Raw genomic sequence first — 72,089 nt, 5'->3', positions numbered from 1 at the left:
GGCTTATTCAGCCTCAGCAAGACTGAAATATATCCACTTCACAGATTCCTATAAAGTGTACATTTTTAAAAAATGGTACAGAAAATGATATGAATTAGGACTATGAGTAGCCATGTATATTTTTCCCTCAATGAATTCAGTTAGCCGGTATTTCTAGAACTTCTATTAGTTGTCAGGCACTGTAGAAGCATTAGAGAAAAAGACATTATGCCTTCTATAAAGGAAATCAAAACCTTAATTGGATAGATTCCAATTAGACAAATTCATTATAAAATGGAAACAGGATAAAGAATACTCTCTTCTGAATCCTGGTAGAACTGCAAGTATCCTTTAACTACAAGCTGATGTAAATAACATCCCCTGCACCCCTAAACAGAATGAAGGATTTTCACTACCACTGGTCTCCACAGTGTGATTTAAGGGATTGTAAACTCGGCCATGAACCCATCAGAAAGATGCAAATCCCTGATATTTTTGAAAATATGGTGCCACTATACAGCATCTCACACTTAGTAGAATGTCAGTCTCCTACAGCCATTCAGAGATTCCATTCTGGGTATCTAAGTGGGAGAACATGACATAATGGGTATGTCTGTATTATCTCTTCACTCTTCTGTAGTGTTTAAGGTAATACTGTTTGGCTCCAATTATTTGCAAAAAAGTTTATAAATTTTACTCAGTGAAACATGGTGAATTGTCATAATTTGTCAATTAATGCTTAAGGAATTTCATGTTCTTAAATCACACCTATCATAACAACTTTTTTCTAATTCATTTTTTTCCGTGCATTGTGATCTTAACATGTTGTCACTAGTGTTTTGGTGTGTTGCTTGCACATAGTAGTTCAGTAAAAATATATTTCAGCAAAATTTTGAAAACAATTATTTCTTCCTACTGAGTGTCATAACAGCAATTGGCTTGACCTTGGGGCAGTTGGCTGTAAGGGTCAGGAGGGACAGCTGCCCCATGGCCTTTAATGAAATCAGTACGAAGACTTTTCCTGGCAGTCAGCACCTATGTTTACCCTCATACATAATCTTTCCTGGGACTATCCATGACTGCAATGCTCCATTTGTTTTTTCTTTGACCACAGGCATGGCTGTCTGAATATCCATTTGACTGCATTATGATTATAATTATTATTTCTTTTTGATTCAACTAATTGTGTTTGCAGCCTTTTCCTTTTTCTTGATCTGCAAAAAGTCCCTGAGATGGTGTTTAACAAGAATGCATGTAACAAGAAACAAATTCTTTCTGAGGAGTGCTATTTACCTTTTTTATTTTCTGCTTTGTTAGCAATGCAGAGGTTTCATTAGCAAAGAACAAGTGAATTACAAAGACAGCTAATCCTACACACACACGAAGACGCACACATACAATAGAGAAGAAAACTAACCCATTTTCTCATGAGGTAGAATAAAGAAATGAGAGGTACTTTTGGGGTAATGAGCTTATTTTTGCATCATTATTTGAATAAATTATGTTCCAGGTAATGGGTGATCCAATCACATAATGGAGTTCTGTATTTTTACCTGTGAAGATATGGAGCCAAACTTGTGGTATGTCACAAATGTAATGAGATTGAGCCCAACAGCCTTTTTTACTGGCTCAAAAAGCCCGTATATTCCCATCAGAAGAATATCTTATATTTGGAATAGTAGATAAGTACAAATAAAGCTTAGATTATGAGGATTGATCTGTGTAAAAGTTCCAAGACAAAGACAGAAAAATTCCAAAATATGAATGTGATGACTAGGGCTCTTTGAAAGAGACCATTCATTGTCTATTCCACATTGAAATGCATAGCAGCCACTCAGTGCTAAACTAAATTCCCATAGAACGTTAAAGAAGAAATGCAGTATATCCCAAACATCTCAGCTGAAAGAGGAGGAAAAATATAGAACCATAGAACTGAAGAAGAACATACAAAATTTCATAGGTGGTCTGGAGAGGCCCTCCCTTACTAGGACCCATTCTAATCAGCGGGTATAAGATCCAGAGTTATCCCTGCAGTAATTGTCAAAAACCTTTAAAGGATCTATCCCAAGAAATACAGAAAGAAATAATTTAAAATCTACCAAATAATTTCTTAGAGGTTCAGTAAGCCTGGTGCACAGAAGGGAAGAGATCATCAAATCAAAACTATTGACTCCTAGCCATGGCAATTCCTAATGGAAGTTGCCATGAAGAAAATATTGGCTCATTATAAGGAAAAAATAGACTAAAAAATAAAACACTCTTCAATAGTGGGATGGGTTTTCTTATGAACTGGTGAGTTCCTCATCACTAGGGATAAAGCAAAGATGAGATGAGTGTTAAATGTCAGTCCATCGATTTATTCAGTCATGCATTTATTTAACAAATATTTATTGGGCTCCTACTTATGTGTCAGGGGATGTTGATTGAGCTGGAAATATCAAAGACATATCAACTCAAAAATTTTATAAAAGTTCTGAGTTTAGGGCAAGAATTGTAAATGCAGGAATTAATCAATAATGGCTGAGGCAATTCTAAATGTATATCTTAAATACCTTAATATCTATACTTTTACAACCCAGAGGATTTTCATCCAATCTATGTATTGGGGTAAAATTACACAATGCTCCCAATCTCCTCACTTGTGGCTTTCTCTTCACCTTTATCTTATTGTTTAGTAGTTACATTTCTAGACAAATTGAGTCAGGAACATTGCTTTGATGTTCTTGTTTGCATGGAAAGTTGCCAGGCCTGATACGACCTGCCTCTTCATCAGGATTATAAAGGTGACGGATAGTCAATTTCAGGGATTCATGATCCATTTTACCACAGTGCTTCACCTTGCAGCTAAGTAATACAGCTGTGATAAAATCAGCTATAATCACTGCATCTTACTCAGCCCTGCTTCGGCCATAAATACTAGTTTCATAACAAAAAAACAAGTGGAACAAGAGAGGAGATAGAAGAAAGATAAAGGCAAATGTGAAAGTTTATTTATAGTGACTAATGGGAGAATATGTTTATGATTTTTACCCTATTCATTTTTTCTGTAGAGAGAATAGGAGCATATACCACAAAATCAAGAAGTTTGCTTGCAGTTAATTTATCAAAATCAATTATAAACATTTAGTTAAATACTTATCTGCATTCAGAACTATTATTCAACTATACATTATGGGACAGACAGTTAAATCCCAGGCACGAAGACCTTATAATTTAATATACACATATGCATATGCACATGCACACATATCAGCCTTTTGCCGGGGGACAAGTACACAGGCAATAACATAAATATTAAATATAGGGAGAAGGGAACAGAATGATAAAGAAGTCTTAGAGCCAAAATGTATTATCTCACTCATTCAGTGTTGAGCCACACATTGTTATAGGTGGAAAAGGCAGTGATGGAAGCAAAGAAATAAATCAGGTATGGAGTAATTTTCAGATACCCCAGTTGATATTTTACATGCCTTCCTGAAATGGTAACAGCTGAGTAGAAGACTTGAAATAAGTGAGAAAATCAGCCATCCAGATGTTTCAGAGGCAAAATAGCAAGTTCAGAAAAACTAAGGTAGGAGTATGCCTGGTGCCTGTGAAGATCTATGAGCAGGCTGGTATGGCCATTGCAGCTTGAACAATGGGAAGATGAGGCCATAGAGAAGGGCCCCTGGTGCCATTCATAAAGACTTTAGCTTTTCCTGTCAGTGAGATGGTTGATATGGTTTGGCTCTGTGTTCCCACCCAAATCTCGTCTCGAATGGTATTCCCCACATGTCAAGGGAGGGACCTGGTAGGAGGTGATTAGATCACGGGGGCAGTTTTCTCCATGCTGTTCTCAGGATAGTGAGTGAGTTCTCACAAGATTTCAAGGTTTTATAATTAGCTCTTCCCCCTTTGCTTTCTATTCTCTCTCCTGCCACCATGTGAAGAAGGTCCTTGCTTCCCCTTTGCCTTCCACCATAATTGTAAGTTTCCTGAGGCCTCCCCAGCCATTAGGAACTGTGAGTCAATTAAACTTCTTTCCTTTATAAATTACCCAGTCTCAAATGCTTCTTTATAGTGGTATGAAAACAGACTAATACAATGGTAAACCATTGGAGCCTTTGAGCAGAAAAATGGCAATATCTGACCTATATATTTGAATAATCACTCCAAGTGATATAAACGTAATATAGAGTAAAAGGCAAGAGAGGAGTTAGCTCGGTTAAGAGACTATTGCAATATTCTGGAGCAGACGACCCAGACCAGGGTGGCAGGCAAGATGGTAGCAAGAAGTGATCAGATCATGGAGATCTTTCAAGATAGATCAAACAGGGTCTCATAGCAGAATGAATGTGGAGTAGGAGAGAGATAAGTCCATGAAGGTAGCAAGGTGTTTGACCTTAGCAACAAGGATAAGTTTGCTGCCAGCTTGGATGGGGAAGAATGAGAGACTAGAAAATTTGAAGAAGACCATGAGCTCAATTTTAGAAATGTTAAGTTTGAGGTGCTTATTCAGAATCAAAGTAGAGATATCAAATAAGAAGTTGCATATAGGAGATTGGATTCCAGGGAAAGGGTCAAGACTGAAGATTCACATTTAGGAGTCATCAACATATTAAAGCCATGAAACTGGATGAGCTCACCAAGGTAGACAGAAAAGAGAAGTTTTCTTATGACTGAGCCCTGAGCCCTCTAACTCCTAGAGATTCTCTTCTGGAATTTGTAATTTCTAGTTTTGTATCTCACCTCTGCAAGTCATTAGCCCATCTAGTTTTGAATTTCTTCTTTCCTTAGATGAGCCGTAAGCATATTAGTTAAAAAAAAAAAGTTTGGGGTGACACAGGTATTTTAGATGCGGTAACGTTAGTAATACTAGCAACATCAATAGAGGCAAGAATTAATTGTAAGTAAGTATTTACTAGGTGGCAGCCACTGTGTTAAGCATTCCATGTATATTTGCTTTCTTAAGAGTCTCAGTTCCATGGGTGTGGAATTATCCCCATCATTATTATGATCCCCATTCTGCAGCTGTGGAAACAGATTTTGAAATTTTAAGACTCCTTCAGGATCACACGTTGAGCAAGGTTTTTCCGATTCCAAAGCTGGACATTGTGGCCTATTGTAACTACACTGTGATGATGTGCCTTTTCATGAGAATCTAGCAATTGTCTTCTGTTTTTATTAAGAATAATTATTTCTGTACTTTGGTTCCCCTAACTGTATCCCTGTAGAACTATAAAAGACCTTCACATTGAGATTGCATGATGTGGGTTGTTAAGTGGAGAGGGGGAAGAAATGTTAACTTGGCAAAACTGGATTTGAATCAACTTACTAGCTGTGTGATTGTGAAGATTCTCTGAGCTTCAAATTTTATGTCTGCAAAAGGGGAATAAAACACCTACCTAAATGATATTTAACCACAGGATGATGTGAGGATTAAATAAGAGCATCTACATAAACTACCCTGTATAGTGTCTCAAACAGGCTAGATATACAAGAAATGTCACTATTGCTATTGTTATTATCCTCACCATCATTATTTGAGCAACATGCTGTCTCTTGCCTCTTTAATATTCTCTCCAAAAACTGTGCTCCACTGGTTGCACTTTATCCTGCTGTCTAAAGTTGGGCTTTCCCTCTTCTTCTGCTCTCTAGGAATCTGCTCCTGTCCCCTTCACTTTAGGCAGTTTCCAGATTTCAGTCCTTATGCAACTCACGCTTTTTTCCCATTATGCTCTATGTTATGATACCTTTCATCTTGCAAAGAATTCTAAGTGTGTTATAAATCCTGGTAACAAAACCATGAGGCAGATTGACTTGATTATGGAACACATTACAGGGAGAACCAAGGTCTTTATCATCATTTTCTCCAATATTGAATGTTTACTGAATTTATATTATGTATTGGCTGCTCAGAAAGCATAACATACACAAGCAACATTATCATCGCCCCTTCTAGAAGCATCTATTTTAAAAACATGAGTCTCCTAGTCTCTCATTGAACTAGAGTGTCCCTTCCTTCCCACTATACCTAAAATAGCTTCATAAAAAATCTGAATTGGATTAATAATTTTCAGGAAATTTATTTTACTTTATAACTATTTATTCAGTTCATGTTGAATTATTTTTATTAGACAAAATATATATAACATTCTTGAAACTGCTGCTGAGGCTGTGAAATTAGACTTCCCATGTTGTAATTGCCTTCCTTCTTTCAGCACACCCTAGATTGCATTCCACTCTTCTATTCTTTGTTAAATTTGAAAGTTAACAATCAACTCCTTCAGGCTTGTCTCCATTCCATTCACTTCCACTATGACTTTTTCATACGCTTTCTTATAGGCTATTTGTTTTGAAAAGTATCATTGCCCTCTGCCATCTTCCACTCCATTTCCCTCAGGCTTTCCTTTCATGTTCCAGTTTGTTTTATTTGGATTTTCTCTGTGAGTTTCTGCTTCTTCCCGGTGTAATTTTCCCACTTCTCTATGTAGTCTCCCATTCGCCTTCCCTGCAGTTCTTTCAGTACTCACTGTCAAAATCAGAGTGACATAATGTGCTTTAAGGATCTAGGTAAAGTGCTATAGGTTAACCAAATGTTATTTTCTATTTTACTGTTTAATCTTAGAGAGAAGCAAGATGAGAGACAGGAAATAAGGGGTAAAGTTTAATAGGCACATCTTCGGGAGAAAAAAAAATAGCAGGCCGGGTGCAGTGGCTCACGCCTGCAATCCCAGAACTTTGGGCAGCCGAGGTGGGCGGATCACGAGGTCAGGAGATCAAGACCATCCTGGCTAACACGGTGAAACCCCGTCTCTACTAAAAAATACAAAAAATTAGCCGGGCATGGTGGCGGGGGCCTGTACTCCCAGCTACTCGGGGGGTTGAGGCAGGAGAATGGCGTGAACCCGGGAGGTGGAGCTTGCAGTCAGCCGAGATGGCGCCACTGCACTCCAGCCTGGGCGACAGAGTGAGACTCCGTCTCAAAAAAATAGCAGGATTGCTGCTGGATTCAGTAACTTGATAGGAGCAAATAGAAAAATCTCCAAATGAGTTGTTATGAAAAGTGAATCAAATTTTCCAGTTGACTGATATGTTTCAGAAAGATTACAAAAATTTTGTAAATGAACTAAAAGGTAGCTGCTGAACACCATTGTTGTCTACTGAAGATAACTGATATAAAAAAAGGAATCCAAAACATTTGCTAAAATAATGAGTTATAAACCCTCACTATTGATGTAAGAGGAACTTGGTACTAATTGTAAGTCTATAATTTAAACCCAGTATATTTCTATAGCTAAAAAAGACAGCTGATGGGCATAATTGGAAAGGTTATAACAAGCCAAACTGAAATGTCTCTATACAGATTTTGCCAAAACACAAAATACATGATTGAGCCCGTGAGCTTTGGTGCTCCTAACAGAAGGGTTATGTGTTGAAACATCACACTGTACTCCATAAACATGTATAAGTATTATCTGTTAATTATAATTAAGTAGATAATAATTTTTAAAAAAGAAACAGCCAAGTAATAAAGTATACCATTATTTTTTTCAGTTTGGAAAGGCAAATCCTGAGATGGATTGTAATATAAGCATATGAAATCAGTAACTGCATATTTTTCACAAAGTGTATACCATGGAGTACTACTTCCACTAGTGGCTAATAACTAATTTGTGAATTTAAGAATTGAGAACCATTTGGGTACTACAGAACTTCTTAGAGATTTCAATATCCTCATATGTATTTTAAATCTGCAAGAAACGTGTGGTATGCTTAGTTTCCCAGCCTTATTTGATCACAAAGTTCTTTTTTTGTGTGTGAAACAGCTTACGAATTTTTCTCCTATGTTAGGGATACCACTTAATGTAGGAAGAGTAAATGTCTAGACTCACTGACACTTCAAAGTGATAAAAACTGACAATAAAAATAAGTTTAAGTAAGCTTTTATTAAATATTTGTATGATCTATCCATGAAGAAATCTACACTGCTGAGGTACATTTTAACCTTTTTTTGAAACTTCAAGAAGATCAACTGACCTTTCAAATAATACTCTTGGCAATTCAGGAAAACTAGGAAAGTGAGTTTATTCTGGCTCAGTGTGTAAATATTTATTTTCTTTTTTTTAATTAAATAAAGTATCTGAAGCTGGACTTCTCAAAATGGAGATTTGGATAATTCAAGAGTAAACGTTGCAAAATTGTTTTCTCTGATAATACATAATTTAATAATGTTATTCTTGGTATAAGAGCAAGGTCATATGTATCCTGGAAAGTCCAAGATTTAAAATAATTTTAAAGATAAATACTAGATGTTAGAGAACAGGTAAAGTTTTGGTGAGCTGTATATCCAAATTCCTGGGGAAACAGTATATTTCTTTTATGTGATCAGTAATTTTTATGTGCTAAAATTTGAGATGCGTTGGCCTAGATTAGAAAAATAACACCTGATAGTGCTAAAAACAATTTTAATGTATTTGAATAAAATGTATAGAGAAAACTCATGCTTTGAGTAATGTCCCAAGACATATCTCTGCCTTACTTGTAAGCTCCATATGTCAAAATTGATGGGGCTATACAATCCATGGCCTTTAGTAGAAAACTGCTTTTGCAGTGAACTTGAACTGAACTGCATTGATTCGTGAGATCACGAGATCTGTTTTATATATTAGAAAAAAGAATGAGATGCTTTGCTTGATATTATCATGTCTCCAATGTGAACTTAATTCAGATTTAATGCAATTACTCTGTGTTGATTAAATCTCAAAGTGTTACTAAAAAACTGAATTATTGAGGTTTACCATTTATATAACAAGTTTGGCCTTCTACATTGCACCATAAACCTTAATCATTATGTTGGCAATAATCGCTTTGTGGTTATTTAACATAAATAATTACTCCAGCTACTAAAATGAGATGATGCAGCATTATAGTGTCCCCACAACTTGTGGGATAGCATTGCTATTTCTACTTGTGTTACTTAACTCTTAGCATGCAGTTGTTTTCTCAGTGTCAATCTAGTGAATACTAAACAGAATAAGGTTCTGGTCTTTGTCATTGAGTCTTTCTGTGCCACATCTTAATGTTATGAGGCAGTGCATTTAAAGACTGTCATCCACTTCTTAAGGCTCTTTTTCTCTTTTTTTTTTTTTTTTTGGAGATGGAGTCTCGCTCTGTCGCCCAGGCTGGAGTACAATGACGTGATCTCTGCTCACTGCAACCTCCACCTCCTAGGTTCAAGCTATTCTCCTGCCTCAGCCTCCCGAATATCTGGGCTTACAGGCACGTGCCACCACACCCGGCTAATTTTTATATTTTTAGTAGAGATGGGGTTTCACCATGTTGGCCAGGCTCGTGTCAACCTCCCAACCTCAGGTGATCCGCCTGCCTCAGCCTCCTAAAGTGCTGGAATTACAGGCGTGAGTCACCGCGCCCAGCCAAGACTCTTTCTTTACCATGGGATTGGAATAATCAATATAAATGGACCCTTTAATAATAAAGAATCAAGAATTGGAAAATAGTTCTTTACTTTGTAATGTTGGTACAAATTATCTGTCTATTCCCCATATTTTCACAACAAATTAAAATAAAAACATCCATCAGTACATTTTTTCTGTTTTCTTTTCTTTCTTTTTTCTTTTTCTTTTCTTTTGTTTTTTTGAGACAGAGTCTCGCTCTGTCGCCCAGGCTGGAGTTCAGTGGCGTGATCTTGGCTCACTGCAAGCTCCGCCTCCCGGGTTCACGCCGTTCTCCTGCCTCAGCCTCCCGAGTAGCTGGGACTGCAGGTGCCCGCAACCACGCCCGGCTAATTTCTTGTAATTTTAGTAGAGACAGGGTTTCACCGTGTTAGCCAGGATGGTCTTGATCTCCTGACCTCATGATCCACCTACCTAGACCTCCCAAAGTGCTGGGATTGCAGGCGTGAGCCACCGCGCCCGGCCTCTGTTTTCTTTTTGTTTGTTTGCTTGTTTGTTCATTTTTTAATACACACTTAGATAACAAACATTCATGTAGGAATTTTTAAGGTATAGTGCTTGGTGTTAGCTGTGGCAAGGAGAGGATAAAAATGAGACTATGGCCCCTTGGCCTTATGAAATTTACCATCTAGCAGGGAAGGTCATAGGAACCAATATTCTTATCTTCTGAAATCATAATATAAAACTAGAAGGTGACAGGCGCGGGCTGAAGCAGGCGAATCGCTTGAATGCAGAGGTGGAGTTTGTGGTGAGCCGAGATCGGCCACTGCACTCCAGCCTGGGCAACAGAGTGAGACTCTGTCTCAGAAAAAACAAACAAACAAACAAAACTAGAAGGAAACAATCCCTAGTTTTACTCATTTTATCCTAGGTCATAGTCGTAATTCTAACTCTTGATAATGGTTTAACTTAAGGTTAATATAAAGTTTTATATCTAGCCCTCGACTGTTTTGAATCTGAGATTATATTTTGCACATGAACTCAAGTCCCTTCACTTGGCTCCCCTTGTCACTTACAAAATAGAGACTCTCCTTTAAGGATGCAGTGAAGTCCATGATGCTTAGGATTTCTGTTGTTGCTGTTGTATACGGTGGTGAAAATAAGGCAGAATGTAAATTCTGCTTCTGCTACTCATTTATTTACATGGCTTTAAAAAGCCTGCTCAAATCCATTGTGCCCTATTTTCTTACCTGTAAAATGTTTATAGCAGTGCCTACTTTGTACAGTTTTACTGAAAGATTTGAACTAATGCATGTAAGCCACCAAGCACAGTGGCTGGCACATTGTTCTTGCTCAGTAAACGACAGCTGCATTATCCATTATTGATGATGGATTTACTAAACAGGCAATCTATAGGTATAAAAATGATTTTTGGACACAACATGTCAGGATATCCATTTGTTGTCCATTTGTCTTAGAATATTGCATGAGAAATTATCAAAGAATGGCACATGCCCTACCACCTCACCATCGTGTACCCACTGAAGGCATTTTCAATCAATCACAGTGAGCCCAGACATAGCCTTTATAATCTTTCTCAAAACAGTGTTCCAGGAAGCTACTACTAATAAATTGCTATTGACATGAAAGATAAATCCTATTTGTCACCTAATAACTGAACAGAGAAGTGAGGCAGATAGAAAACTGTGTTTAAAAATTAGGAACATCAGATTATAGCGGCATGCAAAATCAATTAAATTTTTAAAATTAAAAAGGAACAAGTAGAAGGAAGTTGGGTCAGAAGTACAGGAAACTGATGCAGGGATCCCCTCGGGAAATAGTGAAATAGTAAGTAGAACAGCCTGGAGCCCAGCACAATAGAACATGACTGTAAGTGGACAAAGGTTTGACAAGTTTACCAGTATGCAATGATTTCCCACTATGGATATTGTGCAAATGCCAGCCACAGCTAGCTCACTTAAAAGGACATGGATATACATAGCAATTTGTCTGTAATGATTTAGCTCTGTTTGGCAACCCATCTCAAAGCAAAATTCAAAAAACCCAAATTAAAAAAAGAGAAATTGTTGAATTTTTTTTCAGAGATAGTGTTCAGATGGACCTGACATTGATTTAGAGTATGAGTCTGGACTGATTTATCATCTCTAATTCCCAGATTCTAGCATATCCAAGCCCTGGGTTGTGCCCCTGGCATGCCTCTCTCAGAGTTGGACAGAGTTAACATGAGATAATCCTCCCACATGGAGCCAGGGGAGATTTATAGCACCTTTTTAGGTTTGATAAAGTCACACTCTTTTCTCCAAAGAGAAGTCTTCTTGTCTTTACTATGAACTCATACACAATGAATTGTAAGCCCAAATATATAACCATTTGAAAGATGCTACAAGAGATCAAAGGAACAATGTTTCCAAACAATGAAAAGCCCTTGCTGCCGTCGTGGTCTGTAATCCTCTCAGACCCAATCAAATATCCATTTTCTTATAGCTGGTCAGAGATCAAGAGTTAAAGGTTCATGAGCATGCCAAGTGGAATAGCAAAACACAATACTGCATAGGCTGCTCCAAAGCTCAGTTAGCTTTTCCTGTGGTATTTGGCAGAGTGGACTGTGCACTATCCCTTTTGATCTTGTAATAGGATCAACTGGTAACACAGCATCACCCTATACCTGCCTGAGGACTCCAAACTTTGGAGAACAAAATACACTGAGCTGTCTTGGTCTTATCTGGCATATCAGATTCAAAGTCTTTGTGGCATGAGTGGCTATAAAGAGTCAGACCTAGGTTTTGACCTCTGTAAAATAATAATCTTGACAGTTCCACCTAGGGCTGGGTTGAGTTGTTTGACTTTGGATGAAATGAGAAATTTACAATGCATCCATTCTTTGGGTTGTATGTAGAAAGGGGGTGATATGTATAATTCTGATTGAACTTAAAATATTATGACTTGCATAGATGCCTAGAATTTTAAAACAAAAAGATTTCATTTTCTCTTGATGTTGTTAATTTCCAGTTTAGGCCAAGATGGGAGATAATGAGTTCCACAAGTATTCTAGTTTTTATTTTAATTTGTCTTACAAATAAGTACTATATACTTTATAACTTAGACCACATCTGGAACTTTAAGTTCAATTCTGAACACCATAATAAAGTTGAGGCAGTGATAATGGGGCTGGTTCAAAACAATGTCAGAAATGTGCAGGATCTCACTTATGACAAATATTGAAGAGAATGCAAATATTTAGAGAAGACTGAGGAAGGACAGGTCTTCTAAAATTTTTGAAGTTACATTAAAAAGGAAAGAGATCAGCCTTCCTTTACACAGTGGAACTAGTGTCCCTGGTGACAGTTATTAGGAAACACATTTCATCTAAAAGGAGAGAATATTTGCATAAATCAAACTAAGAATAGAATGATGCATTGCTATCATATACAGGGTAGTGAAGTTATTTTCAACTGAAGTGGTGAAGTAAAGACTGTCTAATCACCTATCTGAGATATTCCAAAATGTCACTGTTTTCCAGTGACACATGTCTTAGGATATATAATTGCAATAAGTACTCAATAAATGTAAGTAAATTGTCATTCTGTCTTTGACTCAAAAACAGGGTAATGTATGTGTAGGAGGCTTACATTTAATACTGAATAGGTTGGAGTACATAAAAATACTTTCTACTGGTGAATTGAAACTAGAGAATTAAAGTTGGGCTAAAGGTACAAGCAGAAATAAAGAGTTAACAAAAAGCCTCTTGGTTGTTTTCCAGATTTGGTGGCTAGTGATGCAGCATTGCTTCCAGTCAGCAGATTTGCTGCTGGCTGCTGTAGAAAAGTGATTGGGTGCGGAATGGTCCAACGGGAAAAATAATCTCAAAGTTTAGTTTTGTGTTCTGGAGGTGTACGTGTGTGTGTGTGTGTGTGTGTGTGTGTGTGTGTGTGTCTGGAAAGAGAGTGAAAGCAATTTCTTTTTATTTATGTATTTATTTATTTTTGAGACAGAGTTTCACTCTGTCACCCAGGCTGGAGTGCAGTGGTGTGATCTTGGCTTACTGCAACCTCCACCTCCCAGGTTCGAGCAATTCTCCTGCCTCAGCCTCTAGAGTAGCTGGGATTACAGGCGCATACCATCACACCTGGCTACTTTTTGTATTTTTAGTAGAGATAGAGTTTTGCCATTTTGGCCAGACTGGTCTCAAATTCCTGACCTCAAGTAATCCACTTGCCTCGGCCTCCCAAAGTGCTGGGATTATAGGCATGAGCCACCATGCTCAGCCAAAATCAATTTCTAATAGGCAAAGATAATAGCCAATGAAGATAATTCAAAACTCAGGAGGAGAATCAAGAGTGAAAATGGGGCAAAAAGATTAAAAAATGAATCTAAAAGAATGAGGAGTATATATATGGAAGGAAAAGTGATGAGGAAGTCAAATCTAGTCTGGCTTAAATGGCAGAAGGTAAAATTCAATCTATGAATGGATTCAGTTGCCTCTTCCAGGCAATGGACTTATTTGTGAGCAGGCTGTGCTGGGACTCAGCTGCAGATGTTTACTCAGCAAGTTCTCCCTAGGTTTCCTTAACAATGTTGATCTAGGCAGAATTAGGATGTTAAGATACTTGACTTTCCCCCTCCCCTTTCTCTTGTGGATAGATGATTCACAGCTCAGAAATAGGCTCCACCAGTAGCCCCTCATCCAGGATCTGTGGTTTCTAGTACTACATCTCCACTAGGAATCCCACAATCCTGATCCCCGCTTTCATCCAGGTAGTGTACTCTCCTACGTGACTGTTCTTGACCTGTGTTCCACAAATGAATATTACCAGAGAAACATCTCATAAGCATATAGTTTATATTTCATATGCTACTATAATAAATTATCCATATTCTGTGCTAATGAGATCAGGTTTGATGAGTCCTTAGGGTGTTTCTTTCCTAACTATGCAGTATGCAATTGGATAGGGATTTTTCATATAAATATACCCCATCTTTTGTTTTCCAAGCCAGAGTAACTGCTTCAACCGTGGACATCATGCCCAGTCAGAATGAAGTCTGGGCTTGGCACTGTGGCTCACGTCTATAATCCCAGCACTTTGGGAGGCCAAGGTCGGAAGATCACTTGAGCCCAGGAGTTCAAGACTAGACTGGGCAACATAGTGAGACTCCATCACTATAAAAATTTAAAAATCAGCTGAGTGTCGTGGCATATACCCGTAGTTCCATCTACTCAGGAGGCTAAAGTGGGAGGATCCATTGAGCCCAGGAGGTCGAGGCTGCAGAGAGGTGTAATTGCACCACTGCACTCTAGCCTTTGAGACCCTGTCTTGAAGGAAAAAAAAAGAAAGAAAGAAAAACCCAAAAAGTTTGGTAGGGTTTGGAAAAGATAGGTAAGAATCTTTGTCACAATTGGATCTAATAAATTGCCATGTTTCTTACTAAATCTACTTTATCTACTTTGAATAATATAATCTACCTAAGCACTGGATTATGAATCTTTCTTTGCAGCAACAGAGAATTATGAAAAGGCCATTACATATCTAACACTGAATTTTAAGATCTTGTGTGTCTTATATATCTGCGAGCATGACTTAATTTTAAAATGAGAGAAAAATAAAAATTATTGCCAGCATTATTATGTTGGATAAGGTTTATAATAGCAATAATCCCCCATGAAAACAGTTGTTATCATAGTTAATGCCCATTTTGTCAGTGTGTTAACCTTCCCTGGCTGTGCCTCGGGCCATTAAACGGCCAACCATTTGTTAAGCACCCCAGAGCAAGCAATTTCAAGAAGAATATTGCTGAGCTCATTTGCTAAGTAAAGCACCTGTGATGACAGTGATAAACTCTACACAGGTTCATGTACACATGTATATCCCTGTACATACTTTTCTCAAGTTTTTCCTTCCGGAAGATCCTGTCCTATAATTACTTCTGGGACAGTCAGAACAGTTCCACAGTGCCTCAGTAACTGTTCTTACTCATCCAGGCTTCTGCAAATTTGGGCTCTCAGAAACCTGTCCTAGCTGTCTCCTGCGATTCTTTTCCATGTCATAACTAACTGACATCAGTGTTTCAGGTGTTTGTTAATTTCAACTCTGACCCTCAAGTATAGATCATTTCTTTAAAATGCTCAAAGCACATAATTAAAGAACAAAAAAAGGATGTAACTTGCAAGTAAGGACAGGACAGACAGGAAAATAAAAGGAGCATATCTTTTAACATCCAGGAAGAGACACATCCCTTAAATAGATACAACATTGCAATAAATCACTTATATTGTTAATTTATTCAGTGTTAGATGCAGTAAATGTTTTACATATGTAATCTCTTTCATCTCTACAAGGTTGATACGGTTAGTAGCCCCAACTGATGGATGAAGAAACAATTTAAACTCAGGCTCTCTAACTCCACATCTAAGCTCTTCACTACTCATAATACAGTATATTGACCTACATTTCAAGACAAAACAGAAAAGATTCTTCAAAAGTGATTAGCTCCTATCTCACTTGCTTTACATGTCAATTCTGTACCAGTCCAGACTGGACAATGGTTATTACTTTTATGATGGTCACTGATCATTGTTAAGCTCACCTATTTGTTATTGTCCAGGGAGGCTCTGTTGAATAAATATTACTCAAGTGTGAGCTGCTTTTAAAAGTCTTAACAAAGCAGAGTTCCACAAGGTAAATACTGATCAAGGATATTATAATGAATTTTTAAAAACTTGCTTATTTAAATTATTAGAGATAATTTTATACTGTGTTACTATAAACCCTTGTCTGGTCTAGAATTATAAACATCTAATTTTAGGCAGGGTTGACCTTACTAGTTAAAGGTAGCTGCAACTATGTTCAACTACTTTCCTTCAGGGAAGAGCTATGTTAATCTAATCTCATTTCAGGGAAAAAGTATACTGGTATATTACATAGGTTTTGACATAATTAGTCATTTCATTAGTGAAATAATTGGACCCTCTTAATAAATGGTGGAACTTTTTCCTTAAAGCTTAGTTTGAAGAATCAAATGGGCGTAACAGTAGGAGGCACAAAAATTGGTTCAGAAGAGACAGGAAAAATTTTAATGAGAAAGAGATCTTTTCTCGTTAAGCTTCTAATTTGGTAAGTCTATATTCTATTTTTAACTTTTACTTCCGATCATCATTTTACCATAGTTAACAATGTCAACTGCTAATATTAGATGAATACCATGCATAATACATGCAAGATGATACCAAAGGGCAGGCAAGAGAACCATGGATTGTTTGCCATGATTATGGTTAGTCTTTGATTTCTTGTACAGACAGAGAGAAGCGTGAGAGCAAATTGTATAAGTTCAGAGATAATCTTAGATGCTCCATTAGCTATTGCCTTCAACTCTCTCAGCATCCCAATATTTTCAGACTAGGAGAGTCCAATTAGGATTTAAAAACCATGAAAGTACTGTTCTTGATTTTCCCCCAAACACCTAAAATAGCCACATGAACTAATTTGAAGTTATGAGCAGATCTCAAACTCACTCTTTCCTAAGCACTTGAAATCCATTAATACTCTGGCAGAAGAAATGAAAACTGATTCACTAGCATATGCTTATCAACTCTCTCTATAAATGGCTCTTTTTATCATCACTTTGTTGTCCTGGGTCTTTCTCACTTTGTGTTCTGGCTGGCAGAAAAAGTAGACTTTCCCTCTTCTGTATTCCCTGGTATTCCATAGAATCAATATGTTAAAAAAAATCATAAACAATTGTCCAGTGTAAGGATAAACTGGGGCATGGACTTCCTACAAACTTAGTAACATAAACATACAGAATAGCCTTCTAGACAAGTATGACACTATAAATTGTTCATTCACGCTAAACTCTAGTGAATGTTGTCAACATCAGTTGTAAGGTGTCTGCAAATAATGTGATGTAATATTAAGGTATAAAAGCTTGCAAATACTTTTTTCATAAATTTGAACAGATTCAAGGTAATTCCTGTAATAATGCCATTCTCACTCCTTTATGTTCTGATCCATTTTCTTGAGTGGGAAAATGATAAAAAGGCAAGTAGACAAAAAATACGTAGAATTACTGGTATATTCTTCAAAATGTGTTCTGTTTGTTGATGCCGTGCCATCTGTACAGCCACACTGAAAAATGTTAACAACATTCGCTTTAAAGGAGGACCCACAGAGATAGGAGTTGTGATAGAGTGTGAGGACCAAACGGAATCCTTAACACAATGGGCAGACATAGCTGGGGTTAGGACTTTGAGAGGGAGGAGGTGAGGAGTAAGATTCTCCTCTTTGTCCTCTCTTGCTTCTCTGGAATAGCTTCTCTGGGATGTTAATGTTGGATGAAATTTTCTTGTTGGGGTAATGCAAATATGAGGTGTGTATTAGTCCGTTTTCATGCTGCTGATAAAGACACACCCAAGACTGTGTAGTTTATAAAGAAAAAGAGGTTTAATGGACTCACAGTTCCACGTGGCTGGGGAAGCCTCACAATCATGGCAGAAGGTGAAAGGCACATCTTAAATGGTGGCAGGCAAGAGAAAAATGAGAGCCAAGTGAAAGGGGAACCCCTTATAAAACAGTCAGATCTTGTGAGACTTATTCACTGCCATGAGAACAGTATGGGGGAAGCTGCCCCCATGATTCAATTATCTGCCACTGGATTCTTCCACAACATGTGGGAATTATGGGAGCTGCAATTCAAGATGAGATTTGGGTGGGTACATAGCCAAACCATATCAATGTGCAAAGTCTGATTTGAAGCTAAGCCTTATGCTATGCCCTCAAAAGAGATGCTACCTAAGATAATCACACCCTGAAAGAAAGAAGGCAAACCGCCCCAGGGAGAGATTATTAGCATTCCTGGGAACCTCAGTGGCCTATTGCCTGTGAAAAAGACAGTCCGATGCAAGTAAAAATCTCTGATGTGGTAGGGGACCAGCCCAAATGCAGGCTGGCCTAGAGTCATCAAAAAATGTGTTTGTGTGACTGGAGTCTACATTTCTACAGGTCAAGAGTCAAAGAGGGGCTGTGACACTTCATCTCTGTGCCAAGAGTCAGCAGAGTGTTTTTTGATCTGAGCACAGGGGCACAGTTCTTTTGTTGCCTCTTCCCTTTTGTACCTCTCCCAGCTGCCTGGAGCTTTTCCACACAGCCTCCACACCGCCTCCCATTCAAAGCCCTCACTTTCCGTGTGGCTGCCTGTTGTGTCATGCGTTCCATTTGGACCTCACACTGTATGAGAACTCTTGATAAAAGAACCCATAAATGACATGGGTTCTTAAAAGTACAATTTAATAAAAGCCTGGAACAACAACAGCTATTGCTCATCCCTTTTCTCCTTCTCCATCTTATCAAATTTTCAGTTATTTAGGGTAAAACGAGGTAACATTGGTGTGGAAAAATAGAGACCTTATGCTATACGAATGAGGTCCAACCTCAGTTTTGCCTCACACGGTAGTAGTGCTGTATGGAAATAATTTATGCTACATAAGCTTGTCGCAAGCTTCCTGCAAGCTGATTTATTGCTCAGCACATGCCTTGCATCCAATTCCCCAGATTTCTCTCCTCTCAGGAAAAAAGAAAAAAACAAATCTTCTGGAAGACGAAAGTCACAGATAAATTAGAAAAGGGCAATGGATCAAAGCCACAATTGTTCATTCATTCATTACACAAAGTTTAATTGAACAGCTACTATGTGTGCATATATGTATGTATTAATTATTTGCTGAACATCAACCATGAACCAGGATAATTGCTGAAAATATAGTTAGGAGAAGACTCAGTTTGTTGTCTCTGATAAAGACAATAGGACAAATTCCTCAGCTCAAGAAGGGATGCTTTAGGTTCTGATTGAGAAAGCCTGGCTGTACAAAGCCATCAGAACAGGGACCATGCAGCTTTAACAGTTGAAGGCCGAAAACATTTATTGAACAGCTGCAATACAGATTGCCACAGCACTTAGAAAAATGCGTGGAACATGATAAGGATTCCATGAACATTGAAATGGATGAATGAGTTAATACATGGATAAAGAATAAATGAATGTTAGTATTATAGGGAAAAAGGAATAAATAATTATGATACTCTACTTGTTAAAGCTCTCCCTGAGCCTCAGTTATATAATTCATAAAATGGAGACCACATCACCAGTTTCACTGGATTATAAAGACGATTAAATGATTTAACATAGCATGTAGCACAATGCTTGGCATTTAGAATTTACTTGATACTTACTAGCTGAATCTGACTCTGGAGTGATTTCAGAGATGCATTTGAGGTGTGGCTATGGCCTCAGGAGGCTAGCCAAGTATGGTAGTAGATGCATCTCAGAGGAGGTGAGAATTCAGCTACGATGCCCAGAATAATTCCTGATCTAGTATTTGGGGAAATTTGGCGGAATAAATGGTTGCCAGTTGCTTTTCGGTAAAAATTTCATGATAAGGGCTAATGGGAAAGTCATTGGGAAAATAGATTATGGCCAAACTACAAGTTTTTGAAGCTGTAAACTCTATCTTGTCAACACTAGGGAGCTTCTGAATATTTGGAATAGAGAAGTGACAGGATGAATATAGTTTTGAAATTGGTTTAATGAGAATTTATCAATTTGTTTTAAGGGCAACAAGAATTCAGTCAAGAGGACAGTAGCTGTTATTAGAATAACGCAAGTATAATATAGTTAATGTTTGGGCTGAAGTAGTGGCAATGAAAACTGAGAGGCAAAAGCCATTTCAAAGGAAGAATCAATAAAAGGGCTGAGTAATTGATAAGATTCTAGGAATAAAATAAGAAATTTAAATAAAAAAATTTAAATATCCATTATTTCAGGCTTTGAACTAGTTGCTTTTATAAATGTGTTCTATTTTTAAAGTAATAATCTTGCTAGTGATCACCTTGCTAGTAATAAACACATATATCACTAGCAAGATATATATATATGTGTGTATATATATATATAGAGAGAGAGATGTATATATATATGTGTATATATGTGATTATATGTATACACATGCACATACATATATATATAGTTGAGCCTTGCACAATATTGGGGTTAGAGATGCTATGAAGTAAATTCAGAGATGCATTTGAGGTGTGGCTATGGCTTAAGAGGCTAGCCAGGTATGGTGCAGTTGAAATTCTGCATATAACTTTTTACTCTCCAAAAACTGTACTGGTAATCTATTGTTGACAAGAAGCCTTACGAATAACATAAAAGTCAACATATACTTTGTATGTCATATGTATTATATACTGTATTCTTACCATAATGTAACCTAGAGCAAACAAAATGTTCTGGAGAAATTCATTAGAAATATAAAATATATTTACTATTCATTACATGGAAATGGATCATCATTAAATGTCTTTGTCCTCATAATCTTCATATTGAGAAGGAGAAGAAAGAGTAGGGGTTGATCTTATTGTCTCAGAGGTAGCAGAGGCAGAAGAAAATCAATGTGTAGGTAGATCTGTACAGTTCAAACTCATATTGTTCTAGGGTTTTATATATATAATTATATATATAATTAGCAAAATTATATATACGCAAAATTCCATGTATATACAGTACACATATGTATGATACATGTGAGTATAAACCTATATATATGTGTGAGTGTGTGTGTGTATCTGGTTTATATGATATATTTATACATTGATAGACTTATATTTTCATTTTTATTGGTGCCTCAAATCAAAATAAGGAAGCTGGGATCTGAACCCAGGTCTCTCTGATTCCAAAGATTGCTCTCTTTCCTTCAGCACAAAACTTTCTCAGCAAAAAAAAAAAAAAAAAAAAAAAAAAGAGGTCCTCAATATTAGATCTCAATGGTTGGGAAAGATATAGTACTCTGAACAATAAATAAAATAAATACATACATAAGAGAAGCCACCTGTGCGTGAATAAGCAGGAGTTTGTTTGGGGGTAGCAAAACCCTGGAGCCTTGTCTGCTCTGTACTACTTTCCTAGGGTCAATTACATGCTGAGAAACAGGGACTGGTCTATCTACCTGATAGGACATTTACTGTTTAGTCAGAAACATCTATACCCTTGTTAAAAGATTATTATTCCTTTTTCAATATATATCTGATCTTTTTAGATCGTGAATTTAGAAAAAGGGAAATATGTATTTCTCTTTTCCGGATCTACTAAAAAAAAGCTTTCCACCATAGAGGCCATCAGATATATACTCGGTATTAGAAACGAATCAGGCACCTACACCTTAGCTGTTGTTAAGTCTGAGTTCCAAAACTGACCAGAGTTTGTAAACTAACCTCCCTACTAAAAAAATCTTGTTTTTTTTTTTTGAGATGGAGTGTCACCCTTATCACCTAGGCTGGAGTGCAGTGGTGCGATCTCGGCTCACTGCAACCTCCGCCTCCTGGGTTCAAGTGACTCTCCTGCCTCAGCCTTCCAAGTAGCTTGGATTACAGGTGCCCGCCGTGACACTCGGCTAATGTTTGTATTTTTTTGTAGCAATGGGGTTTCACCATGTTGGCCAGGCTGGTCTTGAACTCCTGACCTCAGGTGATGTGCCAGCCTTGGCCTCCCAAAGTGTTGGGATTACAGGCGTGAGCCACCACGCCTGGCCTAAAAAATCTATTTAAAAATCACCAATGGCTGATGAAAGCTTGACAGGTTAAAATAAAAAAAAGCTCTATTCATACATTTTGTTTTTAAAATCAGAAGCTTTATAAAGCATTACAGTCAAGGCTGCTTCAACGTTTTAAAGAGCTTTCCAAAGGATCTCTTTATGAAGGTACATTAGCATGTGCAAATTAAGATTCTTCATGTACTATGTAGCAGTTAAGGGAAAAGGAAAAAAAATTAAGATGAACATTTAGAGACAGCCCAAAGGCTAATTAATTCAATATCTTTGAGCTTCAGTAGACAGCAATGCATGTATCAATGTTCCCTTACTCTCTCTCCATGAAGGGTTCTTGTTTTTCATTTTGATACTACCAAATCTTGGGAAAAGCAACTATCACTCAAAACAGATCATTAGCACTGTCGGTTTTCCTCCATATATGAATAGTCAGTGTAATTCTAATTAATGTATTTGTGAGATATTTTTCCTCATCTTGGATTCTTTATCAAGTCAGTAACATGGTGTTTTAATGACTCAACAACCCAAACAAAGTAGAGTGAAAGTCTACCTTAATACACACAGATCATTATGCTTTACATGTGGGGAACTGAGGAACTGTGGGAGAATTTAGGAAGCCTTGTCCTTTACCACACAACACAGATGATGCTGGGCATAGGCTCCTGGCCCCATACTCAATACACTCTTCCACAAAAGGTATGATTATTTGCACAGGTGACTAAAGGCCTTTTCATTCAGAACCTTTGTATTCACATGAGTCACATCAATATCCTCCTCACCCCACTCCCCACAGAAAAAAAGCTAAAGCAAAATAAATGTAAAACAATTCAATACAAACTTTCTCCACTAATATGCTAATTAAGAGGAAGTCATTTTAGAGTGAAAATTGATACACCAAGATAATAGACATGTAGTCACAGATACTTCTCAGAAGGCAGAGTTTGATATATTGTAATTATTGTGTCTTTTTCTCTCCAGGAGGTCATCCCCTCCATATTTTATAACCGTTTTCATTAATATAGGCATGGAAACAAATGCACTGCTCTTTTCTCCCAGATTGGTGTAGACTTAATTAATAAAACTTGTTCCCAACACTGCTAATGCTCATTTCTTATATTTTCAGGTTAAACATAAATGCACTGATATTATTTATGATATAAACCCAAGACAGGATGCTTTGCATTAAGAACACTTACTATATTTTAAAAACTGCATAAGAACAAAAACAAAAAACAAAGAATGTATAGATTATCAACATGGAACTGCCCTTAACAAATGACCTGCTGAGTGAGTTTGCTTCTAATTCCCTTTCACAATTGAAGAGTTAGAGAATTTAGGGTGTGTCTTGGCCAAGGTTACACAAAGAATACAAGTAAAATAAAGAACAATGGCCAGGCACGGTGGCTCATGCCTGTAATCCCAGCACTTTGGGAGGCTGAAGGGGGCGGATCACCTGAGGTCAGGAGTTCAAGACCAGCCTGGCCAACATGATGAAACCCCATCTCTACTGAAAAATACAAAAAACAAACAACAACAACAAAAAAAAGCCGGGTGTGGTAGTGGGCACCTATAGTCCCAGCTACTTGGGAGGCTGAGGCAGAGAATCGCTTGAACCCAGGAGGTGGAGGTTGCAGTGAGCCGAGTTCATGCCACTGCACTCCAGCCTGGGCAATAGAGTGAGACTGTCTCAAAAAACAAAAAAACAAAACAACAACAACAAAAACAAACAAACAGAAAAACTACTGGATGAAAGAATTCTTTAAGAATCTTTGCTCTTTCTTCAAGACTCAGTTCGGCCATTTCTTGCAGAAACGGTTACTGATCTCCATAAGGTGAACAAGTCGCTCCTTTGTTCTCTCATACTATCTTTCTGTCTTTGCACTCAGCATGTGATATTGACATTTTTTTTTCATGCATCTCTGTCTTATATAAACAAAGATTTTTGATGACAGGAACCAAGTTATATTCATCTGTAAATTCATACAAGCTAGTTCAATGCCTGCAGCAGAATCAACTATTAGTAAAAGTTTTTGAATTCCATGAAATCATTTTAGTCAACTTTCATAGTGTACTTTACACGGTTTGATGTTTCCAGAAATATTTACTCATAATTTTCAGGTTCATATTACATAAAGTGAAGCATAGCATTAATATCTTTCTATTAGAGGTTGAAACTTGGCAAGTTTATGTGCAAGACATTCATTTTGTGCAAAATGAGCACTTCTATTGCTATGGCATTATTTTCAATAGTTTTATAGGGAATAATACTATAAGCATCAGAATTATAGTATCCCTAAAATCAGGAAGATTATACGTAATAACTTATCCATACCTGGACATCCTGAGGGTGCCAAGAATTATAAAAAATATATATTTACCTTCAGGGTTTTGTTTGTTTGTTTGTTTGTTTGAGATGGAGTCTCGCTCTGTTGCCTAGGCTGGAGTGCAGTAGTGCGATCTCGGCTCACTGCCAGCTCCACCCCCTGGGTTCAAGCCATTCTCCTGCCTCAGCCTCCCGAGTAGCTGGGACTACAGGTGCCCGCCACCAAACCCGGCTAATTTTTTGTATATTTAGTAGAGACGGGGTTTCGCCGTGTTAGCCAGGATGGTCTCGATCTCCTGACCTTGTGATCCACCCGCCTCGGCCTCCCAAAGTGCTGGGATTACAGGCGTGAGCCACCGCACCCGGCCGGTTTTTATTTTTATTTTTATTTTTTTTATTTTTTTTTTAAGAATATCTACCATATTATGCCAATAATAGCATGTTATCAGGATCAGGTGAGTAGTTAGATAAGGGCACATCTACTAATATGATGTCCACAAATGACTCAGAAAATGATCTCAGATCTTAGATTTCATCCTACATGGCCATCTCTGGTCCCAAACTCCCCTCTTCAGGAGAGCAGCTTTTTCTGCCTAAGAGGACTAGCATATTTCAAAGAATATGGGACTTCATCTCTACTCTTCTTTATGTCCTTTATCTTCTATGAAAATCCATTCCGATTCATCTGATAAAATCGCCCTGCATCCTGACATGAATTGCTTCCCCTCCAGTAGGTGCCACATATACAGTTGGGACAGTCTGCTACCTTTTCAGCATCAATGTATATAAATATGTCTAGACTTGTGTCAGGAAGGGCAGCTCACATCAATTATCTTTTTGTGTCTTTTAATATTTATATAAAATAAGCACTGGCAGATCACTTGAGGTCAGGAGTTCAAGACCAGCCTGGCTTACATGGTGAAACTGCATCTCTATTAAAAGTACAAAAAAAAGTAGCTGGGCATGGTGGCACATGTCTGTAATCCCAGCTACTCGGGAAGCTGAAGCAAGAGAATCACCTGACCCCGGTGGCGGAGGCTGCAGTGAGCTGAGATCACGCCACTGCACTCCAGCCTGGGCAAAAGAGGGAGACTCGGATTAAAAAAAAAAAAAAAAAGAGTGCATATTTTATATTGACCATAGCTGAAACAGCATGAATCACATCCCAGCTCAAGTGAAAATATCTGAGGATTCTGAGATAAGGTGAAAATAGATCTTTTATATTTCATTGGCCAAAGACAAGAATGTCCCTTGAGATAGAATCACAAGCAGCTTGAGAGCAGGAGCCATTTCATTATTTGTCTCTACCTTCCATAGCTTCTTGCATGATATTTTTGAAATAAATACTTGTTCATTGATTAAATATTAGATTGGTTATTAAAGGCAGAAAGCAATAACGTGAAGTTTTATCACTACAGTTCTCATTTATTAATTTATCTTAACTTCCAGAATTGCTTTTGGGACATATGCATGAGCATGCTCCCTTGTGTTTTCAGGTGGCCTTAGATGGCCTGTCAAGCTGCCAATCACACAGTCCACATGAAATCACACAGCTTCTTAATGTGGCAGCTTCAGGGGCTGAGAAGAAGCCAAGGAGAAGGCATGGATTTGCCAGTCAGATACCTTTAAAATCTTTGCTTTCTCTACAGATTGTGGTTTCTTTGATGAGGCATGCTCTAGAATTCTTCTCTTGGGTATTTCAGAAACAGTAGAATCTACAGGAAACATTGGACTGAGAATTGAAAGCTCAGGGTTTTATTTTTGCTTTTCCTTTGGCGTTATCGTTATAACTCAATGAAAGGCCTTGAATAAGACCTTGAACATTCCACTTTTGTGATCTGTAGAATAAATGAATAAAAGAATAAAAGTCCTTAATTCTGCATAAATAATAAAGCTAGAACCATGTGATAATATGGCTTATAATTATGTAGATCCAGAGCACTCTGCAGCTCAACCAATAAAACCACATATGTAGAGAATCTGAAAGAATAGTGTTAGTCCTCTAGCACTGAAAACACAACGCCCCATTTTTCAAAGATTTCAGATATTCTAATAAAAACTTGAAAATTACTCATGGCTTAGTATATTTCTTAGACCCCCAGTTAATACCTAAAATAATTAGGCAATGTCTGTCATTAATGCCTCTTTTTTTATGACATATTATTAGGCATCAAAATAGAGTATTCTTTTACCTTGATTGTTTTCTTTGCAATTACAAAACAAATTTTTTCCTTCTACTTAGTGACTTTGCAAAGTGCCTGGCAGAACACATCTGTTAATAGCTTCAGGTATTGGATTATTAATTGACAGTTGAATAGAACCTTTATGGGAATTCACCATCCTTATACACGAGACAACTCTGGCCTCAGAAATACAGGCTGGTGGGAGATACTTTTAGATTTAGAAAGATGTGGAGCCCCTTAATTTATTACCCAATAAAAAAATAGTCACTGGTCAACCATTAAAATCATGTCCTCTTCTTCCCGACCCTGGGACCCCAACAATTCTGACTCTCACTCTATTGGAAGAAAACTAAATGAATCAAGGAATGAAAATATTTTGGGAGCAATAATATCATTAAAAAGTATTTGCTGATTTGATTTAAACTGACATGTTACTTGAAGGAAACAAATACAGTATTTGTACTTTCACATGTGACTTCCTGCTGTTTGCTGCACTTGGCTGTGAGTCTTAGTCTAAATCTAGTGTAAATCACTTCATGATAGAAATATTTTCTTTCCTTTCTCCATCTATTTACACCTGGTTGTGAAATATTTCCTAGTTGCATTTCCATTCATCTTCATCCCTGCAGGGTGCCTGTGCTTTACTGCTACTTCAATGTTTGTTCCACTTAGCCAAGGCTTCAGGACAAAACGTGCTATGTTCATGACAGCTTGTAGGTGAGAAGGGACTATATATGAAAGGAAGTAAATTTTAGCAGCAGTTATTAAGGGGTGGCCAATGAAACCCAGTCTCTCAAGAAATAAGGAAAACAAGACCATTTTGCAATGAAACCTGCAACATCTAAGAGGCACTGCCCATCCCCAAGGTCTCACCCATCCCTCCCTTGTTCTGCCTCCTTGTTGCTTACTTTCAGGGCCCATTGTTCTCTTGGTTTGCTCAACACTCCATTACTCTTTCATTTTTCCAGACCAGCTCTACTATTCCTGGGTTCTTCTTTATCCTTCATTTCCCAAGGACTTGCTTGATCTCCATATATATGCACGCCTCTGGGGCTGTCATGTGGGGAGGGTTGGAGACATTTTCCTTGCTACAGTAAGGTCAGAAACTGTTAGCAAAAGAATGTCCTAGGTATCAGTTACTTGCCTTTAAGGCCCGGCTCAAAAGAGTTTTCCTCAGGCTAAATGGCCTCTCCTCTGTACATCCATAGCTCTGATCAATCTGCCTGGTGTTAGATGTACTGTTGTAACAGAAATGTTAATTCTTCTGTGTTTAGAGTCCTGTCTTCTTCAAAGCAGGGCCTTCATCTTTGAATATATAATGCTTAGCACTGCCAAATACGCGGTAGATACTCAAGAAGTATTTCTCAAGTTGCATTGGCTTTCATATGTCACATCGTTAAATAGTGATTATCTAGGCTTACAGTTTTGTCTCTTCCATAACCACAAGCTAAGAGCATTAAAGGATGAGGGCACGTGCCATTCTGCTGGAGTGACTGGGACCAGGTCAGACTTTATCTCTGTAGGTTTGGAATACATAACATTAGAGGGCCTGAAATACTTTCTAAAAACAGGTGGGCTGAGTCAGATAAAATATAAAGTAACAAATACTAGAAAATTCCCTCTCCTCTTATCCAGATTGTAAGTGAGAAGTGGGAAAAACAAGACCTATCAACTACTTGCATCTGCAAGACAGAGAAAATGTGCACTGAAAGATGAATTATATTCCTTATTTCATTACCACATCTTGCCAATTATGTGGTGGGAGAAAGAATGATGTTTCATAGAATTTTATAGATTTCTGAGCTGGAAGGCACCTCTGAAATCATCCAACACAATTTCCTTATTTTATAAATGAAGAAACTGAGGTTAGGAGAGGTTAAGTGGCATGCACAGGAGAGAAGTAAATGGTGAAGCAGGGCTAGAATCCAATTTTCCTAATTGCCAGTGCAGCCCTCCCTCCCATCACCTCTGTGCAGTGCAGAGAAGCTCATAGTTCAGCATTGCCCCTCTCTCCCTCCACATTGTTTTCCTTTGATCCCCTAGGTCTCCACTCACTGTTAAGGGACTTAGGGCCCCATGATTCTCTTTTCATCTTTCAAAACTCATTTTTAGGAAAAAATGACTGTCACTACATATATATATATATATATATATATATATATATATACACACACATATATATATACACATATATATACATATATATACATATATATATATACACACACATATATATATATATAATCTGTTAAGCCCTCAATATTAGGGCATTTTAAAACAAGCCTTATAAAGATATTGAAACACAGAAATAAATGAAGTTCTTTAAAATATCAGAGCCCAGTTAACCTCAGTTGACATGATATCCTTTTAAAAATAAAAGCAATATCTGCACAAAGTTAGAAATTTTTAAAAACATACAAAGGTAAACTATAAATGTAAGTTTCTCCTTACCATGGTCACTCTCCCCAGAGGCTGTTGCCGTTAATAGATTTTTGTCTGCACTCTCAGCAAATATAAAAATGTTTATACACAAACCAGCATAGGTAGCTAGATGGATGAATGGATGGATAGATAGGTAAATAAATAGATTGGTGGATGGATAGATAGATAGTAGACATATAGATTTAAAAAAATTAACAGAAGAGTTTAGCCTATACAAATGCTTTTCATTTAATAATCTAGACATTTTTCAAAATTATGACTTATATGTCTTCTTCATTTTTCCAATAACTGCATAGTATTCAAGTCTGTGGGTATACAATAATTTATTTAAGTAGTCCCTGAGTGTTTTTCAGGTTTTGCTATTACAGTTTAGCATAATCATGCTTGTATGTACATGTCTGTGTACATGTACACACACCCACGAATGCACACACACACTTTTTCAAGCATAACTATAATGGTAGAATTGTTGGGTTAAAGGGCATGAACGCTGAAAATCTGATAAATAGTTTGACATAGGGACTTTGAATGTTTAAAGAAGGAGGAACCTGGCTGAGCACTGTGGCTAATGCCTGTAATCCCAGCACTTTGGGAGTCTGAGGCGGGCAGATCACCTGAGGTCAGGAGTTCGAGACTAGCCTGGCCAACATGGTGAAACCCCATCTCTACTAAAAATACAAAAATTAGCTGGACATGGTAGTGGGTGCCTGTAATCCCAGGTACTTGTAAGGCTGAGGCAGGAGAATCACTTGAACTCAGTAGGCAGAGGTTGCAATGAGCTGAGATCGTGCCACTGCACCCCAGGCTGGGTGACAGAATGAGACTCCATCTCAAAAAAAATTAATTAAATAGAAAAGGAGGAACCTTAGGTAAGATAAGAAGTATTTTCCTGTATCCTTTTCAGTCATCTCTCTGAGAGCTCAAAAAAGGTGTCAAAGAATGAGCAGCAGGAGAGAATTGCCAGCAGAGCAGCCTCCAGTACCCAGAGAAGGATATAGGTTCAGAGTCTGCAGACCTGAGCTTCAGTTATGGCTCTGCTATGATTTTTTTTTTTTTTTTGGAGAAGGAGTCTCGCTCTGTAGCCCAGGCTGGAGTGCAGTGGCGCTATCTCGGCTCACTGCAAGCTCTGCCTCCTGGGTTCATGCCATTCTCCTGCCTCAGCCTCCAGAGTAGCTGGGACTACAGGAGCCCACCACCACACCCGGCTAATTTTTGTATTTTTAGTAGAGATGGGGTTTCACCGTGTTAGCCAGGATGGTCTCGATCTCCTGACCTCGTGATCTGCCCACCTCGGCCTCCCAAAGCACAGAGATTACAGGCGTGAGCCACTGCGCCCAGCCTCTGCTATGATCTTTAGATGGGAGGTTAACCTGATTCATTTCAACAAAGAGAGGTAGACAACTTACATAGTGTCCAGTGCATGAGTTTTCTCAACCTAAGTATCCTCAGGTGGAATGATATAGCTACATCGTAGGTTGGTGGCAAATATTAAATAGGATTATAGAAAATCTAGTACAAAATGGATACTTTGATCTTTATATGGAACATTTAGAAAAAAAAACCCAGCTACTTATACACTATGAAACAAAGAATGGTCTTCCCTATATGACAATATCATTTTCTTCATCCAAGCAGCCCTTCACTGCCTGGCATATGGACCACCCAGCCTGTGCATAGTGAAGCTGCCTGACCAAATGAGCAAAGGGATTCTAGCAGGAAAGCACGTAGCATTTATTAAAAATTCCCAGATGCAGGCTATGGAGTTGTCATCCACTTGCTTTTTAAAAGGAGGTCGGTCGGCTCTCTTCATCGTCTTCTCTTACTAGCTTATTAGTTACTAGTACAGCACCAGCAAGCTAAGAGCAGCAGCCAAAATCTGATCAATAATGTATCTGTCTATATCTGAATCAAAGGCACCATGGTAAGGAAAGGAAAGCATAGAGTACCTTAAATCACAATGCCCAACAGCAGGAGCCAGACAGCTGAGAGGGAACTGAGGTAGAACACGGAGAAGAGAAAATCTGGGCAGGGGGTAGGAAGCTGGAGAGAGAACCCCAGTTGTTAAAAACAATACAGTTTTTATTTTGAAAGGTTGAAGCTTCAAAGACACAGAAGGCTCAGAGCTTTGGGGAATCAGAATGTGTGTGTGTGTGTGTGTGTGTGTGTGTGTGTGTGTGTAACCTACTTCACCTATTTCAGAAGTAGAGGGGTCAAATGAAGCAAATGGGACATAATTGAAGTGCACGTCTTCCTGGGCCGTTTTTTGGATAATTCAAACAATCCCTGCATCATCTGGAATTTTCCAGTGTTCCTTTAGCCTTTTTCTGGATGGTATGTCAGGCCTGTAACAGAGAGCTCACATACTGAGTTCCATCTTTGGAACCTATAAACCATGCAGAATGTCTCCCAAGCACTGCATTTAAGCCACACTTCTACGAGTTTTTTGTCTCCCTCCCCTGAAAAAAAAAAAGTTGGAAGCTGGAAATGTGAGAACTGGGAGGAATCTTACAGGTCAATTAGCCAAACTTCCAATTTAGTAGATGAGGAAACTAAGGCCCCAGAAGTAGCTACCTTAACTAACATCAAGTAATTAGGAGCAGATATTAGACCTCTTTAATTACCGCTTCAGCATCTTTCTGTTGCTCTACCACTAGGCTATGTATTCAGCATTTCTATTCATGCCTATGGGAGAAAATTAAAAAGCCAACCAATGTTTCATTATTGCTCAGAAAAAGATGCAGCCACAGTTTTTTATAAGAGGGTTGTCATACAGTAAAGAGAATGGTGAACTGAAATTTCTAAGATGATGTGATTTCTTTTATTCCACATGCTTTGGAGTCTATCACTGTTTCAAAAAATAGACTTTACTTGGTAAAAGAGGTAGGTATATGTGCTGAAAAGGGGAAGGGAGGCAGGATAAAAAGAAAAAGAGATACTTTATTCTAAAGTAAATTAGGTGGCATGTGCCTGTAATCTTAGCTACCTGAGAGGCTGACGCAAGAGTATTGCTTGAGCCCAGAAGTTAGAGTCCAGCCTTGGCAACATCACAAGACCCCAGCTCAGAAAAAATAAAGAAGATAAAAAATGAAGTTGTCAATTATTTTCATATCACCAGTTTTAATCTTTTGTATAAATCTAAAACAATTATGTGGTCCTCTTCCATGACTAGGCTGTAATATTTTCATATATAAACCAAATGTCTCTATTTATGTGGTTTGCTTATTTATTGTCTGTCTCCTGTTAGATTGTAAGACCAAGAGAGCACAGAGCAAGTTCACTGCTCATGCGTGTATTAGTTAAGGTAGCACTGGCAGCTGTAACATAGAAGTTTATTTCTAGCTCACCTCAAGTCGAACACCAGTGTTCTTATTGCTCTCCTCTAATTGGTGATTCTGCCTTTTTCTATGGAGTGGTTCCACCATCTTCAATGTGGCTTCCAAGGTCACCATGGTGGGGGAAAGATCCTAAAGAATCACAAACAGCAGAAGCAGGGGTAACACTTTCTCCCATATTCCACTGGCTAGTACTCAGTCATATAGCCACACCCTGCCACAAAGAAGGTTAGGAAACGTAGTCTAGTTGTGTTTCCAAGAAGAGGACATGGGTCCAGAGATCAGCTAGCAGCCTTTGCCACACTACTGATGGAGTTCAGGACATGCCACCCCAAAGTGTGGCACCTTAGCATATTAAATATTTTAAACCAAAGGAATTTGAGAAAAAGCAGATGCAGGAAGATCTCTCTGACCTTCCCCTACCCTTCTTCCCTGAAGTAAGTCATAAAACCTGAGAAGGATTTTCTGATTGATATGGTTTGAATGTTCATCACCTCCAAATCTCATGTTGAAATGTGATTCTCCATGTTGGAGGTACAGCCTGGTGGGAGGGGGTTGAATCCTGAGGGCAGATCCCTCATGAATGGTTTAACACCTTCCCCTTGGTGATGAGTGAGTTCTTCCTCACTTATTTCACATAAGATCTGGCTAAAAGGCTGGGACCTCTCCCCTCCCCTTGATTGTAAGCTTCCTGAGGCCCTCACCAGAAGCAAATGCCAGCACCACACTTCCTGTACAGCCTGCAAAACCATGAGCCAATTAAACTTCTTTCCTTTATAAACTACCCAGCCTCAGGTATTTCTCTACAGTAATGCAAACAATGGCCTAATACACCGACCTTCCCCTGAAGCAGGTCATAAGACAGACCCTTCTTATGAGAGAAGCCTTATGAGCCTGATTACTCTTCATCTCATTTGGTTCTTCTTTCTCCTCAGCAATGATCCTTAACTGAAAATAACTTCTTGTGAGAGGTTCCTTCCCCATACCAAGAGGAAAGGAACATTCCTATCTCTGAAAACAAGTCACAGAGAAGAATCTGAACAAACAGTCCTTGCTAAGTTTCTCCCAGTTTATTACCATTTAATCATACAATTTCCCCCATCATATTTCTCCACGACTGTTTACTCTTCACCGAACCTGGCATAAAAATACACAGGAAGCTGTGGCAGGAGGATCACTTGAGCCCAGGAGTTCGAGATTGCAATGAGTTATGATTGCACCATTGCATTCCAGCTGGGGTGACAGAGCAAGACCTTGTCTCTTAAAAAAAAAATGTTTTAAATAAAAATACACAGGTTTAACCATTTCTTTGGGTCTTTATTTTCTTATGAAGGCTCTCGTGTCATATAAATCTTATATTAAACCAATTTGTATGGTTTTCTCTTGTATCTTACTATAGGAGTCTCAGCCATGTACCTAAGATGGGTAGAGGAAAAGATATTTTTTCTCATTTACACTACTATGTAACCAGAGCCTAGGGTTTGGCACGTAGTAAATGCTGGAAAAAAAAAAGTTGTTGAAGGAATTTTTGAATGAATGCATATAGTATACTTTTTAACTCTCTCATAATCCTATAAGTTAAGTAATTAAGGGTAAAATACTTATCCAAATAGAAACAAGAATTCATTATGATTCCATTTTTAGACAGCCTGATTACTCTTCTTCTCATTTGGTTCTTCTTTCTCCTCAGCAATAATCCTTAACTGAAAATAACTTGATTTTCTTATTAGCCAGTTTTCATGAAAGAAAGCTTATTAGAGCTGCCTGATGCCCCTTTTCTTTTCCTCCAAGTTGTCATAGAGTTGACTTTACAGAAATAATGTGATGAAAAATCTTACCACCACCATGATATAAGCAGATCATTTTTTAAGTTATACTCACAAAATGCAGATTATCTGCATTTCACTTGTGCCGTTTAAACTATGACCATTATTTTGCATTTAAAAATACAGTTCAGGAGACATCCTGAGATTGTACAAGTCAGGTAAGAATCTATTCTAGTATTTGAATATCCAGAGCAGGCCACTGGGCAAACTTCTGGGATTCTTAACCAACCTCATTTTCAAGAGTTTCTTCAGTTTCTTTCACCTATGCTCTCTGACTACATGTCAAACTCAGTCCTTTGCTTTTTGTCTTCCATGGTATCCAGAGAACAGCAGGTAAATGTCCCTAGAATAACAACTGTGTAGTACAACAGCTGCCTGCGGCCTGGCTTCCTGCCTTTATTAACACCTTAAAGGCTTAAGGGTTGTAGCTACACAGTCTTTGAAACACAGTTCTTTTCAAGCTTTCTGTCCTCTTTCCACCTTGCCCTTTCCAAGTCCCCTCTGTGTCTGCCTAACATCTGCAACATAGACTCAGGGCAGCTGGTAGATTACACATTTTTTTTTAAACTATGGACAATGAGAATAAAATAAGTACAAACTATTCATTTTTTCTGGTTACAGATTCATAGGGAAGTAGAAAGTAGAAATTTGGGCAAGTAAATGAATTTCTCTGAGCTTCAGCTTTCTCATTTGTGCAATGCGGAGAATTACCACTGAATTAGTGTTAGACAATGAATGTAAAGTCCCTGCTCTACAAGTGCTTGTTTTACTTCCCCCTTCATTCCACTGCACACTATGCTTCTATGGCCTCTAACCTCACTACCAGCTGATGGAGTTTTCACACTTCTACAATCATCAGTATGTAAGTTCTTACACCTAAAGCACCTCATTCTGAAATTAGTTCATTTTTATGCAGGCTTTTTTGGACCACCTTCTCTGTTCAAGTTTTCTTCTTAAACTACCAGGGCTGTACTTTCCAATACTGTAATCTCCAGCCACACGTTGCTGATGAGCACTTGAAATGTAGCTATTTTGAATAAAGATGTGCGCTAAGTATAAAACATACATCAGATTTTTTTTAAAGATTTCATATACAAAAATGTAAAATACCTCATTGAATTTTTTTGTATTGATTATATGTTGAAATATATAATCCTTTAGATGCACTGGATTACATATTATTTAAAACAACTTCGCCTGTTTATTCTTTTTAACATGAATACTAAGAAATTTTAAATTACACATGTGCTTACACATCTCTGGCCTGCATCATATTTCTATTGAACAGCCCTGTAATAGAGATATCTCTGACTCCAAATTATATGTTTCAAACTTCTCCTGCAACAGAATCTTCTCTCTCAACTCATGCTCCTTCTTTCAACTTGGCCAACTGTCAGGCAGCTCTGTTTCTTTTTCTGGCCCTCATTAGTAGCAAGATCTCTTTTAAAGCAAAAGGAAATGCTATTACAATATTCCTGAATAACTTAGATTTGTGTTTAAAAAAAAAAAAAAAGTGTGGTTAAGCAAACTGATTGTAACCACTTAGCTGGGAGAAAGAGCTGGACTTAAGAGTTCCTTCTGACCTTTAAAAATATTGTAAATAGAAATTTGGCACAAAAGGAAAAAAAATTGGTTTTGAATTTAGATATACATAGGTTCAAATCCTTATTCTGCACTAAGTTGAATCTATAACCCTAGGCAAGTCTGTTGAGTCCTCTGAGTCTGTTTTCTCAGTAATAAATATGTGTTTGTGAAAATTAGACTTAAATTATGTAAAGCGCCTTACATATAATGAGTCTTTAATGAGTGCTCCAAATATTATTTCACATGGCAAATCATACTGCTAATTAATATACTGGGACTTCTAGGACTAGGACCAGGGGGTGGAGGCAGATGCTGAGGACCTCTAAATCCCATCAACCCTTTATAAAACATCCTCTACACCTTTTGTGCTTCAACTCTATCATTCCTATATCTGTTAGCCTTTTATTGTTACTGTTAGTTTCAACAGATGCTTATTAGAAATATCCATAAAAAATTGACCCTGATACTAAGTTATAAAAAGCATTAATGATATAATTCTAAAGGTTAAAAGATCCTTTTTAGCACATATTTTATTTCAAAGATTATACTTAATCACAGAAGGCAACTGGTCCCATTGTCTTAGCAACAACAACAACAAAAGACAAAAACTTCTAACCAACATAGAGATTCTTCATAGTCTTCATATGCAGAGATAGGAAGAGGTTGAGCTTCACCTAACTTAATATGCCTGTAGATCGAGAAACACAGAGTAATGTCTACAAAGTCAGGGAAAAGAAATTCTCCATACATTTTCTGGAAAGATGAGAAAGGTTTTATTCTTTAAAGTGCCTTAGCAGGCTATAGAATCTTTGGTTTTTAATAGAATATTCTACTTTTTAAGATTCCCTTATGTACTATTCCAGAATAGCTGACCTTGGGATGAGGAAAAAAGACATGATAGAAAATAAGGCAGGACTTTAAAAAAAATTTTTTTTTGAGATGAAGTCTCGCCCTGTCACCCAGGCTGGAGTGCAGTAGCACGATGTCGGCTCACTGCAACCTCTGCCTCCCAGGTTCAAGCCATTCTGCTGCCTCAGCCTCCTAAGTAGCTGGGACTACAGGCGCTCGCCACCATGCCTGGCTAATTTTTTGTATTTTTAGTAGAGACAGGGTTTCACCGGGTTAGCCAGGATGGTCTCGATCTCCTGACTTAGTGATCCACCTGCTTCGACCTCCCAAAGTGCTGGGATTACAGGTATGAGCCATCACGCCTGGCCGGCAGGACTCTTAAATGCTCAGATGACTCAAAGAAACCTTAGACCCGCCTCTGAGATTCTGGATTCATGGGCGCTAATTGGGTTTTTGGGCCGTGGTCTCCATGGAAGACTATAGTGGAGTGACGACTTTTGAGCACAAGAAGTCTAGGCTCCCTTTAGTCCTTTCTCTTTACTATCTAGGTTTTAACATTTAAATACGTCTCTGCCATAATTAACTGAGGCAAAGTATGTCATTGTGAAAAATGATGAGAGTAAAAGGTTAAAAATGTCAAATTTCTTAACTCAGATTTAAATATGATCCTGGTGGGATAAAGTAGACTTGTTACCCAGAGAAGCCAAATTCCACTGGGTCTCAACCATGAGAGTCCCTAAATCTGGAACTGGTTTGAATTTTTTTTAACTACTGCAAAAGCCCTTTCTTGGGCCATTAACATCGTCTCAGTCAAGTAGTAACTTGGGGACCATCTATAAGTAGGTTGTAAGACAAACAGTGCCTGCCTGAATATTTAATGAACTCTGAGAACAGCAGCTGTATAGAACTTTCTTTACATTTGAAATTGTTTCCTTCACTTTACAGGGCAAGTTCCTAGAATTCCTCAAGGCCCAGGTGAAGTTTGACCTGTTCATGAAGCTTGTCACTTGCTCTCCTGTCACACATTTAGTTGTCAGCTCCTCTCACCAGCTACCACAGCACTTTGCACACACATCTTACAGGAGTTGTAATTGCATATGTGTTTGTCTCTCCAGGTACACCATGGGGGCTTCTAGATTAGGGTTTTCTCATTTGTCCTTGCATTCTATGTACTACTCAAAATGCCTGGGGTAGAAGAGATATGTACCCAGTTTTCTAATGGACGTGCTTTTTCTGAAAGCCAAGGCTGGTAGGACTCATTTGAAGGCAGTTTCCCTTTCAAACAGAGTTTACCTTAGCACCGAGTGGGCTTCCTCTTCATTCTTCCTTCTACCTCAAGCCTATAAGCCCTTGCTTGTTGCAGAAAGAAAGAAAGAAAGAGAGAATGAGAGAAAGAAAGAAAAGGAAGGAAAGAAAAGAAAAAAGGAAAGAAAGCCGGCAATAATGTCTCAAAGTTAGAACAGTACTGATTTTCATCTCGCTCTGAGGGTGGAGAGGGGGGTGCATTGTTAAAGTACAGGGGCTAAAGGGGCTCTTTTAAAAGTTGGTTGGATCAATTAACTGATAAACTGACCGAATTCCTCCCAGAGAATGGTCTTTTTAAATATATTCACTGAAAAATGCAGACAACCTTAAGAAATTTCCAGCTGTCTTTAGTTGGCTTTGCAGAAAGGTACTTGGTAAGTAAGGAGCACATTGTCCAATTCATAAGTTATTTTCTTTCAGTCCTCCTTTGGTCAGTGTTAACTAAGGCAGCCACTTTTACTTCATTTTAACTAAACTGAAGAAGATGAACCATCTTTCAGTGGTTCCTTTTAGGTTCATTTGAGAAAACAGATACCCTTTTCAGTTGCAGAATGCAGGGTAAAACATTTTAAATGATTCATCAATTCAGCTGCTTCCACATATGGTTATTATTATTATTTTGCACTATTGCTGCTTTTGTTAGCTTTTAAATGTTTAATTCCAATCTTTCTTTGAGTATTTATTTTTCATAAATCTTTATCATTTTATCATCTTAAATGCCTGCAGTACAAGGCTCGGCTCCTGCCATTCACGTGATGTATTTTTAGAGATAGCGGGAAGGACTCTGTAATCCTCCTTTTATTTTCCCAAGTAGCTCATTGATGTCTGAAATTGTAAAACTAGAGATTTATTCTTTTGGCTTAAGACTTGGGCCCTTATTAAAAGAGAGTATTTCAAAATAAATATCACATTTTCCTTCCCTAAACCTGTCTGATTGCTACGTGCCACGCTTACAGCATTTTTCATATTGATTTTCTATTAAACTTGTTTGTCTTATCTCCCTATTTGATAGTTAGTTTCTTGAAGGAAAGGGGATCCCTCTTCATCTCTCTACATCCCACTTTCGTTAGCTACATCTTTTCAGGTGGGTTAAAGTTTGATTACAAGAGACGACATATATAACTCTACTGTAAGGTTAGATTAAGTTTTCAATTATTAGGCCAAAAATCACAGAGCCTGGCAAGTCAGGACCTGTTGCAGCATATCTGCACACTAACAGATGACACAAAGCTGCTGGTGATACTGGCTTCACAAGGTTTTGATGGATCTGAGCTCCTCGATGTCTTGCTGCATCAAATTTTTTTTTTCCTTTTTGAGGCTTCCTTGATAGTCACGTGGAACTGACACAAGCAATCTTTTTTACTGTGCTTCTGTTGCTCAGAGTGCTTTCAAAATTGCACACACTCATCTCTTGTGCCAGACGGTGGGAGGGAAGTTATATTCTCACGTGGGAGGAAACTTGAATCAATGCCTAGGCAAGCTGAGGTGCATATACGTCTCTCTCTCCAGCTGTACAACCTTTAAAAGAGCTAATCTCCCTACATTAGCACAATTTCTTGCAGATTATTGTCATTCCATAAATATTTGTTCACACATATGCACACACACACACACCCATGCATGAAAAAGAAAGAAAACAGATGAATCTCTGTGAGTTTGTATAATATGCCTAGCATCACACAGCTGGTAAGTAAAGGAACCAGGTTCTTCAAACCCAGTGTGGTCTAGATGCCATGCTTGGGAATTATTGAACACACTATACTTCTTCCCAATCATGTGTTTAGTCATGGAAATAATCTAGTGCTTTTTGCATTAAAAAGAGTTGTCCACATACTTTTTACTTTTTATTTATACTTAGCCCAGTTTCCTTCCTACTCTTTGGTTGATTTTTATTTTCTATTCCTGGCCTTTTGTTTTCTTTTATTCCTTCCTCCTCCTGCTGACTCATCTCTTCCTACTTCCTCGTTCTTTATCTCTTTTCCACTCTCTCTTTTCCAATTCCATTAATGAAAGTAGATAATAACTTGTGAATTCAAGTGGAACTTCATTTCTGAAACTGCACACTCATGCTGGAACCCATTAAGCTCGATAGCGAGAAATGAGAGAAATCATAATTATCAGGCCACTAAAATACATGAAACATAAAATTTGTCAGGGAAAGTAATTGAAATTATTGGAGCAGTTGGGGCCTGGTGCTGAGCAGACCCTCAGTGATAATGGAAAGGTTACGGGCGATGTTTAGCAATGCTGATGAGGTCCAAGGTGACTCCGCGCCACCGCAGTCAGTGAATTTATGCTCGGCTTATATTAATTTGCTAATCCGTCTTTGGAAATTGGGAGAGCAGCGGTGTTCAGGGAACCCCTTCAACTGTCCATCCAAACAGGTACGATGACTTGTTTTTTTCACATCTTTGGGGGTTTTTTCTTCTTTTCTCATTCTTGTGTCTTTTCTTTCCCTGAGTTTCCCTGTCTCCTCATTTTCTTTTTCCCATGCTTCTTTTTTATTCAGGTTTCCCTCTATCCTTTCAAATTTATCCTGAGTGCTACTTTGCTCTTTAATCTAAAATCATTTAACAATTTGCCTAATTGGTGTGTAAAACGTGCTTTTTACCAAAATCGGCTCTATAACTCAGGATTGGAATTTTTCTTCCCTTGACTAAGGCTGCCTGCCGCTGAGATGAGCCCACAGTCTAAAACTGCACATACAAATGTTCTTGCTGTTGTCATTATCAAAACAAATGCTATTGCTGCGCATGCTTGTCTGATGTTGTACTGAGCAGATACGAAGGAGTAGGAAGGAGAAAGAATGATTCTCGCACTGTCTTAAAATTCCTAATGTGTCTCTGACCTCAGCACCTTAATTTTAAATAATCAGAGTTGCATATGTACTGTGCTTTTGGTTTAAGGGCTGAAACATACACACACACAAATCATCTAGAAGAAGATAAGTTTATATGAGATATGGTAATACATTCAGGCCATGAGAGTGGGACATTTTTCACAAACATGCCTGAATTCTCCTAGAAAACTTTTAAGGGTGTCCCATAGTTGGTAATAGTTATAGGTAGCATATGTGTATAGATAGCTGACATGATTTGATGATTTTTCTCAAAACTTTACATATCTCTTATATCTTCATAATGACACATTTTACCATTTTCAGAATCTTCTTTGATATTAAAAGTAGAGAAGCTATTATTACCCCATCCTATAGCTGAAGAAACTGAGGTTGAGAAAGATTAAATGATATAGCCAAGGTCATTTGACTAGTGAGTGGCAGATATGTCTCCAGTCTTTTTATTCTATGTGCTTTTCACAGTGTCTTATGTTCAAGTCTTCTATTAGAAAATTCTTGATTTGGGACAGGAGGTTGCAGTGAGCTGAGATGGCGCTACTGCACTCTAGCCTGGGTGAGACCCTGTCTCAAAGAAAAGACAAAATGCTAATAAAAGTATTGCTTGTGTAGATTTCTATAGCACTAGACTTGAAAATTCTTGATTTGGGCCTGAATGATGATTTGGTTCTCGGAAAGAGTTCAGTGACATCATTTGGACAAGTTCTATACTACAGTTGCTATATCTCAGTATATGCCTGGCCAGAGCATAACCAAACTGCTGACAGCTGTAGTAGTTGTCTAGGTAGGCTCTGTGTGCTAATAGTTAGAGTGCTAATAGAAGTATGGGCTCTGGAGTCAGACTGCCTGTCTTGAAAGCCGCCACCTCTATCTGCCCAAGGTTCTGCAGGTTCCCTAACTTACTTGAGCCTCGGATTTTCACATGCAAAATGAGGATCGGAATAGTAAGGAATAGCACCACCCTTATTGGGTTTTCGCCAGGATTACATGACATGATTCATATGAAGAACTTGAAACATGGCAGGAACATATTAAACAATAATAGCTAATAAAGATGAGCTATTATTATGTTAACGACAGTATTTCAGAATATCGTGAACTCTCTCTAATGTTCCTATTAGAGTTTTCTTTTCCAGATTAAAACTCTAAATTAGTTAAGTGGGTTATTCATTTATTGACTCATTCATCCAAAACTGACTTGGTGGCTATTAAGGGTGAGGCATGTGGCTAGTTCTGGAGATGAGAGAATGAAAACAAAATTCCAGATCTAAAAAAAGGACATCACTGTGTATTGAGGAGATGCAGGTATTCTCAGAGATAATTATAATTCAGAGAGATAGACACTATGGTTCTCATATATACAAGATGGGAACACAGAGCAAGACACACATGTCCTGGTGGTGGGTTGTAGGGTAAGACTTAGACTTTCTAGAGGGGAAGGCCTGAGTTAAGACTTGTAGACAGTTAAATCTCAGAAATTGCTGGGAGAGGAGAATTAAATTTCACACAGTAAATGTGCACACAGACATGGCACAAAGGCAGGAGGCATTTGATGAGGGCTGTAAGTGGTGTCGTATGGATGGAGTGTAAGATGGAGTGTAAGATGCCTGTCAGAAAGGGGACTGCAGGGGGACTGAGCAAGTCAGCATTTTATAGACTCTGTTTAAAAAGAAAAAAAATCTGGCTTTTACCTTGATCTTTTTCTTGGCAGCCTCATTACATGGGATAAATTAAATTTCAAAGTGTTCTTTTACATGTGCTGCTATTAAAGAGGGTTTGTTTGAACAGTAAACAAAAAGCAGGGCTTCCCCAGGCCCCTGCATATAGGCTCAATCAGTAACCATGCCAAGAAGAAGCCAGGCTGCAACAGGAGGATACAGATCACCTGTGGGGAAAATTTGGGCATTGTTTCAAATTCCTTTGTACAGCAGATTCTTACATGTAAAGTTCTGGAAAATAATTATGCAAAATGTAAAGATCTAAACATTTCTGAAAGAAGGAAGGTAGGAAGGGAAGCAAGGGAAGGGAGGGGGAGGGAAAGGGACGGAAGGGGAGGGAAGGGGAGGGAAGAGGAGGGAGGGAGGAAGTGAGGGAGGAAGGAAGGAAAGAAAGGAAGAAAGAAAGGAAAGGGAGAAAGTAAGAGGGAAGGTAAGGAGGAAGAATTGACTGATTGATTCTGAAAAGCCCAGCAACTCATACTTTAGAAGTTTTTAGGAAGAAATGATTATTCGTGAGGGTTCACTAAAATTATTTTATTACCTTCTGTATTCTGGATGGCTGTTATGAAACTACTAAGATGAATATTTTCTGGGTGTCACTTAAGGACAATCTGTGATCACTTTTCTAGCATTTTCCATAATTCCACATGTCATTATACTCAGAAAAATGTTTTTACAGTTTCATTGAAAAAAGAAATTATATCCATAACACTAACAGCCAATGATTAAATAATATGGCATGGAAAATAAAGAAGTTTTATTTTATTTTGTTTTATTTTATTTTTGAGACGGAGTCTCACTCTGTCGCCTAAGCTGGAGTGCAGTGGCACTATCTCTGCTCACTGCAAACTCCATCTCCTGGGTTCAAGTGATTCTCCTGCCTCAGCTTCCTGAGTAGCTGGGATTAAAGGCGTGCGCCACCATGCCCAGCTAATTTTTGTATTTTTAGTGGAGACAAGGTTTTACCACGTTGGCCAGGCTGGTCTTTGTGTTTTATTTTTAATGGGTCATGGGAATATAAAGGGACTAGGCTGCGTACATTGTTTAGATTCTGTGTAGTACATACACATACAAGCACCCAGTCTAAACAAAACATTTTCATGCTAAGCTCCAGGCACTGAATTGTCATGTCATCAGTGTTCCCAAATTGCCAAGATGATGGTGTTATTTCAAACCTGAATTGTCTAATTAAATTATCTTATGAGCTGTTGTTCTTTAATAGAGTTTCTCATGTTTATTTTACTATTCCTATAGTAAACTCCATTTTGTCAGGGCAGAACAAACACTTGTCCTAAATACCTTAACTATAGCTAACGGGCAGAATTAGGCACTATATTTGATATTGCCAGAATATTTGTAACAACACATTTATATTTGTAAATACATAATCTACAGCTTTGTAAACTTGTATAACTAAAAGAAAACTAAAAGTAAGGACAATATAGTTTTTTCTCCCTCTCGTGTTTTATGCCATGTGGAAGGTACTAATCCTTAGTGGAGAGCTGAACAGAATTTTTGGAACATTTATAATAACCTTCTATTCAACAGATGAGGAATCTGTGTCCCAAAGAGGAAACTAATTTGCCCAAGGCCTCACAGTTAATTAATGGCAAAGCTAAGACTCAAATTCAGTGGTTCATCCCCTCAAACCTATTGCTTTTTCTACTTCCATTGGCTTTCTGGACTTTGGTATTTCTTCCTAAACTGTTTTCCTTTAATAGATTTTGTGGGAGTTAACATTTTTCTTCAAATGTACTTTGGCCTATTCTGTCTAGCAGACTATGAACAATAATGAAATGTATCTTTTCACATTAATTTAAATTACTTTATTAAAATGATTCATTTTCTTTAAAAACACATCACAAATTATAGGAATACAGATATGTTCTGAGTTTACTAGTGCAACACATTACTCTCGTTACTTCTTCCTCATGGAGAACACCATATAAATGTGAAAAACAGGCACTTTCGACAGAATTTCTAAAATCTGATGATGCTCAGTAACTATGTCAATTAACAAGAAAACATATCTCTGAGTCAATCCTTTGAACACCAGAAGCTCTTTTATGTCTGGATGCTACTGGAAAAACTGTTCTTGGAAAAAGCAGCTCTAATGCATTTGAGCAACAATGAAATTTCACATGAGGAAAGGTTAGAGCCGGGTGCACCCCAGAAAACTAATTGCTGAGAGCTGCCTTTATATACACACTGCAGTAATTCATAGAGATACCATTTAGAAAGAGAAAAATCAACAATTCTGTTCTGTAGACACTGTGTCCTCTAGAATAGGGGAGAAAAAGAGAGGTTCTTATGGCTCTGAGGATTTTCTGAAAGGCACAATTGTATATCTATCACTGGAAATTGTGTGGGAAGTCTGTCATGGGGAAGAGGAGGACAATTCAAGTTTATAATGAAGAAAAAAGTATTATTCTTTTCCCCAGTGGGTTTCCCAGGTTTGGCAAAAGAAGCTTAGTCCTTTTAAACTTTTCTTTTTTTTAAGACAGTTTTGTTGAATTATAATTGTCATATAACAAACTGCCCAGATTTAAAGTGTACACATTGATCAGTTACAACATGTGTACACACCTGTGAAACCATAGCACAAGCAAGTTAATAAATATTTCTATCATCCCCAGATGTTTTCTTATGCCTCTTTGTAATGTCTCTGATATGGATTGGCTATGTCCCCACCCAAATCTCATCTTGAATTCTCACATGTTATGGGAGGTACCCAGTGAAAGGTAATGGAATCATGGGGGCAGGTCTTTCCTGTGCTGTTCTCATGAGAGTGAATAAGTTTCATGAGATCTGATAGTTCTATAAAGGGGAGTTTCCCTGCATGAGCTCTCCCTTTGCCTGCTGCCATCCACGTAAGATGTGACTTGCTCCTCCTTGCCTTCTGCCATGATTGTGAGGCTCCCCCAGCCATGTGGAACTGTAAGTTCATTAAAACTCTTTCCTTTGTAAATTTCCCGGTCTTGGGTGTGTCTTTATCAGCAGCATAAAAATGGACTAATACAGTGTGCCTCCTGCCATTCTTGGCCCCCTCCTGCCTATAGATAATCATTGATCTGTTTTCTGTCACTATAGATTAATCTGAACTTTCTAGAATTTTATATATATGAAATTATACAGTTTGTAGTGGTTTTTGTCTGGCTTCATTCACTTAGTGTAATGACTTTCACAATTCATCCATGTTGTTACATGTATCAGGCATCTATTCCTTTCTACTTCTGAGTACTCTTCCACTGTATGGATATACCACGTATTATTGATCTATTCATTTATGATGGACATGTGGGTTCTTTCCTGTTTGAGGCTATTAGAAATAAAATTGATAAGCACATTCATGTACAATTATTTATGTGGACATAGTCTCATTTTTTTTCTCTTGGGTAATAGCTAGGAGAAGAGTAATTGGATCATAGGGGAGGTTTATGTTAAACTTTAGACTTCTTTACTATGGAGAGAAGAAGGGTGGTGATGCTGGTTCAGTTGAAATAGAACCTCTCAGCAAGCTTTATGAGAGATGACTGGATTCAGCGTTGGGATACTCACATCCTTTTTTCTCAGGTTTGGGTTCTTAGGCAAATCATTTAAGCTTTCTAGGCCTCAGTTTCCTTTTCAATAAGGCAAAAATTTTGGATGAGATCAGCCTCCTCAAAGTTTATTCTTAGAAACATCATCTTTCAAGATTTTTAATTAAAGTAATTATGTACGGCCGAGCACAGTGGCTCACACCTGTAATCCCAGCACTTTGGGAGGCTGAGGTGGGCAAATCACTTGAGGTCAGGAGTTCGAGACCAGCCTGGTCAAGATGGCAAAACCCCATCTGTAGTAAAAATATAAAAATTAGCCAAACAAGGTGGTGGTGCGTGCCTGTAATCCCGGTTACTGGGGTGGCTGAGGCATGAGAATCACTTGAACCCCAGAGGTAGAGGCTGCAGTGAGCCAAGATTGTGCCACTGCCCTCCAGCCTGGGTGACAGAGCGAGACTTTGTCTCAAAAAAAAAAAAAAAAAAAAAAAGAAAAGAAAAGAGAAAAGAAAAAAAAAGTATGTAGTCAAACATGATTGGGGAAAATGGCATATTTAACTCCCTTCTGGAGAGTCACAACATAATTACCTTATGAAGGGCCCTGAGAATTCCCATAGGAAAGAGGCCTGTTTAACTTTGGGTCACCTAGCATTTCCCAAAATTATTTGCCCCAGAACCCTTTTCAGATTAATATTCTGGAACTGACACTTCATGTAATTCTTATTCAAAAAAAAAAGAAAGAAAGAAATGATCTTTCCCATTAGCTCCAAAGATACTGCTTTGCTTTGAAAGGTATTACTCCTCCACACTCACAAAGAAAAGCAGGAAGAATGGAAATGAGAAGCTGAGTTTTCTAACTTCTGTTTATTGCTTTTTTCATACTATTACAACACTCATCAGCTCTTTCCCTGTGCCTTTTAAGATGGCAAGTCTAAAGCTGCTAGCCTAGGCTAAGGGGCAAGAGTTTCATGACAGCCAGGCCCCTGGGCCTAATTCTTACTAAGAAAGAATTTACTAGCATTTATCGGCTCTTCTACTTACATTTCCTCCCTAAGCAGTGCTTACAGGACTGAAGATTCTGTGGAAAGTGCTAAATTATCTAGTTAACATCATCAGAGGAGTGTACTTTACACTTTCTGGTAAGGTATGTTTAAACTGAAAACTTTATTTTGAAATAGCAAGATTTTTTCACTCAGGCAAAATAAAACATGGGAGAACATTGAATCATTAGCCAATTTCTTTTTTGGTCTTTGTTTCAGGCCAAGACTGTCCTGGTCCCTAACTCAGCAGGTGGAGACAATTTCTATAAAGTCTGTCTCAGACTCTCTCATTTAGAAATTTCCATGGCACCAGAAAACAGTATCTAGAGAATCCTGAAGAACAAATGGGAGGAAACAATCTCCTCATTTCTTACTCACTTTGTGTCACTAAGACAGCGGGGTCCTTGTCTCACACAGAGGTAGTTGCACAACTCTATTTTAGAAGAAAAGCATAACTCAGTAATTTTCTCACTAGTGCTTCTAGTTTTATCTTTAATATATCCAGGACAATAAAAATAATGACATTCTGAACAATAAAGTATGAGCTTTTTTCTAAATATCTATATTACATGACTAAACAATAACATCCCTTCAGCGTCAAGATTTCAAAATATGTTCTGGCAAGAACACTAAATATATTTAAGTGTGTAGATATGTTAGAAATACAACTGGTCTTTATGGTGTATTATTTTATACTAATTTTGAATGAAAGCATGATGGGAGATAAAAACATATGAAATGTTTAAATATGTAACTAGAATTGGTTTAAAAACAAGTTTAAAGGAATTTAAATTCAGCCACTAAGATGTTCAAGCTTGATGCCTACTAACATCTGAAATGTGCTCTCAAAGACAGTTCCACTGGCAAATTTAAATCCCTTTCTCCAGTCTCAAACAAGGCTACTGAGATTCACATGTGGACTGATGTTTGATCTATATATGATTGAAAATTGGATTTTTAGGAACTCAGCTGAGAGTCGTAAGCTCTTATTATCAATATCTCCTTGTTAAGTATGTAGGGCATATGTGCATTTATTTTCCAAATGAACTCTACAAGACTTTTAATAGTAAATGGCTTGAAATAATTGATATTGTTTGGTAGTCCTCATGAAAGAAAGCTAAATTCTTCCACTGAAGGATTATGATTTTGCTCACAATAATGAAAAGCAGGTAAAGTGTGAGGGTGGGGTTGAGGGAGGCTATTCCATTATCTCTTCTTAATATTCTAGGCTTTTTTCAACGATTACACTTGCATGCATTTCATTTAATGCAAAATAAATAATACCTCTCCTTCCTCATGGACTTTTTTTTTCCATCTTAGAAAGCTCTTGTTTCTGGTTGCCATAGTAATGGTGCCACTCTGATATTTGTTTAAGTGGAACACTTTCATCTGACTGACTTGAAGACAGATACTAGAAGGGCCAGAAATAATAATTGACAACATTGCCTGCTAGCTGAAATAAAAGCCCCTGTTCTGTGGCCAAAGGAAAGTAGCTTTGATAAGAGAAATTGTCCTAATAAGAATAATGAAGAGGAACACTATCTCACTGTGAAACTTATTTTATTTTCTCTTCCAATTGTGTCTTACTTCATTATATATATATTTTTAAGAGTAAGAAATTGTGCTGAGAGTAAATAGGCAATGTTATAAGCTGAAGTCATTTGTAGCAAAATTTGCCATTGGAATTAAGGGGACCATTGAAGATGAGGAGGGTCAGAACTTTATGAGAAAGCTCCCTTTCTCTCATAAGACAAGTGAAGCACAGGAAAGGCAGCATTTATAATGAGGTACTGCCTGCACTGTACCTTGGTTTGTAACTATAACCAACCCACTGAAATTGGTTTTGAGTTTGTGGCTGCAGTAAATACCATGAAATCTTTATTCAGAAAAAGCCAACATATTTCCAAAGGCTATACAACTTGAGGATTGCCTGATGTGCACAATTCTGGCTGGTGGTGTCATAACTAGAATCACTTTTGATAAACCTTAATAAATGAAAGTAATATCTCTCATTGTCCAGCCACATCTTACTCTAGAACATTATGAGAAGTAAGTGTTAGCAGCTAGATTATGTTCATATCTGTACTTTAGTCCGCAGATCTGCTGCTACTAATTTCACATTGGCAGAACACAGAGGTTAAAGAATGCCCTTTGGAATCAAATACACCAGAGTCTCAAACTCCACCTCTTATGTTTTGTGTGACCTTGGGCAAATGAATTAACATCACTGACCAATGTGACTAATCTAATGGTCTTAACATTGGACTTGGCTGGACATAAAGTGAATGTCCCTTTTGTAAAATGTCCTTTCAGTTTTAATAACTATGGGGAACATGATCTTGGGTTTTGGTTCATTCAAAACCTGTACTTTCTTTTTAAAATTATCAGAGTTAAATTTTTTATCTAAACAAATCTGGGGTGCTTAATGGTTTATAGAACTGGCCCAGTAGTGAGTCGAGTTCATTTTACCATTGATACTTGGATACATTTGAACAAGTCTTTTCATTTTCCTAAGCCACAATGTCTATATTGACCAAATAAAAAAGTTAGACAATGTCTCAGGCCTTTTACCTCTCTAAATTCTGTGACTCTTCTTGTACTATTCTTGGTGGCAGAATAACATGGGGTCATAGGGTCTCCCTTGTCAGTTGAAGAATAATAATCAGCTCATCCTTTGAGAGCTGGAGAGAACTGAGTTGAGGGGTTGTTGGAGGATCTGCCCATCTGGTGGTATGCATACTGCCATAGCTCTCTGGAGTTTACCTATTTTCTGGTTCTTGGAGTTTTGTTTTAACCACTGAAAAAGAAATTTGTCACTCAAACAAACATTTAAAAATGGGGTTGGGTGTTGGGATGGGGGGAACATTCTTCTAGCCATTGTTGGTCTGGTGCCAGAAACAGCTCTAATTTTCTATAAATCACATTTGAGTGTGATGGAAATGACTGATTTACAACCATCTCCTCTCCTCAGACCTTTAATTATGTCTGCATTCCTTTTCATCTCTAATCTTCAAAAAAGATCATTTCTATTCATTGTTTTTAATTGTATATTTTGCATGCTTGTGTTTCCTTTAAATATAAGAAAACAAAGCATTAAAAACTTTACACTGTGGATGGCTGGAAGCTACTTTGTTTTCTGATTTTAAAATTATCAGTCTAAAGACATTCTTTACTCTTTTTCCATTCCTTCTTTGCTAATTTACTTTTCAGACACATAAAGGATTTACACAGCAATTCTTCCCTTCATCTCTTTTGCCCCTACCTTCCTCAAAGTAGGTAAGAGTATCTCGAGCACACATCCGCAGTAATTATATTCTCCAGAGATACTAGTCAAATATTTTAAGATTTTAATGTAGTAAAAGAGTAGCAGAACAATATGCAAAGAAGAAAAGCACCGTAGAGAGCTAGGAATTGACTGATCTGCAGGTGTTAACTGAAGCTGGCGAGAGAATACATGCACCTTCTTTTATACAGTACCTGGTGTTCTGAAAAGTTGCATATAAATCATATCTTTAAAAATTGATTTAGACTTTCAGTTCACCGGAATAGCATTAGAAATCTGATTGCACACTTTCTGTGCAACCCAGAGCTAAAGCGGTTATTGTGAGCCTGTTTTCCTCCTCCCGTTTCTGAAAATACACTTGATTTTACAAGTTGAGAATAAAAATCACTGAACAATTCCTAAGAAAAATAACATCCCAACTTCATATCTTCTCATTAGAAGTAAATACAGTCTAGGTCAGTGGCTTTGAAGTGATTTTGATCATGATCTACAAAAAAAAAATAGATTCTACTTATTATCGAGATACACACATACATCTATTCATACTCAGATATAGGTTATATCTATATTTAAAAGTTTCCCAAGGCGATGTTTACCTTTCTATGCATGATCTATTCTATTTTCTCCTTCTTTTCTATTGATTTTTTAAATTATTGAAACTCACTAAATTGATTTCACAACCTGCTAATATGTCACAATACATGGTTTGAAAAACACAACAATAGAGAGTAGATCAAGAAAAAGCAAGGAATAATTACAGAAATTACTGACAGAGGATGAGATTTGGAATATTAAAGCTTCAAACTAGGCAAGTCATTCAAGTAAATATAGAAAATCAAGGAGATTTTCTGATCAGAAATGAAAGAAAAGAGGATACAAGTTTCTATGAGAAATCTCTTTACATGCATCCAGTCAGTGTTTGGTCCATAGTCTGCATGCGAGCATTTGTTGAAAGATTGCATCTGCTGGTTGTGCATGTTCTGGCCTTTCCCCTGAAGCCTGGGGGACTCTGTAATGTCTTAAGGCAGTGTGTAGTAACCACATGAATTTTCTCAGTGCCAAGTCTTCCAAAGTGTAGCTAGAAAAGACAAAAAAAGAGCAGGCCCAGCTGTTGATAAAAACCAAGAGAGTGGAACTGATATGAAAGTTCTAATTAGCCTGAATCCTTGAAATTATGACAAGAAGTCAATCAGGACCTACAATGTAAGCCAGGTGAAGAAGTAGAGTCTTCAGTTTTAACATTTGTATGAACAAGTTAACAAGATCTTCATGATATAATGGGAAAGGTCTGGAGACGAAAACAAGGGAGCTTAGCTCCAGCTCTGGCACTGACACTAAGTTGCTGAGTTACCCTAGGGTAGGTCACTGCACTTCTCTAGTCCTTACATTCCTCATCTGTTTGACTCTTAAGCTCTTATCCAGTGTAACCATTGTATGATCTTACAATCTGAGACGCCAGTTCAAGTATAGAGCAAAACGAGACTAGGCCATTCTCAGGAAAATCAAAGATCAGAAACACAGGACAGGCTTGGAGACCTAAATACTCTAGGCCAAGGGAGGGGGGGGACCATAAGGGTCCAAGTAGAAGGGGGTCAAAATACAGGCAGAAATTCTAGAGCAAGAAAACTAGGTTCAAACTGACACTGTTACTGAACTACCCCTTCTGAGAATGGCACTTTTTAGTAATACTTTCTCAGGACCAGAGTCCCTGTTAGGGAGAGAACGAGACCAACCCAATAGAGACAGGTCTGCAAATGGGGTATGCGTGTAGGGTGAAAGAACAGCAGGAATAAAATTCCTGTTGTTACCGTCTGACCTGGCCCAAAGAGGGTAAGATATTATCTCTTAATGACATGGCCAATTTTCCTCAAAAACTTTGAACTACCAAGTCCAAAATTTGGGCTACCAAGAAGTTTCGTATTTCAACAACCTGTGACCAGATTCTTTTAAAAAGCATTCTTTTGTGGAACACTGCATCTGCTTAAATTACAAATGTAGATTTTTGTAAGTTTATAGGCCTGCTTAAAGCATATGTAATTTGAACTATCTATAATGGAAACTAATTAAACCAACAATATGATAGAGGAGTTTATTCATTTATTTGTTTATTCAAGAAATATTAATTGAGTATCTGTGATTTTCTGGGGCACTATATTAGACCTGAGGTTAGAAAGATGAATCATATTGAGCCTCTGTCTTCAAGGATTTCATGATCTAGTAGGGAAGATAGACGTATAAATAGATAAATTGCAATACAATGTGATAAGTGCTTTAATAGAGACAAGAAATGATTAATATAAATGAAAAGCAAATTAAGCACATTAAGCTCTTCTCAAAAGAGGGGAAATTTGTTCATGTAAAATATTATTATAAAACTGTATTATTCTTCAATTCCCTAAATGATATTTGAAGAGAATGTCTTCTCTTTTCTCTTCTAGGCCCCATTAGGTTTCATTTTTACTCCATGGGGGTGGGTGTGCACATGTAGGCACATGCACAGGTAGACTTTGTTCTGTCATTTTGCCTCTAATTCCCATAAAAGTGTCAACAATTTTTATGATTAATATAGGAACTATCATTAAAAGAAGCAAATTGTAAGACAGCAAAGTTTTCTTCCCCCCTCCCCACCCCCCACAAACCCTAGCCCTCTTTTGAGCAATTAGAACATGTTAATGGAAATAAAAAGTAGAGCAGGGAATAGAGATGTAGAAGTGAGATAAGAGAGTTCCCTGGCCCCGTTCATGGAACTTGCGACAGGGGGGTGGCCGAGTGGCTGTTTACTCGGCCATGTGCTCAAAACCCTTGTGGGAGCAGGAGCACACAGGCAAGTGGCTGCCAGGGCCCGCGCGAGCGCTTTTGAGCTTCAGCCCCACAGTAGCATCTAAGGGTGTGTTACAATTAATGCTCTTTCAGCAGTTGCTGCCCGTGGACAGCTAAATGTGAAACAGCTCAGTGGAGAGTCAGGGTGACAGCCTTTTACACCCTGCCCTCTTGGTACCCGGGTCCTTGTCTGGTGTCCAGGAAGAATCAGGTCACATGGACTGCAAGGATGGTGAATGCAGAGGTTTTATTGTGTGATGGAGGCGGCTCTCAGTGGGATGCGGAGCTGGAAGGGGATGGAGTGTGAAAATAATCTTCCCCTGGAGTTCGGCTGTCCCTGGCCAAACTTCTTTCCCACCGTCCAGCTTCCTCTTCGACATTCAGATACTTCTTTTCTCTGCTTCTCTGCTGTACTGCTCTGCTCCCCTGCCAGTGGATTTGGGGAGATTATGGGTGAAGGATGGGGGCATGGCGGGTCAGGGTGGTTTTGGAAAAAGCAACATCCGGGCAGGAAAACAAGGATGTGAAGTTCTCATTTAGGGCTGTAGGCCCAGGCTGGTGGGTGGGGTCTTTACCGGCGAACCGCCCTCTTCTACTCGGTATTTCCCTGCCTCCTTTCCGTATCAGAAGGAATGAAAGAAAGAATATTAATACAATGGTAGCTAATATTTATTGAGTTTTTACTATGTGCTAGATACTGCTCTAAGTCCTTTACCTGTTTTCATTCCTAAAGTCCTAATGACAACTCATGAGGTAAATCTATTATTTCCTCCTATTGATTAGAAAGCTGAGGCACACACACGGGTTAATTAACCTGCCCAAGGTCACAACACCGGGAAATGCAGAGCCACAAATTGAACCCAAGCTGCCAGACTCTGGAGTCCATAATTTGACAACTGCACTGGGCTATGTTTAAAAAATGTTCCTTCTCACATTTTTTTCTTAGAAAATTCTGAAGTGATGTTCCTATTAAATATGTATTAATAGAATGGGATACAGCTAGCAGGAGAAGGAAATGAAAGAAAAGGCACACTGTAACATCTGGCTTCCTCCTCTGTAGTTTCTGTTTTGATAAATCATGACTAAAGAATTTTTAAGAACATTAAATTTCTGCTTGATATCTATGCTTTGTTGTTGTTTAGTTTTGGGGTTTTTTTGTAGAAATCTTTCTACCTACCATCCCCACACCAAGCATAAGAGGTAAAAGATTTATACTTTTATATTCTATGAGAAAAATACAATTAATTGAGACTCTCTAGTCACCTTAAGAAAGATTACCATGTGCTTAATTGTATTTTATTCTGTTCAAGTTCATTTCCTCCATAATCACAAATATTAATTAAACCATTGCATTGTTCCCTCTTTATGTATGAGGAAAACTAAGGCACCGGGCAGTTAGCCTCCCATCATACGGAGATTGTTGTCAGTTTGAAGTGAAAGGAGAATGAAATAGATGGATCCTGACTAATACCTGATTGCTCCAGTTCAAGAAATAGTTCTTCCCTTTAGCTTGCAGTTAAGGAATTAGGACTTGGGAATTAAGAAAACTGAACATATGCACACATCTGAGATCCTTTTGCATGCACCCCTGTCATGTTACTGGATTTTTCTGATAAATATGCAGCTCTCTCTGCCTGGGTTCTTCTGCTCTTGGTTTCTTATCCAGATGTTAGAATACTTATGCCCTGACTCCCAGGCACTGATGTTTTCTTGGTCATTAGTTTCTAGCAGCTGCCTGAAAACCATGATGCCACTGTGTGCTGTGGTTTGACCCTGACAGGTATTGTTTTTTAATACTGAAAAATGCCTTAGAAATCATCCAGTCACTTCTGCCTCTATTTGATCAAGGGAAAAGCTGAAGTCAGAGAATCTGCCTCCTCGAGTGGATCTCTTTACCTAGTTCTCCCCAAGTGCTAATAGTAATTACAGGAAAACTACAGGCAGACCATCGGGAGGTGTCTGGGCTACCCCCTTTCCCCTTGCATCTTCTTCTAATACCAAATGTCATGAGGGTGTTTCCTACCTTGAAAGTCCTGCTAATGATAACATCCTACTAGGTAATGGCAATTCCAAGAATTTTAGAACACCTGGAACCAAGAAAACAAGAGCAAGGCAGGCAAATGTGTGTGTGTGTATACATACACACACATAAATATAACATGTATTTTATACAGAGCACATAAATATAGTTTATACATAAATATGAAAAGATATTATACAAATATTATGTGTACCCTGTTAGTTAAGCATCGAGTGTGTGGGTATACATACAGAACAGGGCTAAATAAGCAGGATTGGTCTTCCTAGACTAAATAATTGCTAAAGCTAACAGACAGCTGTTGGTAACTACTCTCCCAGCTGTCACAGCCATAAAACACACAAGGCATCATTGCATTAACCTTTGCACTTCAAGCAAATGAATTATAGCTTAGACTTCTCAGACATTCCATTAGGCCTACGTGCTAATGAGTTAGACTCATTCTGCTTCAACTCCTAGATCTGTGGATCCAGCTCTAATGTCCAGTCAACAAAGAGGCTCATCCTAGCTCCTATCTCCTTTAAGGTGGTGGCTTCAAAACAATAGTAATGCTTATCAAGGTATATTTCAATTATAGTTGCAAGTCACTTCCTAGAAACTGTCTTTTCACCAGTTTAAGCCTAGCATATATTTGACAATGTTGCTAGCAGCCTACACTGTAGTTATGTCTTTATGCATGGTATCCTTCAATAAGACTAATTTTAATATCATAAATTAGCTGAGAATAATTGTTCCATTTCTTTACTACCCTTATTATCTGCATAGGTTTTGTCTATTTTAGAGCTGAATTTCAACCAAAGGAATGAAAAAGCCTAATAGTAAATATTAGATATTTCTATAAATAAGTCACTTACCGATTTACTTGGGTTTAATGTGATTCTTGTTTGCTATGTTTTACACAAATTTAGCAGATGTTAATGCTTTAGATTCCATTTCCCAGCCACCCACATGAGTTGCAGTTAAACAAATGAAGTTTATTTCAACAGTCTGAATTGTTTATATCCAGAGATTCATCCTAACTAATTCAACAGTTTAATTTACAAGACAATAGATTATTCTCTCCAAATAAGGGATTGCTATATGCTGAGTTGGCACAACACTCACAACATCCTAACCATGTCACCTGGAGTATAGATCCATTCCGAATGTGCTTGTTGCTACCACAGTCAACCATCATGTTACCTAGGCAACTTGGGATGCTCTGCTTTCAAAGAAAACCAGAACACTTTAAAAGGAAAATGAGACAGTTTTTTAAAATTTAGTTTGGAGACTCTTTTTATCTGAATAGCCATACCTTTGAGAGATCTTCCTGAAAAGCAGCCTGTTGTTAGCTGATGTGACCACGTTATTGAGTACTAAATCTATATTTCTAGAGGGGTGTGTGTGTGTCTATATTTGGATTTCTAAAAGTAATCATTCAGACACTATGATTTATCTGTTTGTGTATAATTTTAATCTTCTTCCCTGGTTGTTTAAAACTCAATTTTTTTTTAACTTAGTGAAAACCAAATTTAGTTATGTAAAATATGTTTTTCTTCAATTCTGAGACTTACATACTGCAAACTTTTCAAGAAAAAGTTAATTTAGTTTTGGAAGGAATGCTTTCTCTAATGAGGGCTGTGTTCATTACACGGGAAGCTTCTAGGAAAAAGAAAAAAAAGATTTGAAAGCAAAAGAAAATATTTTATATTTGTTTTGTTTTGTTTAGACATTTAAAAAATATCTGTTTAATAGAAAACATTTTCGTGGGTGAGTTTTTATTACAAAACATTGCACTACCCTTTTGTAGAAATAAAAAAGGTGACAAAGGTACATTTCAGCTGTGAGAGATTTTCCCTTTGTTGGAATCTGTAAAACACATTATAATCACGTTGCTGCATCTAGCTACTTTCTATGGAGAACTGGTGTCAAAAAGGGTCAAAAAGTGCAGCAAGGGCTTCCCTTTCTTCCATCCTTTAGGGGCCGTATTTCTATTAAAAATTTTGAAATTGTTAGAATTTTTTAAAAATCTCAGGCAAAATACATTATTGGCGTTTTTTGAGGCTATGTTCAACTTTGACCACTAGGACTTTCCTGTGTAAGCTTCCCTCATCTCAGCTCTCTTTTTCTGGTTATTTATTAACACTATTTGGTGTGAGACTAACTTCTTTAGTGATACAGTCCCAATCATCTTTCCCTCTACCCCAGGCAGAGACAGACACTTCCTCTCCTCGGCTCCCAGGGCACCTTTTCTCTCCCCTGCTATTTCACTTCACCATTTGTGTTGTTTCTGATTTAATGCTCATCTGTCTCTCCAGACTCTGTGCATATTGAGGAATGGCTTTTTTGTCTTCGTATCCACATGCTTATAGTGGTACATAACAGGCTGTCAAATTGAGAGTTCCAATATGTGTTTGACGAATAAATGAAAAAAGTTAATGATTTCCTATGTTAGGACCACTTTGAATTCTAATTCTGTCATCCATTCAGTTTGGTGTTACCTACAGATTTCAAAAGCATTCTTTCTTTGTTTACATTCAGCCCATTGATACGTAGAGACGTAGACATGGACATTGATGTATATATACATATACATATGTATGTATCGATATAGACATAGATGTTCTATGGCACATCTTGGAAAACATACCTTCAGTGTGTATTTCACCATTAATCAATGTAATTTTTTAGGGGGAGAAAGGTGTTAAATGTTTCAATTAATTTGACATCTATGAGTCGTGAGTGACAGTGAACTAGTATCCAGAGTATAATCTCTTTGTATTTCCTGTATACTGTATCACATGATTGAGTGAAAAAAAAGATAAAAAATATCTAAAGACTTCAGATTTGCTGCTTTATGGAAAACAAAAATAAGTTTAGTTGCATCACTAGAAATAAATTCTTAATAAACTCACATAACCAATCTATCTTCCAGTTCATTTTAGAATTTGGCTAGAAATCATCATTAAGTTCGCTGATCCTTAATTTTTCCCATTTCTTAAAATTGAGATTTTTGTCCCACTTTAATCTCTATGATTTAGTGCCCATTCTTCTCCATTCTTGCAATAAAGTCTTTCTGGACCTGGAAATTTGAAGACATTTAAATTGCCCAGATAATAATTTACTACCAACTCATCTGCCAGAACTTTAATTTGTTTTTACAATGTTTATTCTACCCTTTCTACTGGGAAGATTTAGTTTCTTACTAGCGAAAATGGATGAAACCCAGGAGTTAAAAATCTTGGCTTCTCTTTTTCTTTTGTTGCTGGGTCACTATCTTCGCTAAGCTACAAGACTTTCTGAATAAACCTTAAAAATATAAGCCCTATTTCTTATTGATTTCAGGACATTTTACCAACCTGAAGCTTCTTGCCTTAAGCTTTCTTGACACTATGTTTACATGTTCAAAGCACATATGATATCTGTCTTCATGTCTTTCTTTTCATCTTTTATTGCATGACTTTAAAAATATGATCAAGAGAGTTTCATGTGAATTGCATTAATCATACTCTTTTCTGGAAATAATGATTCAAAGTTCATTTCTACAATTTCTCATCTTCGTTGGCTCCAATTATTTAAAACAATTATGATTTTTGGGTGAATGGGATACTCTATGCTAAATATCCTATACAAGATTAACTTTCTTGGGAACTTAGTTTGTGTGTGAGTACAGCTTTACCTCTGATAGAAACATGGGGGCAGTTATTCAGGATGCTCCCTTTTTAGGTTCCTCAATTTTTAATGAATGTTAATGTGTCTCTCAACTGTCCTACTTATTACACCCTATACAACCTCACACATATGTAGGAACAGAAAAAACTTCCCCTCCTTTAATGGAATGTAAGTTCAAACTCATTGTCCCTGGATAGCTTTAGAGGTTCAACAGAGAAGTAATCATTTCACAATGGATCAAACTACAGAATATTTCTGTAACTGATTTTTATTTTGATATAATATCAGGTCCTATAAGGGACATTGCAAGACAGGAAACATTCTTATAAAATTGATCGTTTCACTTATTCTTTGTACATATATTGTTGAGATTGTTGTCATAGTTGTATGTCCCCACTATAAATGACTTTTGTATTATGTATCTGGATGAGCTATGATTTTCCTGAAAGTCTTGTAACTAATCCTGCTTTCCCCTTAAAGAAAATGAAAATAAAAATTTGTGACTTCATCTGTAAAGTATGTTATATAGGAATTCATGCCCCGCATTTTGGTGTTAACTTCACTTTGGGCTTATAGTCACCCTTACTTGCTATGTCTGTATCTTTGCAAATCACCACAAATTCTTTTTGTAATGAGGAAAGTTATAAAATAAATTTTAAAAAATGAAACAAAGTGAAATAAAATTTCATTGCATTCTTTTCTTCTTCAATTACAAAATCACAATGGCACTTTCTCCTAAAATTTCCATTTTTTTCCAGCCGAATTCAGTTTCTTATTGGTCACAATAAAACCATCATATACAGCTTTTGTGAATTCAGTGAGTAGATGGAATATTCTCATGTCTGTTCTAAGAACTACCTTATTTATTTATTTACTTACTTATATATGTATTTATTTATTTATTTTTAGATTGAGTCTCACTCTGTCGCTCAGACTGGAGTGCAATGGTGCGATCTCGGCTCACCGCAAACTCCACCTCCTGGGTTCAAATGATTCTCCTGCCTCAGCCTCCCAAGTAGCTGAGATTACAGGCATGCACCACCATGTCTGGCTAGTTTTTGTATTTTTAGTAGAGATGGGGTCTCATCTCAAACTCCTGACCTCAGGTGATCCGTCCCCATCAGCCTCCCAAAGTGCTGGAATTACAGATGTGAGCCACTGCACCCAGCCTAAGCCGCTGCACCTGGCCTAAGAACTACCTTATTAACCCATAAAGATGCCTAATGGGCATTAAGATCAAATGCATTAGAGCACTTTCTACACTTGTCCTTCCTCTATCTTCATCAGCTCTTGTAAAGAATTTATTTGATATTCCACTTTTGGTACAATGAGATTTTCCACAGAAGTACATACAGGTAATTGCAATTTTGTATCATTGTTCTATTTTGCCTTTGTCCTATAATCTCTGTTAGAAAAACATCTATTATATTCTCATATCTGTAGTACCCCCATAACAATATTGCTTCTGTTTGTTTTGCTTTCATATATTTCCTTCAACTAATTATGTCATGTGGGTTAATTATAAAACTAGAAAAATAAAACAATGTATTTATATGAAATACACATTTTTGTTAGATTTTCTTAATGTTGACTTTGGAGACAAGGCTAAAAATTATACACACAGAGTATATTCTATGAGGCATGTTAAATAAGCACAACATTTAAATTAGCTTTTTCAATAGTCCAATGGCTTGTCAGTTTTATAATAGTCAGATATTAGATTTAGCTGATCTAATTTATCTCACTAAAATTAGGCAATTACTTTTTTTCTATAAGGTCCAAACTCTTTATTTTCTCTTTTAGAGGAATTTAGTAGCAATATTTGATCTTGGTGACTTGTACTAGATACAATTTCTATTCTCGTTTACTTTCTGCTTCAAGACAGTCCCCAGTTCAGCACTTCTTTAAGGATCCTCTGAATTCCTTCAGTTTGAGCAGGAAGCAAAGAAAAGAGCTAGGGAGAAGAACAGAGAAAAGGGAGAAAATCAAAGAAGTATGTCCTCTGACACACGAATAATCTTGATGTCCTTGCCTGTTCATAAAGCAACTTGGAAGACAGTTCCCAAAAGGAAGCCCCGAAATGCTTTGTGCTCTGTGGAAACATTGTGGGGCCACCGAAAGAGACTGAGAAACAGCCATCATTTGGGAGAAAGTGACTTCATAAACATACAATTTAATGTACATGAGTATAAAATGCATCTGTGTCATTATTTTTTTAGTCATCTCACAGTCAAACTTTTGCAACTTGGCTGGAAAAGGATAAAGCCAGGTTCTACTAATCGCTACTTCTATTGTTGTAAAGCAACAGGCAAAATGTGTGGCTGAAATGGGGAAGGCCTTTGATTTTGGGGTTTCAAGATCAAACTTAGCACCAATGCCTTTGAGTTTGGACATTCAACCTAAACCTTTCAGGTTTTTTGACATTGTGAAGTAACAATCTTATGAGAAATCAAAGGATAAAAAATTCAGTGCAAGTGAAGGTTGGCTCTCATGCATTTTAAAGGCAAGTTTGACTTGAATATATTAGGGTGCAAGGTGAAGCTGCTAGTGTGGTAAGATGGCTACTCAAGAAATAAAAAAGAGACATTCTGTTTCCAAATCCAGGAGGATAACAACCACTTGATCTCTGATATTTAAACCTACTGCAGGGAAATTTATAGTGAAAAAAGAGGACAACAACAAAATATGAATCTGAATTATTTTATCTAAATGACACAAGTGGTCCAAATTCTCCTCAAAATTGTCGCAATATCTTCAGAAATGTTTTCCTCAATGTTATTAATTTAATGGAGATGGTTTCTTTATTTCTTAATTTGTTGACATAAAAATAATGCAGAAATTTTAAGAACGATTAGAAGTTAATGCCTATGTGTCTCCCGTATCATTTTAACTATATTTGTTTGTGGTTTATTAAAGTGCTGACCTGTACAATTTAATTTGAACAACAACTTTATGGACCCTTTGTTGAACTTTGCCTTTGCCTACACTAAAATAGACATTTGGTGTAGCATGTGCATTACAAAGAAAGCCTGCTAGATCAGTCCTGGAATTTTTCCTATCAGATCTCACTAATTTGTCTTGCCTATGAAAGGTTTTAACTTTGTTGTTGAGATACAGTTTCTAGGATGCCTACCACTGCTGTTTAAAGAAATTATGTTCTATCTAGTGCAGTCCCTGTAGTTAATAAAGCATGATTGGATCCGTAGTGATGAAGAGCATATAAATTATGCAATATACTATTAAATTCTACATCTCATGTTGATACAAGGTCAAAGTTGAGAAATTAAGCACTCAGAAGCCCAAAAAACTCTAGTATTATAAGCTCTGAGAAAAAATGCACTATGCATTTTAAAAACAAATGCTATATATTATGATAAGCCTTTACCAGGAAAGGAAAGGAAAGGAGTATGCAGAATATGAGTTTATACGTGTAAGAGTCTAGAAAATAGGGAATCACCATATTAATAGCTTTGAAAAAAGTGTTTTGGCATGCTAAATGCTCAGTTTTAATGCTGCTTGAATCTACTATTCACTATTTTTATTATTCCTCTTAGATTAAGTCAGTGTGCAATTGCAAAGGAAATATAAAAAGGATAGCATTACAAGGTCACATAACAGAAAACACATTTTATTATACCCTCCCCAAAGTTAATTCAGGACATATTTCTCACCAGCCATCATGATTTGGGGACAGTCTTCAATTAATGGGAATCATCACACTATATAACAGATATTATACATATATATATACATATTACAGATGTTCTTGCTTTATTCCTTAAATATGTTAAACTCTCTGAGAGAAGAGCCTATCTATCTCTGTATCCCAACACCTCATCTTAACCCCTAATCAGTTCTTGGCACAAACCAGCAGTTAGCACGTGGTTTTTGGATTCAGGAACAAATACATCAATGTGTGGATAAAGGGTGAAAGTCTGGACTTTACAAGATGTGATGCTCTGGGCAGTTCTCTAAATTTAAAACACTTGTAGATGGTGTGGAATTTTCAGATGCTAAAAATATCCACCTCAAGTTATGATTTAAATATAATTTAAGAAAAAGAGTACATTTTCACCATCTCTTTGTGTAGCTGCCTTCCCATGAAATGGACGATTCTTAATCTCCTGATTTTTAGGGGAAACCTTCCTTCCTGACCATGATAATTAGTCTGGATCTTGTCCAGCTTCATTCTGTATGCTGGAGAGGGATGAGCAAATGCATGATGCACTCAGGTGCTGTTGTACCATGTTTTGTTTTGTTTCCAGTGCAAGTATGGTCAATGCCTTTTGTTCTGTTTATACAAAACTCCATGAGGAAGCACAGCATTTCATAGGTCTCTTGGCTCTGGCAGCATTTTCAGCCATTACCTTCAGTGAATAATGCACTCATAGTTTCCGGATTGTTAATGATAGCTTGGAGCCCATAATCTTGTAGTGTGGATTATTTCCCCCAAAACATATTACCTTACATTTGCTCTCACTGAATGGAGTTCATATGCTGATATGCCACTTTCATGCCCACTTACCTGGACTCATAGGAGTCTTCCTGAATGCTAACCCTGTTGCCTCAGCATTTTCTCACCCAATAGGGCTTATCATCATGTGAGAAGGTGGAGATTTCACTGCAAATAAGCCCTTTAACTTTTTTTTTTTAAATGCTGTAAGTAATACTGGTTTCAGCATGGATACCTTGAATGGTGGGGGCAGGGGTGATAGAAAGGATGTGTGGCACAATTTTGAGTCTTCTAGATTCAGAGGATGTAATTTTTTTGTCTTTGTCCTCCCCATCTCTCAGAACCAACAGGCATTCACTTCTTCAGGTGCTTCTGCCTGCCTTTTTAAGTCTGTGGGCTCTAGGCGGCTTACACTCACATTAGCCCACTTCTGTCAGAGGACAGATACGTGCCTCTGATTGCAGAGACCTGTAACTGGTTCATCTTTTTGATTGGATTTTGAACTCTGCTTAAAGTGTGATATTAAGAAAAGAGACTTGACTACAGCATCAAATAGTTATGTAGATCCTGACTGTCACTCTCTGCACACAAGTGAGTAATTTGAGTTTCTTTCGCCATCTGCAAAGTGGAGATTCTAGTATCTATGACATAAGGCTGTAAGAAGAGACAATGAAAAAGAAAATCACGGATTACATGTGTATTATTTTGTATCCTGGTCCTCAGGATATTTTATTTCCTTTTTTGATAGCTGCCCATCCTTTCACCAGGATGTCATTATTTTCCCCCTTCTGCCTTAATAGAGGTCTGCTCTTCTTTATTCTGCCTGTCTGATCTCTTAGTCTCTGCTTTCCTGATTCTATTGCCTGCCAGATAATTCCTGTCTAGTGTAGCTAATCTCTGACTAAACAATTCCTTTATTCAGTCACTTTTTTAAAGAAAGCACCCTCACAAACCAGTTTTAGAAATTCTCTGATTCTCGATAAATCACATGCTTGCCCATTTTTTTCCACAGCTTACATATCAATTACTGGAGCATAATTTCCCCTTACATTATGAATAGCAAATATTGAGCAGAACAGCCCTGCCCAGTTGCAGAAGCCTGGGGAATGCAACACAGCAAAGACCTTTGAAATGTTTCCTATATAGAGATTTAAGAAAGCTCTGGTTTGGGCTGGAGTGTTCCCTGTAATGACCAGAGTTGGAAATAATTTGAAGAGAAAATTGATGTTTTAGCAGAGGAGAGGAGTTATAAACCAAAGATCTGTGCCAAAAAAACAAACTATATTTAGAATAATGTCTAGTGAGCAGTGCAGAGATAGGGATGCCAGGTACGAGTTGGAACACAAAGTGAGACAAAGTGATAGGGTTAAATCTAGGATATTAGGGGGACCACTTTTAGTGGTTGCATCCAATTTTATAGTACAAAGGAAGTCATTGCTGTCAAAGGAGCAGCATAAACTGAGGCACAGCACTCAACATCTAGATCTAGAATGTATATAGTATACTTGAGGAGGTTGGAAACCAGAAAAAATACAGAATGGTATCTTATTGAAGATCTGTGGATTCTTTGTACGTTGGCTAAAATTTTCAAACAAAATTATCTCAAGATAATAAATAAGTCTTAGTTTGAGTTCCTCCCAAATCAGTGAGAAAAGCATTCAGATGCAAGCCAATAAAGGGTGCATTAATAAAATCCTAAGCACTGTGAGCAATGGTGGCCCAATCTTGCTGGGTACTCTCTGAAAGACTATGTAGAATATACCTCAGAATTTTCCTGCCACGAGACAAGAAAGTGAAGTATTTATCCACAAACTCATATCTTTCCTTGGTTGAGGGTTACTCCTGGAAGCATTAGCTTCCCTGCACTGTCATTCTGCTCCATGTACAAGAAGAGCATTCCTATGGCCAGGAAAGAGAGGCAGAGAACACAGGTGCTTGATGTCAGGAAACTGGTCATGGAAGCCACTAACGTCTTGCAAGGTAGGCTAAGGAGCTATGTATGAGTGGGGTGACTACAGTGTCTGCTACAAAAGGAAAGTATAATGATTTTCATATAACCAGGCAAATACACCAAGGGGTTGTGTTCAAGGCCACATCAAAATATGGTTTTGTCCTACTTTGGTCAGTCAGATCCAGGTCCTGTGGAGGAATTATGTTAGTCTGTTTCTGTCTTCTCCACTGAAATAAACATGCTGCCAGGACAGGAAAGAGTGGGGTGTTTTTGTTTTGCCTCATCTACCACCTAGCATAGTGCTTTGCTGAAACAAAATGATCTGAATTAAATTCTAGTGAAATTAGAAAGCAACTGCTTCATAAGATCCCCTTTTTCCTCAAAAATCAGAGCATTGGCTCATGGCAACCTGCTTCCTTATGTGTATTTTCTTAATGCCTCCAATCCTAGTGGAGCTAAATACACTGAATTAGCAATTACTGTAGAGCACATTTAGCAGACTTAGAAGCCTCTTTGCCCACCATTGGAATGCAGCCACCGGGATACAGCACAACAGCTGTTCAGCAGCTACAGTAACACAACATAAAAATTTATGATGAATAACCCAACTGGCATGTATCTCCCATATAAAAGGTTGCATATTTGCAATCTCAGAGTCTCTTCTAGACCACTTTGGAACTTCTAGTATAGAGAAAACATGATAATATTCTTAAAGTAATTATTTTCTAGGAAAATAAAAGCAGTTCATAATGTCCTTCAATCTTGCCCATTAGAACCAGAGGTGAAAGTGACAGGCCACAAAAGGCCTACATCTTTATTATGAAACTTAATGCCCAATGAAGCAAAAGCCTGTGTCTTTGGAAGAATGTACTGTATGTTGTATGTGGTGATAGTGGTGGTATCCCAGACACGTAGGTAGCTATTCAGAGTTTACAAAGCTCTTGGATAATGCCACTTAAACCTAAAAACATATCCATTTAACTGGTTAGAAAATAAAGATCTAAAGAAGAAAAACAATAGGCCCAGAAACACAAAATAGCAAGGAAAGTGTACCCTCCAACCATGTTAGTTGCTTTTGCATCCTATGCCTTTTCCGCCACACCACCAGATGTAGCAAGACGAGGGGTTGTGGAGGGTGTGTTAGTTGTCCAAATGAAGTATAACCCTACCACTTTCTTTTAAAGGGCTCTATACATTGTAAATTGAGAGTCCCATGGACTCAAAAGAACACGAAACAGGCATCAGGAGACCATTACTCCAGCCTTGGCACTTCTGCTTACTGCTGTATGATCTTGGATTAGTTATTTTACATATGAGTCTCAGGTTCCTCTCTTTAAAATTGTAAATTTTAATTGCTTGCTGATAATTTCCTATACTATTATAACAAAAATCCCACATATTTATGCTGTATAAATTCTAAAGTGCCATACAAAAGGAAGGTGACCAGCATTTATTGAAGACTCGACAACACTCAGAGTTCTTTGCACATTTTGTTTCTATTTCTTTCTCACATTGTCAGGTGTATATCATCAATCTCATTTTTTATTTCTGGGGGAGGGTGTTGCAGCTCAGTGAGTTTCAGTTTCTTACCAGAGATCACACACCTTCTAAGTGGGAACAGAATCTAAACTCAGTTCTGTGTGACTTTGAGTCCTGTCTTGTTTCCAATGCATCTGAAGCAACTGAATCTATACTAACACAGAGCATTATGGAGGGTAGAATGCCTAAAAATGTTCAGAAAATCAAGGGCCCCACCTCTGACACAGGTTGACCAGCTTAAGCTATGGGAAACACTAACAGATCTGCTACTTCCACCAGTTCTTGGTCTTCCCTTCTTCTTCCTCATTCTCTTGTCCCAGTAGCAATATGCTTTATCTCACTATGACTGCTGATGGAGTCCCTGTATTAGGCATTGGGAAAAAAACTGTTCCTGCCCACAAGGAGGAGGAGCAACAAGCAAACAGACAAATACAATACAGTGTGCTCATGCACTTCCAGGGAGGTGAGCTCCGGAAAGTGCTGAGGGAGAGAGCCCAGAGACTTGCAGAACTACTCTTTTCCCTACCAATGAAAAGAATCTGCTAACCTTAATTTATAAATAGATGCAAATATATGAATGATAAGGTCTGAAATGGTAACTTTCATTAGGAGTACTTCCAGAGTTTATATTGAGAACATTTAGCAACAAAAGTGAATTGAGTACCAACCAATCAAAACAGAGATAGTTACAGCCCAGAGTCCTGGAGGCCTCCCCTCTGCTGTGTCTAAGTTTAGTTTAGCTGCTGGAGCACAGTGAGGTCCAGGAGGCCCCAGGGGAGGAGCTGTGGTAGTCAAAGAAGACAAATGAGGATGGGGCATAGGCCCTAGGGGGCTCAAGGCAGCAGTTATTGGTCAGTTGATGCAGAAATATTTCAGTATTTCCACAATGAATAGATCCCTGTAGTACCTGTTGAATACCAGTTGTTATTTGCTTTTAGAGGCCACTTGTATATTTGCCTTAAGCCTTCCTGAGATTTGTCTTAAGCTCTCCCGTAATATCTCGGGCAACTTCAGGCCACAGAAAGAGGTGCCCAGTAATCGCTCTGTGAGCACAGCTACCTGCTTTATGAGTGGATAATATCACATACCCATAGACTTTGAGAGATAATTTAGAAGATTGTTCTATGTTAAGAATTAATCCAGGGAGAAGACTTGCAGTTTGCAGAATCTCTTTGTTTTACTTTAAAGAAATAACCGCAACAGGGTTAAAACTCTTTTATGCTCTAGATTTGACAAAATACTTCCATATATACAATGCCATTGCTTTTCACTACAGTATTATGAACTGAGCAAGGCTGCTATTATTATTTCCATTTCACAGATGAGGAAACAGAGGCACAGGAAGGATAACTAACAGAGACATACAGTAAGCAAATGACAAAACTCAGTGACTACTGAAGATGTAAAATATGAGCATCGGTGTCTGACTACCTGGAGTCGAGATATGGCTTCGACTCTTCGTTGGCTGGATGACCTCAAATGAATTATATTTTAATCATGGTAGTGTTGGTTTCCTCTTTTGTAAAATAGGGACAATATCAGTATCTAATTCTTAGGCTTGTCTTGAGGATTAAATGAGGCAATGTTTTAAATGACATGGTGCTTAGCACATAGTAAGCACTCATTAAATAATGACCATTTTTACTAGAAAACCAGTCTTCTGACCCCTAATTGAATGTCCTCTGTGTTATTACAACTTATTATTACCATCATTTTCACATCTAATAACACGATCAAAAACTCAACCCCACTTTATGGAATCAAAACAGAACCTGAATAATTTGAAATACCAACTGTTGCTGGTATAGTCTTTTGGTACTAAGTGTTGTGTGATAATATTTACATATTTTAGTGCCAATGGAAAAATACTAAGGAAAACAAACACATATGAGCAAATAAAAAGATTTCATGTTGATATGCTGTAATACACGAATCTCTTCATTCTACAGTATATTAAAACTCACCAGAGAATTTGAAGCTCCTTATCACAGTAGGATATTGGTTAATTCTACAGCCAAAATATTAGGGCTAGTAAAGTTATAAAGAATGGCAGTGCACTTATCACGTGGAGATAGATTTATTTTCTCAAATCTTCTTTGTGCAATAAGCCATTCTATCCAATTTTTGCATCAAGTTTTCCAAGCTGTCAACCTGTGGACTTTAACTCTTCACCACTTGTTTTAGAAGTAGGGGGTACATAGGACAAAAAGATTGGTTTTAATAGTCTTCTGAACCTAATAAGATTTTTATATATCTTTAGAAGGCTCACATTTCATGGTCTGGGGTCGGGGGAGGGAATATTTCACTCGAAAGCCTTCTATGAGATGACTGAAAAAATCGCCAAAACAATTCAAGAATGGTTTGGATGACAGAGCATGGGTTAAAATAAGAATGTAATTCTCATATTTGATTTTATTTGAGGCATTCTCTTCTTTGCCCCTTGAATCAGTAAGCATTTTGTTTTGCTCTGAATTTTAAAATGCATACATTTCTTTGGACACTGTGAATTCTTCCTGAATTTATAAGACACAAAGCTGTTGGTCGCTGCTACTGAAAATTCACTAGCATTCTGAGTTCCGGCACTGTTCATTGGATGAGAACTGTTTTCAAAGATGTAACTTCTCCACCTCTGTTCTCAGGAACTTTGCAAATCTGGATTTCCTGGCCTACCACAACCACACCTGTGACTCATTAGCTAAGTTTATCAATATCATAAGCCCAGATATACAACCTAATTGTTCCCTGGTGTGCAAAAATGCCGGGCTGCTACAAATCTCAGTAGGTGGCATTATATGAAATTACTCCCTACAGCAGAAAATTTCTCTCTTAAGCATTTCTGGATTTCCAAAAGTGTGGAATCCCCTCCGCCTCTTTTTCAGGGAGAGGATGCGTGAGCCAAGTGAAATTTTGCGGAAGTATTGCTTCTTTACCATTGTTAGATCTGGTCCTCACTCCTAAGAAAAGTGTTGATCTTTGCAGTTAGCTCCTTTCAAACTGCAAATAGTCCTGAGAGAAAATCCCTGAGGCTCTCACCCTCATTTTTTGCCTCTGAGCCTTGGCTGGGTTATTCCCTTATTGGAGTGTGCTTTGTTCCCCCTCTTTAATTATTTAAATCCTTGGCATTCTTTTAAGCCCAGATCAAGCCTTATGTTGATTATTGAGCCTTCCCTCCCTGATAAATTCCTAGCTTCCCCATTTTCTTCTTTGAACAATTAATGCATTCACCCATCCATTTCGCCAAAAAAAAAAAAAAAAAAAGATTTAAGTGAATAGCTACTTTCTTAGTCAGTTCAGGCTGCTATAACAGAATAGTATAGACTGGGTGGCTTAAACAACAAACATGTATTCTCACAGTTCTATAGACTGGAAGTCTGTGATCAGGTTGCCAGCATGGATGGGTCCTGGTGAGGGCCCTCATCCTGGTTTACAGATGGTTGACTTCTCGTTGTATTTTTACAGGGTGGAGACAGAGAGTGCTGATCTCTTCATATCTTCATAAGAAGGGCTCATGATCTAATTTCTTCCCAAAAGCCTCACCTCCAAAAACCATCACATTGGAGATTTAGCCTTCAACTTAAGGTTAACATTTAGTCCATAGTGTAAACAAAGGGTAGAATTCAAGATGGTAGAATTAATGATGGTAGTATTTATACTGCTTGGAAAGTTAATGTAAGGAAAATTTTCATTCAGACCAGGCAAAAGGGAGAATCAGACTTGCTTATGAAGTAGTAATGTTCCTTTCACTGGAGGTAATTGACCGTTGTCTGAACAGTGGATCAGGAGTCCCATTCTAGAGAGGACTCAAGTATTACATAGGTCATTTAAAGAACACTAAGATCTTTGAGATTATACCACACTCTATACTACAGAGTATAGACTCATTAAGAATGGAAACCTTACCTTATACTGTTTCTGTATCTTAAAAAGCAAAGCATGTTTTGGGGAGTGGTTACTTCATTCCAAATTGATTGAATTTACTAGATGTCACATGAAACTTACAAAGCATGTCAGTTATACTAAATTTATAACACTTCATGTGATATCTTTCATTACTTTATATCAATAGAGAAATATGGTTTAGGCCTTCTGATTAAAATGATGCCAGGTCTGGTCATAGGCAAAAATAAAAGTCTGAAAAATACATTCCTGGGTTGATAACTACTCAGAAGAAATAATTGTTTTTTATTTTGAAGTTGGTAATTCTGCCTTTGCTGTTTCTTACTTTTTTAAGAATTAAATGAGCAAAATAATAAGACTCTGCCTTGCTATATATTTTGTTGTTTTTGTTTTTGTGCCAAAGAACTTGCACCCTTTATCATTTAACCCTTACAACTGTCCTGTAAAGTAGCTATTGGTAAAAGTAATAGTTTGTTAGTTTTCCAGAGGAAACTTAGGCTCAGAGGTTGAGTGACTTGTTCAAGATCATGCAGCCATTAGTAAAACATAATCCCAATCTCTTTACTCTTAAAACCTTAATGGCACTAGCAGCATAATGCAATTAGCATATTTATACACTGCAACTTCCAAGAGTTGATAAGTGAATGTAATCTAGGCAAAATAAATTTAAAATGCAAATATTTGAGTTTGTGATATAAAAATCAGCTTCTGTAGTTAGTTAAATGCTACTTGAATGTGGGCTGTACTTGTTTCTGCATCTGAATGAAAGGGTTATTGCATATATTATCTTCAAGAACTAAGCTGAAAATGAAAAAAGATGTGCTAGTGTTTCAGAAATCAGAGATAGAGATATGTTATGTTTTGGGCAGAAGAGATTGTAAAGAAAGATGCAGGGAGGGAAGCACTTGTGTCAAAAACGTCAGCATGTTGAAACTGAGTCACTTAAAAAATTGAGTAGAGGGCATAAAGGACCAGTTAAAGAACAAAGCAAGTTTATGTATTAGATTGAATGAATAGTGAATAAAAACATAGGGGAGTTTTAGCTGCAGGCTCCAAAACAGAAGCATGGAAGTCACTATCTCCCATTTTTGTATCTGGGGATATGATGTACTCGACAGAGTACCAAGGTGGGGAAGGGCCTGCTGCTTAATGCTTGACCACTCTTTACCCTCTGCCACCCACACTATAATAAGAAACAGACAGCAGTGCTCCCAAGAGCAGGCCTATAACCTCATTGATGCTTCTTAAGTGGCCATAAAGAAGTTGACTGAGCATGAAATTTCATCATTAAAGTTTATGCCTTTAGTTGGGGGGAGGGGAGGAGAAACAAAAATCATGACTAAATAAAAAAGAGGAGGAGGAACAAATGATAACAGCTCGTATGAAAAGATGATGTGGTTCCTAGGAGATAGTTAAGTCTTAGCAGGGAACCAAAGATACTTTCAGTTCTAAATCCAATGTGTGCTGCTGACTCTTAC

This window comes from Pan troglodytes, chromosome 2, assembly GCF_028858775.2.
Source record: "Pan troglodytes isolate AG18354 chromosome 2, NHGRI_mPanTro3-v2.0_pri, whole genome shotgun sequence".
NCBI lineage: Eukaryota > Metazoa > Chordata > Mammalia > Primates > Hominidae > Pan > Pan troglodytes.
The sequence above is the reverse complement of the archived record's forward strand: the minus strand, read 5'-3'. Positions refer to the sequence as shown.